This window comes from Schistocerca cancellata, chromosome 2 (genome assembly GCF_023864275.1).
Source record: "Schistocerca cancellata isolate TAMUIC-IGC-003103 chromosome 2, iqSchCanc2.1, whole genome shotgun sequence".
NCBI classification, from domain to species: domain Eukaryota; kingdom Metazoa; phylum Arthropoda; class Insecta; order Orthoptera; family Acrididae; genus Schistocerca; species Schistocerca cancellata.
In genome coordinates, this window is record NC_064627.1 from 781,062,664 (window position 1) to 781,123,611 (window position 60,948).

At 42.3% G+C, this 60,948-nt stretch overlaps 1 protein-coding gene across 1 annotated transcript; it reads right to left on the reverse strand.

The window, feature by feature from the left end:
* Positions 1–33,511: 33,511 nt before the first annotated feature.
* On the reverse strand, positions 33,512–60,422 carry LOC126158619 (uncharacterized). The gene is made up of 3 exons (XM_049916456.1): positions 60,150–60,422; positions 43,680–44,270; positions 33,512–33,904 (listed from the first exon to the last, which is right to left on the reverse strand). Exons 1-3 carry the CDS (start codon positions 60,420–60,422, stop codon positions 33,512–33,514), a joined length of 1,257 nt encoding a protein of 418 aa, XP_049772413.1.
* Positions 60,423–60,948: the final 526 nt, after the last annotated feature.

A 60,948-nucleotide genomic window follows, 5' to 3' on the forward strand; every position in this document is an offset into this window, starting at 1 on the left:
GTGCACTCTATCCTTACTCTCCCCAGCAGCCCAGAGCAGGCTGAGTCGTTTTCCCACCATTTTCCCTCATCATCTTGGTTTACATCACAAAAAGGACGACAGCATCCTCTGCTGGTGGTACTGAGTACTAGACCTCTTGGAGAACACACTGTTTCCTGCCATCATGGATAACTGTACTTGCGTCATCAGCTGGTGTCACGGAGGCATCCTCTGACGACGACGACATGTACTAAGACAGCTGGGGTCTGGAGCTTGTGGTGAACCCACTAGGTGGTGGCATCTTAGTTTACAGCACTTGCATCATCACCTGACATCACTATCGCGTCCTCTAGTGGCATCAGTATGAACTACGTCAGTTGAGCTCTGGACTCAGTAGCGAATACACTGGGTGGTGGTGCTGCGTCTAATTCTTTAAATAAAGGCTGGTGTATCATTTCGACAGTTGACGTTTAGCAAGCAGAGTGTTTTAGATGGATTATTATATTGACAATTTACGAGTTGTTTGGCTATCTTGACGTAAATGCATTGCATTATTTACGAGTGGTTCGCATGTCTGTAGGCTGTGCAATGCATTATTTTTGACAGTTTACAATTAGCAAGCGTGTGTTTAGAGTCTTGTACATGAGTTATGTAGGAGTAGTTTGTAGGTCTGTATGCTGTGGGGGCATGTCAGAGCATGTGTTCTGTGATACATGTACTCCATCTGTAAATAAATCCCCCCCCTCCCCAAATAAATAAAGTACACTCCTTCCTCTCTCCATCAGCCTAGTGTGGGCTGAGTCCTTTTAGCAGCAACCCCTAGGAAGAGGTTGCGCACTGGAGCCTTAGGTTAGAGGTGGTGAACTTCATTTGCAACAATTTTCTTAGGTGGGTAGCGAAAGCAGAAGTGACCTTTCTTTACAGCCAGAATTCAAACTCAGCGCCGGTTCCTAGGAAGAGGTGGCGGCCTGGACCTTGAAAAGTAGTTGAAACTGGGTTGTTGAAAGTATAGTGAACCCCATTTCTTACCTGCTTGAAATTTGTTAAATAATAAAGTCAAGTACTTTTTTCCCACATTTTTCCTTGCTTAGTAGAAATAAGTGTTGTGACGAATTATCCTGTTGGAATTTGAACTTGGCGCCATTTTTTGTGTAGAGGATAGGTTAGTGGAGGTAGGCCAAGTGTCCTATCTTCCCACCAAATTCGCCATCTTGGATTTTGTCACAGATGAGAGCACTCTCTGGTGGTGGCGCTGTGTACTAAGTCAGTTGGAGTCCAGTCCCAGTGGAGAACACACCTGCTTGAAATTGGTTAAATAATAAAGACAAGTCCTTATTTCCCACCATTTTCTTTGCTGAGTAGAGATAAGAGTGGTGTGGTGCATTATCCTGCTAATTTGTACTTCGTGCCATTTTTCTTGGGGGGGGGGGGGGGCGTGGCACTTTCTTGGCAAATTACAAACTTCCCTCCAAAATCCGCCATCTTGATTGACGTCACTGGGTTTGTGTCAATGACATCACGGCCGCCATCTTGAATGACGTCACTGGGGTGTGTCTGTGACGTCACGGCCACCATCTAGGATAACGGTACTTTGGGGCACAGTCCGTGTTTCTCTAATACTGACCACAACATCAACAACATGCAGTGTACCATTTTCAGCGTAATTTATTTTGCCTATGTTAGAAGCATGATCGCCCACATTCTCCAGTAATAACCAGAAATTAAAGCGTTCGTCAGTTGGTCTCGTCCTCCTCACTAATAGTTGAGGCATATTAATCGCTTTGGAGGAATCCATATTGTCGTTTTCTGCTGCAACAGAATACAGATCGGTTGTGGTTGTCAAGCCTGCTATTGTACTCTAAAGATCTAAGATGACGGCACTTCCGGTCACGTGATCTCTCGGTCATACATTCTTAAACTGGTTGTACTTGCAATCCAATTGTAAAAATCTAGCCCAATTGTGATATTTTATGTGCAAAGTGTCCATGCTAGGGAGGAAGACATGCACATCTCTACAAACACAGCGTGTGTCGAAATCTGGCTACCACTGGGATATATAAAATATCTGCATTTACTGTTCATAGCGCTGGTAAGTAGCCATATGTAGGAGTCCTGGTCGAAAAGATGGACTGGCACGTGTTTACTACATTAAAGGACGCACAAAAAACTTGTTTATAAAGCTTTAATAACAAGTACGCTTTTTTGTTCTACTGATTTTTCTTTATTTCGATATAATTTTCGGCTTATTAGACCGTCTTTAGGAAACAAATGACTGGTTCTTGAGTAACCAAACATTATAGATGAAGATATAAAATCACTTGCATAGAATGTTGTGCATCAAATTTGTTCCTTAATGTTGAAATTACGCTTTACACACTGGACGATGTTAAGCACAATAAATAATTAATCTACACAATATTACGGGAAATGGATTTTTTTCTGTGATATCATTAAACTGAGTACTTTTCATTTATATTGTGTAACAAACACTTTTTTTTCCATTGCACACTAAACTCTAGGCAATGGACGCTATAATACACTGCTTACAAAGCTTCGTTCTCGCCTGGATCTACTTAAAAATAATGGTTACACTGTATCTAAGTGTGCTGGACTGGATGTTGTGCATCTAGCAACAGTAGAACCGTTTGCAGTGCTTAAAACCTACTGCTTAGCAACATTTAATGTCTAGTCTTTTGCAAAAGTTGTAAATATAAAGTTCTATACTGAAATTCCACAAGAATGTGCAGCGGAGTAGCTGGTAGCGTACTCCCAGAAAGATGTGGAGTGTTTCAACAGTAATGCTATGCAAGAAATAAGAGGTAAGATTAAAGTTACCGATGTTCTCGTCTAGAACTGCTGGAAGAAACAGAGATATCCGTTAAAGCCATACAAGAAATAGTTTACACGAGAAAACTTAGATATGTACTTGCATTCGAGAACATACCTTCTTTATACCTGTCAAATTACTAGCTGGAGAAAGAATTAGAAGAGTCCAGTGTAGATTTAACTTATAAGATAAAAATGAAGGTGGATGTTATTAAAACCACACCAATCAAAAATAAAGAAAGGGTTGTTTTCTGTGAGCAGATGTTTCTGTAGAAAGTAATGAAGATTTTGTATAACAATATACATTTTCAGAGTCTCTCTACCCCACCAAAAACCCAAAAACAGATTCCTGTTTACAATTATTTGCATGTATGGGAGGCAGATAATGACATTGACAAGTAGTTGAAACTAGATAGTTGAAGGCACGGCAACGCTCATGTTGTAGCTATATGAAGAGGGAGGTTGTCTACTGAGTCCACAGAAATTGAAGAAGCTGGTGTGGTAAACAGGAAGCCGGTATTATGTTGTGTGTTATATCGTTTGTTTGATTATCTTTTGTATGATTTTCGCACTACTGTGTAGCAGTTGAAACGTGCCCGTGTTGTGCTCGTTTGAATTACACAACAACAGTTAGTGTTGGACGCCCACAACTGTTTCAAGTTTGTGCAAATGCATTGCCGCAAATATCACAATCCTACATGGGAAAAATTGAGGGGTAGTAGGAGGAAATGGGAGCACAAGAACTTGAAGGGATTTGTGCATCAAATTCCGTGTTGACTGAGATCTAGGAAGCATTGTGTCAGGTACAGTTAAGGAGTGAAGATGGATCATAATGTTAAACTGGTCTGTTATTGTGTAAGGTCAGGAAGCTGATGTGTGGTTGGATAGCAGAATTCAGTTGTGAAAGTATTGTTGTTTTGTGATTGGTGTATATTATTTAGTTACTTGTTTCTTTCTGTGTTTATTGGATGGCAGACATTTCCAAAGGGGGGAGGGTTGAATGACGGCAGCTGTTTGATCCCACGCTGTCAGTTGTCTGCGGTCGCGATGAGGGGTATCCTAGTCGTGGCAGTGCTTCACTTCTTCACCAGAAGTAGCGAGGGGGTGCTGCAAGTGCAACCTTTGAAGACAAAGTTCTTTTCGCTACAAAAGAGGACGTGATTCTCACCAGTCACCGAAAGATGCTGTAAGTAATTTTAAATGCATGGGAGATGTGTAAAAAGATGAGAAGTTTCGAAGAAGTATTTGTGGGGCTATAGTGAGCAGTGGAATGCAAGAAGTTGTTCGAACAGATGTGGGGTGAGCACATTAAGTTGTGCAAGTCCTGTGAGCGGTTATGGATGGGACAGATGCCACATACCTCATGTTGCTCCTAGAGAGGTTGGCTTGATGCTAGAGGGAGCATATTAAAAACAATGTTCAGGACTGCAAACGTTGATAACGTCTGCGAGGTACATAGTACCATTGGAAGAATAAGGGATATGGCAAGAAGTAATAAAGCAGCTGTGGAATGGCATACTATGCAGCTATCCGGCTTGGAGCAAGGAATTTAAATAACATATGCACATTACGAAACTTAACTACAGAGGTGACGCATTTCGTAAAGCCAGTGGTGGATGCCGTGAACTGGCACCTGGGTGTTGGGAGCATTGAACACGAAATTAACAGTCACGAGGCTGATAAAGTTGTTACCCGATGGTATATGGGATGCAGAAGTAGTGGTGTCGGGTTTGCAAGAAGCCATTCCCAATGTTGTGCATGGACAACCGAGTACAGCGTTGCTAGCAATGGATTAGTTCTCGCTAAGCTTATAGAAAGTACAGTTTGGGATACTATTACCAGTAGTCACACACTGTTTATGTTTTTCACATTTGTCCTTACTTGTTAAGATGTGAGATGCTAGGGAAGTTCGGGCCTTTGAAGCAGGGGAAGTATTGCTGATGTCAGAGGATAGAGACATACAAAATGATGTCACTGGGAGAACTTCAGGACTGTCAGAGAGAAAGGGTTACAATTTGCCTGAACAGGCAAGGGCACATGAGAAATTCAGTTGTACATAGGTAAGACAGATGGCCAGGTTTGTCTGGGTGACATCCTAGAGCTGCGAAACTACTTACACCAAGTTTTTGGAACACCTCAATGGCATCAACAGTAATATCCAGTTCACCATGGAGGTGGAAAAAGATAATGCATTGAACTTCCTCGACGTCCTTGTCCACCGTAAACGAAAGGGGTGCCTTGGCCACAGCGTCTACAGAAAACCCACCCACACAGACCTGTGCCTGCACGCTACGAGCCATCATCATCCAGCACAGAAGCGCACAGTATTGCAAACATTGGTGCATCGTGCAAGAGTAATATCAGACGACGACAACCTGCCCCACGAACTGAGCCACCTACGCAAGGTTTTCAGGAATAACGGCTACAGCACCCATCAAGTGAAAGAAGTGATTTCTGGGAAATATCAGAATAAGACCAGCGACGAAGAGCAGGAAAAGAAACTTGCTTTGCTGCCATTCAGTGGGTCTGTGTCGGGCAAGATAAGCCGCCTGTTGAAATGACACAAGATCAAATCGATCTTCAGGCCTCTAACGAAAATCCGTCAATTACTGACCCCAGTTAAAGACGCTGTAGGTCTCAGAACACCTGGAGTTTACGAAATACCTTGTGAGTGTGGCCAGAAGTACATCGGACAAACAGTGCGCACTGTGGAACAACGCAGGAAAGAACATGAGAGGTATTATCGCCTACGCTATCCAGAGAAATCTGCGTTAGTTGAGCATGCGTTAGAAAACGGTCACCACATAAAATATGACGATACCTCTGTCGTGGCTCGCACTAACGGTTTCTGGCACAGTTTAATACAGGAAGCTATTAAAATAAAAATTACCACAAACACCCTGAATAGAGACGGTGGCTTACAGCTCAGCGCTGCGTGGGATCCAGCGATCGCGCGGTTGAAGAGGGCACATCGAACGCCGATTCAAAACATGCCCATATATGGCAATGTCATGAGCACCAGTGACGTCACAGTCGGCAGGTAGCGTATATAAGGGCGCACCAACAGCCCAATGGCAGTCATAACACTTGACAATGGCCAAGGAGATCTTGGCTCAAAGCTCGTGTAGTTTTAACCAATTGACGCGGCTGGAAACCCGAGAACATTTTATTCAAATGAAAAATTGATTAGAGTTTTTTTTTGTATTTTTAATGGATCGTCTGTTCAAGAGAAGCAGCTTCACAATTGAACAAGTGAATAATGCGTTGATCGCTCTCTGGTCCTTTGGTAAACAGTCATTCGGCTTTGTGTTGATTGATAGAGTTGTGTCGAGTTATTTGGAACTGGCGTGTTAGATTGACAAAATCTCGAGATGGTTGGAGGGCCCTACCCATAATGTTTCAAACTTTCCCAGTTGGGAGAGATCCGGCGATCTGTACGGGCAAGGTAGGGTTAAAAACATGAAGAAAAGAAGCAGAAACTCTCGCGTTGTGCTTTTCAGCATTATCTTGCTGAAGTATAAGCCCAGGATGGCTTGCCACGAAGGACTACAAAACGTGGTGTAGAATATCGTTGACGTACCGCTGTGCTGCAAGGATGCCGCAGATGACAACCAAAGGGGTACTGCTATGACAAGAGATGACACCAAAGACCATAACTACTGTTTGTCTCGCCATATTGTAGGCGTCAGTCAGGTTGACATGCCACTGTTGTCCGTAGTGTCTCCAGACTCATCTTCGCTGGTCATCGAGACTCATTTCGAAGGAGGGCTCATCACTGAAGACAATTCTACTCCAGTCGACGTGATTACAGGCCGAATGTGCCTGACAGGTTTTTTGGTGTACAAAGATCAATGTCAGTCGCCGAAAGGGGCATTGTGAACTCAGCTCCCTTTCTGTTATCCGCCTGTTATTGGTTCTTGTGGTCACTGAATCACCAGTCGGATTGGTGATAATGGTGAATCCACAGCTCTGAGTGACTTTCTGACGATTGATCAGTCCTTACGTTCTCTTGTCTTTCTAGATCGACTGCTTCCTTCTGGATGCTGTGTTCAGCCATGGTTCACACATTCTTGCCAATACCCTCGAATAGATGCATTGCTCCTATTCAGATGTCGAGCGACTCACAAAATTCTCCAACCAGCTTCTTTGAGCCCAATTACACATATTCTATAAATGCTGAATCTGCGTATATCTGTGAGGCATCGTTACTGTCCAGCTGAATACACGGAACGAAATTGACAAAGCCTTTATGCGCTGTTGTTGACGTGTACCATCCCTGCCAGCTGCATGGTGAAATTGCTCTGCAGCTTAACACATTCATCAAGCGGCTGTAAAAGTTTACAGTTTTTCATTTACCGTCGGTACCTGTATGAGTATCAAATTGTGACAAATTTGAATAACTCCTTCCTGATGTGTTTTTCTTTGTCTTAGCGTTTATAGCTAAAGAGATGTCTATTCTAGCATTAAAAGTGTGTGAAACTCAGAGGTCATGAGGACCTGAAAAAATTGTTGGTATGGGCACTGATAGTTGCTTGAATGAAGAAGAGATGTGATGGAACAGGGAGTGAGAAATGATGTTAATAGTTGTTGCATCTTGTTATAAGGGATAATTTGTGGTTAGTAACAAGAGAAGAGGTTCTATGTAATGATGTATGAAAGGGTGAATGAGAATGGATGTGCAACAGTAACTGGGTTGGAACTGTAACTGACGTGTGTATCATCAACGCCGCCACTACATGCCTATCTATAAACATATTATTAGCCTCGAGAATAAACTTTGAGGCAATGGAACAGCTGAAGCAGTAATCTTAAATGGACCCATATTTTTCCGTGGCTGCAGAATTAATTTCACCCTGGACGTCGCTACTGGAAACCTTCTGGTTCAAGTCGGATAAATTTAAGAAGGGAACTATAAATAATATATTATATTGCATTCATGTATGTGGAGTTTTTGTTACATACCAGTTACAACTAGAGACCCAGCGGCCAGGTCTTCCTAAAGGGGGGAGGTGTGTAGTATCACAGTTAAATTTTGAGCAGTATCATAGAAATAGCGGGCATGTGAATATTATAGGAAGCTGAGGGGTGTTAACACAGTGATATGCCGATATCATCAACAGACCTCTTTACTTACCACAAGATGGGCCTAGCCACACCTTACAGTTCTTGCGGTGTAGCAGGTGTGCAGTGCAATTCAGGATGGGACAGGGGTGTCTACATCCAGGGATATTGATTCATATGTGTCTGGAAGCTGTGCATCAGTGTAACAAATATATCGTTATTCAATATGAGTACTCACTGATTTAAGCAGAGAGAGAGAGAGAGAGAGATGTGTGCAGTCTGACAGCATGCACCACAACATGTGGGCCACACCAGTGATCAATAGGTTATGGGACAGCAAGCAGATGCCATCAGATGGGGTCACCACCTGCACCAGGCTAGCTCAAAGTGCTGTCTGTCCCATGCAGAATTGGTACCATGCAATGAATGAACTGTTCCCAGGTTTCTACAGCAGCAGCCGAGTTTCTGCCGTGTAGGGCAATAGTTTGCAGGCATGGTGGTGTTGGTGCTGCACACTTTGCCACGTGGACGTGCATTCCAGCACCTGACACCTTTACCCACAGGAGCAAGCTCTTCTTTGGGATCTTGACATCTCCACGAGAATGCTGGTAGATGGATGCACTACTGCCTCTTGCCACATGCCACCGCCCTGTGGAAAAATGGGGCACATGTCGCTGAGCAGGCGAAACAAATATTAGCCAGTCACGCCACTGCCAATCAGCTTCCACAGGATCAGTAGTGCCTCTACAACACACACACGAGAGGGCGTGACTGTGGCGTCACCACAGTACAAATATTGTATGACAGGTTGAATAAAGGAGTTTCACCTCCCATCTGCATTTTTGTAGCCTCCAATGGCCACACCACCGTCTCTACCCACTGCCACAATTCAGACTTTGCACTGTAGTAGCCTCTCACCCCAGGGCTGTGGTACTCCTTAACTCTTTTCGCACACATGTTGTCAGAAGCTCCATTCTCAGCTTACTGAATAAAAGAAAGGAATATATTTTGTCAGACATAATTGTGTAACATACTTTGAATTTCACTTCTTTGTCTTTGTCTCTTTGTAGGATGCAGCAGCTGTCTGTATTTGGAAATGATGTTGATGACGCTCCTCAGATTTCCTCTAACACAGTTTCAAAGTATCGTACCCAATATTGTAATCTTACGGTACTTTTTAATTGTTTACACAATATGTTACTGTGTGGCATTGTATTGTGTGTGAAGAGGCACGGCACTTCACTGCCCATCACTTGACTGGAACGTGGGTTCTCTGCTGGGAGTGAGGAAGAAGATGATAGGGGTTGTGTATATTCCCGGCGGTGGAAAATGTGACCAGCAGATGCTCACATATGTGCCCACTGATGTGGTTTCTGGTGCGCTGGTGTATTGGCAGCAGCACTATGACCTTGTTGGATCATACCACAGCTGCTGTAACTGCATGCCGCAGACCTCTGTTGTGATCGCAACTTGGGGCCGGGGGGGGGGGGGGGGGGCGTGGCGGTTGAGGCAATGGGATAGGACCATGGCCTGTCCCAGTGACCATCACCTATGGCGGCTGTCGGCCGTCCGTGGGCAAAGGTCCCCAGCAGGTGATGAGTCCCATTACAGGTGGCTGTCTACTGACGGCATGTGACGGTGATGACTACAGTACCGGCTCACTCTGGAGCCTCCTAGGCGACGACCTGCATTACGACTGTGACTATTACGATGACTGCAAGACACTGATGACTCCGAACTGGTGGCACCGCTGAATGGCACAGGCTCTGCATCACTCCAACACTTCACGACGCTCGATGATGACAGGCTAGCTGCCAGTCCTTAAATAAGGCTTTCTGCCGCTGATGTTTGCAGTTTGTTCTCCCTAGTAGGCGAGTGGAATATTCTGGTGTAACTGGCCAGATTACCTTACTTAATATTGACACCCTGGCGTGCATCGAGCTGCTTCTTGTCATGTCCTCCACTGGTTGGTGACACAGTTTTTTCCTTCGTGTTGCTTAACTTGGCGCTCTGCCAACCCACTCGCATCATGGTACCATACCACTGAGCTGTGCAACAGAATGTAACACACATATGACTTCTGGCTCCCAGTATCCTTCACATTTTAACTAACGTCATTACTGCAAAACTCCCACCTTTAACTAACTTCATCGCTCTAATCATTCGACCCTCTACTCCCCCCCCCCCCCCTCTACTGAAAGAATATGTCACCCATTCTGCCTCTACATCTATTTCCACTTGACTCTATTTACATGGTTTTGAACCCTCTACCAGTACTGGACTTGTAACATATTTACAGGGTTCACTTCCTCTGAAATTCTGTACTGTGGCTTGTTACTACTAATTACATCACAGTTCTCCCTCCTATATACCACTGAAATGCCTGGGCTAACAAGACAAAGCGGATTAGGTTGTGGAAAGCGGCCAAAATAAGTTACTGTCAGTTGCACTCAACATACAAACTTTATTCATCAACACACAGTATTACTACAAGGATGCAAAACACTCAAACTTTAATCGACCTCCTTTGATTAACTTTAGATCGGCTGAAGGCCACACTCAAAATCCAAGACACAAGGCCTAAGCAAGAAATTGAAATACAAGGTTCTTCTGGAGGTTTTACTCAAGAATATTTTCTAAATCTTCAATCTAAACAGGCTGAAGAGCTTAGCAATTTAATTTTAATGGAACTTGGATGGAGGCCACATGTTAAGCAATAAGAAAAGTTTCAGTCAAAAGGCAGAAGGCCTTGTCTTAAAACATGTCATGCAAAAATCGGTCGAAGGCCCTATACAAAAGCATAACAATCTCATGCCTTAAGGGCAAGACAAGAACATTAATTTAAGAGATATTGATACTCGGCTGAAGGCCACACATCAACCAAATAACTAAAACGCAAACAGGGAAATTACTATGTAACACACAAGGAACGGCGCTCAGAAGTTTCCAAGGGTCGGCCTGGGATTGTAACACTAACGTCCTTCTAGGTGAGGTCGCTTCACGCAACCAGCAAAACGACCGCAAGATTTTAATACAACGACACACAGAATATTGGCGCCCACAACGGATATTGGCGCCCACAACGACCAACAACACCACAGCTGTCGAACTACACCCCGCGCTGGACAGCAACAACACGACGAGGAAAATACACTGCCGAAAATTACGTCAACGACCAGGGCAGTTAACCGGAACGTCAACGGCCACAAGGCAGAAGATACCGCTGGTCAACTTCAATAACAGGGAAAATTAAGTTAAACTCCACAGGAAGACGGCTGGAATCTTGGCCGACTTGAATACACACACGTTGTTGCTCGCGGGAATGTCCCAAAAGCGACATCCAGGATCAAACGAAGAAATGTAAACAGTTGAGGCTCGATAGTAGGTTAAGTGAGGATTCAATTTTCATGTCCAAGATCGCTGGGCGACGAACTTTGTAGCACTCGCAAGCAGTACCTCACACTCCAACCGCGCGTGCACACTTCCATCGGCCCCGGCCAGAGTACGCGCGACGGAGACTTCCTTGCTGCTCCACGCCAACCGACCGACTGGTCGCACACTGCCCAGCCGGAAACTATATCCGCCACACCAAAGATAGTACAGCAGTACTAGTATCGGTACACGCTGCTGCTACCACTCACGTAGAGGACAGCAACATTATTACGATAACCGCGGTAGAAATAAAAGCACAGGGCTGCAACCAAGGTTTAAGCCAAGAGAAGCATGATACGAGCCAGCCACGGCTCAACCATTGTCCATTATGGTCCTTGAGTACACTTGGTCTTTGGTCTTTGCCTTCATGACTGTTCACTCATGACGCTGCCTTGCTGGGGTGTGGGGTGCTGTTTTGATTGGTTTGAACGCGTAGGCTGAAGGTTGGAAGAGGTGCAATTTGGGCAGCTCTTCTCTTGAATGGGAAGTATAGAACTCTGATCACCACAAGGAATACATAAGTGGTTTATGTTGATGAACCAGTGACTTCCAACTGCTCCTGCTGCTTAGTTATGTAGCTTTTCACGTGCTCTGAGAGATGTTTCATGCTAACACGACCATGTCTGGTGACGGTCATCTAGTCCAGTTATGAAAATATTTTATGTGGGGTCAAAATCCGTAACAACTCATCAGTGGTGCCATTAGGAAACGAAAGGTGTTCTGGGGGGCGAAACCGAGAAAGGGAACTCAGGTATATAACTTAAGGAATGGACCATACTGACAGCTACGGTCACCTTTATCGTAGCTGGTAAGCAGAAAATCGATCCAGATATCTCACAACGAGTTTCACTGACTATTAATCCTTGCCATGCAGAAGCAACCATTGTGTGCCATCTAATTTGCCCTGCTTGTAACGTGTACAAATAACGACTGCAAGTGTTGTCCTACCTACTGGAAGTATTCTCCTTCCTCTGACATTTCTTCCTTAGGTCATTCCACGACCCCTTCTCGGAACGAAACAACGTGAACTTGACTTCGGTACTGTATGCACTGATGGCTCGTAATGGTATCCAAGCGATAGTACATACCAAGTACTCCTTCCCTGCCTGTTTAATAAGACCCAAAGATGGTGGCACAACTGTCTGGATTTCTCTCAAACGGACCGACAATCGTACCGTTGGTGGTAGAACTGGTGTAAGGTGCCCTTGCATGGAGTGCAACAGTGCTTCCTGCAACTCCGCAGTTTCAATACAAGCATCCATCAAGCTGTCAGCAAGGGTGCACAGTAATGTAGCAATAATTAACTGTCCATCAATACTGTCCAAGCGATCACCAATAACACGCAAGTCCCGATTGGTGGGTTTGGCAGATGACCTAATATGCGACATTAAAGTAGCGGCCAATCCACGAAGCTGCCGAGTGTTGTTCAGCACATCGCTTTCTAAACTGGTGAGATGAGCTACGTGCAAACTCACTGCCTGCTGGTTGCTTTCCTCCTTCTTCCGAACTTCCTATAATGCCTTATTGACGTTAGCTATGCCACACACATCGGCTGTACCAAACACTGTCTTTAGAATCTTACCACCTGCGTCCAATCATCCTCTTTTCCATCTGACCTCCTGGATCAACTCCGTAATCTATCGTAGTTGCACCTGAAGCTTTGCAAACTCCAATATTAGACGATATTCTCCTTGTGTACAGTTATACCCTGACTGGTTATTCATCATGGTGTGCAATTTCCAAGATGTCTCATCCAGTTTCCGAATATCGTTCCTGAATGTCCAGTTGCTGCAATTTACCCTTAATATCCACTGGTGACCCGACATAATCGCGTTCGTTTGCCTGGAAAAAACGACACCTCCAGACACAGAACGTACCTTAACTGCTTCGGCCACACGCGCGTAATACAATAGGCCTAACACTATAATACTCCGTACTCTGTCCCTCCTCAATGGACCGAATGTGCTCCTGGATGGTGCTTCCATCTTCTTCCGTCCAGGCGTAGGAACGTGCATCCTGAGTTGAAACGAAGTGACAATGGATTACAGGAAGTTCGGAAGGAGGCGGTGAATTTGCACTTAACTTGGTCTGCCTGTTTAGAAAGCGATGAGTTTAGGACCACTCGGCAGCTTTGTGATTTGGCCGCTACTTTAAGGTCGCATATTAGGTCATCTGCCAAAAACTCTAATCAGGACATGCGTGTTATTGATGATCGCTTGGACAATATTGATGTACAGTTAATGACTGCCACATTAGTACGCTGTCTTCCTAACAGCTTGACGGATGTACGTATTGAAACTGCAGGGTTGCAGGAAGCACTGTTGCACGCCACACACTGGCACCTTACCATTTTCACTACCACCAGGATGATTGTTGACGTGTTTACAAGAAATCCAGGCTGTTTGCCACCGCATTTGGGACTTATTAAACCGGCAGGGGAGGAGTACTTGACTGTGTACTATCGCTTGGCTACTATTAAGAGCTGGAAGTTAGCATACAAATACCACTGACTTGTAACGACTGCTATTTGGAGTGGAATGCGGTACACACATACCCAGAAGCATGGGAGACAATTTGGAAGTAAGTCCGACTAAAGATCTAAAGGTGCAGGAGATCTTACTAGTAGCACCAGAAAGACCCAGTCATGCGTTAATGTTTACACAAGAGTTATTATGCTGTCACACCGGACATGCCACAGCCAGCCAGCTTCCATGAGGTCAGTGGCGCCTCTACAGCACACATCCAAGGGGGTGTGACTGTGGCGTCACCACAGTACCGGCCAGCACCATTATATCCCCCCCCCCCCCCCCCCGCTACAACTCGACCTCTAACCTCTACACTTCAGTCGCCTCTCACCCCCTGGCTGCTGTAGTCCTCAATCCCTTTCTCACACATGTTGTCAGAAGGGCCGTTTCCAGCTTACTGAATGCAAGAAAGGGACATATTTTGTTGGAAATAGTTGTGTAACATACTCATTTTGCAGCTACAATTATTTGAATTTCACTTTTTTGTCTTTTTTTCTTTGTAGGATGCAGCAACTGTCTGCTTTCGGAAACCGTGTTGATGATGCTACCCAGCTTAGCTCTATGCCACTTTAAAAGTGTACTACCCGGTGTTGTAATCTTTTGGTATGTTTTAACTGTTTGCTTAATATGTCAATGTGTGGCATGGCATGGTCAAGTATAAACAGCCAAAATCGAAATATTGTGTTATCTAATTTTTTAGACAGATCCCTCAAGCTCGACTAGTCGTAGTACTCTAGTGAGATGCAAGCTCAATTTTCCCATGCAGCCTATTATAAAAACGACTTTTTTCATGTTGATATTCACAGTCCTTGATACTAAATTCCATCTCGTTATGGTAATATGCGGGACTTGCCAGTTCAGTAGCTTAATTAGCATTGCCGTTCGCAGAGAAAAACAACAACGCCAACAAAAGAATCTAATATCTGTATTCTGACTTGTGACTTGAACGAAAATCAGAGTCAAATTATGAGCATAAGAATGGTAAAAATAGGGATGTTTAGAGTGTTGTACCAGGAGAGTCTGTACGCCTGAATAACGACTACTTACAACAAAAGAATAATCACAGTTCTGGGAAGTTACTTTATCTGAATGAAACACAATACCGAGTAAAGTTTCTCCAGCAAGCAAACTACAATACCTTTTTACACGTTTACCCCAACACAGAACATATTAGGTGACTGTGAAGTTGTTGAAATATATGTCTTGTCAGTGCTAACTGATACATCAATCAGTAGTAGTAATTTCCTTTCTTTCATGGTAACGGCAAAATCCAGCAAAGAGGGACGTAATTATTTTAAGAGTTGCTGTTTAAAACAATAACCCTGGAGATGCGATCACTAAGCGTAGCATTGAATTCAGCTATGAAATAAGACATCGGCTAAGTTCCTGGATTTGACGAGTCACTATGTTAGTCATGTTCACAAAATGCAAGCTCAAATGCACCCCAAAATGTAATTGAATTCACAGATATGCTTTCTAACTAGGCGGGGGCGGGGGGGGGGGGGATGCAAAGTTTTTAATGTTTTGCAAGATGAATGCCGATTTGTGAGTAGGCATAGAAAATTTGCAGTTCAATCCCTGTTAAAAACCTGTGTAATACCGACATCATTTAAATAACTTTCTTGAAATAAAAACACCTCACTACACTACGTTTCTTCGAGTTCATTTCACTGTCTATAAGGGCCTTACAGTTGCTAACTAGTTTTATGTTCCCTTGAAATAGTGTACTCTAGCTGTGCAGTCATAGGAGATTGGCAACGCCCATGTTTTCTTAATCATCTATGAAAAGTCTCCAAGACTGCCAAAACCTATTTATGTCCATGTCGTGAAGCATCCAGCACTCTTTCTTGGAAACGGAAACTACAAATGGTTCAAATGGCTCTGAGCACTATGGGACTCAACTGCTAAGGTCATTAGTCCCCTAGAACTTAGAACTAGTTAAACCTGACTAACCTAAGGACATCACAAACATCCATGCCCGAGGCAGGATTCGAACCTGCGACCGTAGCGGTCTTGCGGTTCCAGACTGCAGCGCCTTTAACCGCACGGCCACTTCGGCCGGCACGGAAACTACAGGAAACAGCACAATTTGTTTGTAATATCACCATCATTTACCCAGTTTATTTTGTTATACATTTGTGGACAGAGAGTTCTTACTATTTCTTTAATTTTGACTCGAGTTTTCTTCACTAACTTGGTTTTCGAAGTCCGTCTTGTAGGTCCTTAACATGGGGCTTATCTTCAAGGGAGAGCGAAGGAAAATCAGTTTCCCGAAGCATTTGCAATGAATGTCCGCACGATTTGTCTTCCTCTGCAGGCCTAAGAAATGATAAATTCATACTCAGAGCTAAATCCTCCATCACATCACACAGTAAAAGCCAGTCACAAAATTGGCAACGTAATTGCAATAAATCAGAGATAACTTCTGTTTAAAGTTGCTTCTACCTCAGTTTCACAATATAAAAGGTTGCAAGGAAGATTACATATGTTGTAATTCGCGAATATTGTTGATATTAATTTATTTATAAATCTACTAAAATCTGCTATCTGTGTGTCATAGTCGCAGAATCTCGAAGAGGAACCGCATTATGGTGGGCTTCAACAGCAGGAAGGGGGGAGGGGGAGGAAGATTTGACGGATACACGCCTGATGATTACACCATGATTTCGCTAGGTGGTGCACTTGATTATTGGCTAACAAGAAGCTGGGTGGCTTGTATGCCAAAGCTCTCACATGGTGTACTACTCGGAGTGAGGGTGACAGGATTTCTGGGTTGCATCAGTGTATTCGTGCGCAAGCTGGCTGCTCTGCAACTTTTCTCAAACGAATTTAGAGAAAATATTGACGAGAAAAATATGATTCACTCGCATTTAATAGCCTCATTCGTCAGTTTCATGGTGAGCTGCATATTATTTGGTTAATGGTCGCAGCTACTGCGATATTTCTAAATTATGTAACCATCTGCACGAAACTGGAATAGTCTGGAATGAGAAATAGTGGTCCCTATGTGTTTGCTTTTGGTTCATGTTAGGTCACAAAGTTGTTGTTGTTGTGGTCTTCAGTCCTGAGACTGGTTTGATGCAGCTCTCCATGCTACCCTATCCTGTGCAAGCTTCTTCGTCTCCCAGCTAAATCAATACTCGATGTTAACAAATTTCTCTTCTTCAGAAACGCTTTCCTTGCCATTGCCAGTCTATATTTTATATCCTCTCTACTTCGACCATCATCGGTTATTTTGCTCCCCAAATAGCAAAACTCCTTTACTACTTTAAGTGTCTCATTTCCTAATCTAATTCCCTCAGCATCACCCGACTTAATTCGACTACATTCCATTATCCTCGTTTTCCTTTTGTTGATGTTCATCTTATATCCTCGTTTCAAAACACTGTCCATTCCGTTCAACGGCTCTTCCAAGTCCTTTGCTGTCTCTGATAGAATTACAATGTCATCGGCGAACCTCAAAGTTTTTATTACTTCTCCATGGATTTTAATGCCTACTCCGAATTTTTCTTTTGCTTCCTTTACTGCTTGCTCAATATACAGATTGAATAACATCGGGGACAGGCTACAACCCTGTCTCACCACCTTCCCAACCACTGCTTCCCTTTCATGCCCCTCGACTCTTATAACTGCCATCTGGTTTCTGTAAAAATTGTAAATAGCCTTCCGCTCCCTGTATTTTACCCCTGCCACCTTTAGAATTTGAAAGAGAGTATTCCAGTCAACATTGTCAAAAGCTTTCTCTAAGTCTACAAATGCTAGAAATGTAGGTTTGCCTTTCCTTAATCTTTCTTCTAAGATAAGTCGTAAGGTCAGTATTGCCTCACGTGTTCCAATATTTCTACGGAATCCAAACTGATCTTCCCCGAGGTCGTATCTATCTTGGCCACAATAATGCGTTCACTATGCTGTTTGTAGTAGCTTACCCGCATTCCTATTTTTTTTATTCATTATTAAACCTACTCCTACATTACCCCTATTTGATTTTGTGTTTATAACCCTGTATTCACCTGACCAAAAGTCTTGTCCCTTCTGCCACCGAACTTCACTAATTCCCACTATATCTAACTTTAACCTATCCATTTCCCTTTTTAAATTTTCTAATCTACCTGCCGGGTAAGGGATCTGACATTCCACGCTCCGATCCGTAGAACGCCAGTTTTCTTTCTCCTCATAACGACGTCCTCTTGAGCAGTCCCCGCCCAGAGATCCGAATGGAGAACTATTTTACCTCCGGAATATTTTACCCAAGAGGACGCCATCATCATTTATCCATACAGTAGAGCTGCATGCCCTCGGGAAAAATTACGGCCGTAGTTTCCCCTTGCTTTCAGCCGTTCGCAGTACCAGCACATCAAGGCCGTTTTGGCCAATGTTGCAACGCCAGGTTAGTCAATCATCCAGACTGTTGCCCCTGCAACTACTGAAAAGGCTGCTGCCCCTCTTCAGAAACCACACGTTTGTCTGGCCTCTCAACAGAGGCAGTAAGCCTATGGACGTGGTTATAATCTTACCAGTGACACCGCATGAATATCCACGTGAGCCAGAACTTTAGTTTAAACTATTTAGATATTTTACTAAAAGAAGAGGATGACACTGTAATGTAGCTGTGCTACTCAATAGGAGGAGGAATAAGAAAATTAATAGTATTTTTGAGTCATATAATTTAGTTTCACACGCACCTTCTAAACGACGGCACTAAATCCAAACCTTATTTTACTTTAAGCGTCAGTAAGTTTGCCCGTTTCGCAACTCAGAGAAAGTGAAAAAAAAAACTATGCAATGGGTCCAAGAAAACCATCAGTGAGGCTGAGAAACTTGCAGTAATGCTAGTTTTCTTCTCAGTCCCACAAATTTGTGTCTAAATTTGTTTAAAAAAGAAGTTTTCTCTTTCTCACTCAGAGTTTTAATGGTATGAATATAATTACTTACAACGTTTTTATACAGCAGAGGAGTTTGTGTAATTCCTCATCTGTCGTTAAGAGCCAATGTTTCCCAGTAGTAATCGAACCACTCTCCCTTGCACGTCGTATATCTGCTCTAAAATGAAGATAATGGCATGTTTGAAAGAATAATATTTATTGGCACTATTACATATTATTTAGTACTGTAGTAATGCAGTAAAAAATTATTTTATAGACACACAAAAAAAAAGTTTTGCATCACCTCGGTTCCGAGAGTTCCGGAACCTGTACAGAAAATTGGAATAGAGAAGTTTCGAGAACATACCTTTATCGAGGAGTCAAGCAGTATATTGGTCCCTCCTACGTATATCTTGCGAAGAGACCATGAAGATAAAATCAGAGAGATTAGAGCCCACACAGAGGCATACCGACATTCTTTCATTCCACGAACAATACGAGACTGGAATAGAAGGGAGAACCGATAACGATACTCAAGGTACCCTCCGCCACACACCGTCAGGTGGCTTGAGGAGTATGGATGTAGACGTAGATGAACATAAACATCATTTCCGCCCTTTTTATTTATTGCTCATGAAAACCACACATTGCATGTTGTATAACCATACAGCGAGTTCTTCAGAGGTGGTGGTCCAGATTGCTGTACACAGCGGTACCTCTGATACCCAGCAGCACGTTCTCTTGCACTGATGCATGCCTGTACTCGTCGTGGCATACTATCTACAAATTCATCAAGGCACTGTTGGTCCAGGTTGTCCCTCTCCTAAACGGCGATTCGGCGTAGATCCCTCAGAGTAGTTGGTGGGTCACGTCGTCCATAAACAGCCCTTTTCAATCAATCCCAGGCTTTTTCGATAGGGTTTATGTGTGGAGAACATGCTGGCCATTCTACTCGAGCGATGTCGTCATCCTGAAGGGAGATGTGCACGATGGGGACGAGAATTGTCGTCCATGAGGACGAATGCCTTGCCAATATGCTGGCGATATGGTTGCACTGTCGGTCAGAGGATGCTATTCACATATCGTACAGCCGTTCTGGGCCTTCCATGATCACCAGTGGCGTACGTCGGCCTCACATATTGCCACCCCAAAACAACACGTAACCTCCACCTTGCTGCACTCTACGGACAGTGTGTCTAAGGCGTTCAGCCTGACCGGGTTGCCTCCAAACACGTCTCTTACGATTGTCTGGTTGAAGACATATGCGACTCTCTTCGGTGAAGAGAACGTGATGCCAATCCTGAGCGGTCCATTCGGCATGTTGTTGGGCCCATCTGTACCGTGCAGCATGGTGTCATGGTTGTAATGATGGACCTCGCCATGGACGTCGGGAGTGAAGTTGCGCATCATGCAGCCTATTGCGCACAGTTTGAGCCGTAACACGACGTCTTGTGGCTGCACGAAAAGCATTATTCAACATGGTGGCGTTGCTGTCAGTGTTCCTCCGAATCATAATCCGTAGGTAGCGGTCATCCACTGCAGTAGTAGCCCTGAGCGAGGCATGTCCATCGACAGTTCGTGTCACTCTGTATCTCCTTCATATCCAAAAAACATCGCTTTTGTTCACTACGAGACACCTGGACACTTCTCTCGTTGAGAGCCCTTCCTGTCACAAAGTAACAATGCGAACGTGATCGAACCGCGGTATAGCCCTTCTAGGCATGGTTGAACTACAGACATCACGAGCCGTGTACCTCCTTCCTGGTGGAATGACTGGAACTGATCGGCTGTCGGACCCCTCCGTCTAATAGAGGCGCTGATAATGCATTGTTGTTTACATCTTTGGGTGGGTTTAGTGACATATCTGAACAGTCAAGGGGACTGTGTCTGTGGTAGAATATACACAGTCAACGTCTATCTTCAGGAGTTCTGGGAACCGGGGTGATGCAAAACTTTTTTTGATGTGTGTATAAACAAGAGGAACATCATGCTCCTAACACTATCAGCCTAAAATAGAATAACTTCAGTTTGTTTTGACATAGTCTGAAACTTCTTGTTTTCCATTTGCATGACCATCACTAAATTTCATATTTTTATTCTTTTCACTCCCCTAAAATAGTAGGGTGGAATGGTAGAGTCATACCCGTGCTGCATGGGAATACATCAATGTCATCATCCTTCCCAGTTGCCTCTAGGTACTTCATTTTGCTTTCTTCAAATACTCCTTCTCTTTCAGCCTATCGTTTTTTAGAGCAGGACGCGCATTTTATCCTTGGAACTCACCTTATTCCTCTGTGTAAATCTGTGGCCATGGGATGAGGATGTTGATTCATCTACACGGAAGCTGCATGGTCATTGCAGCTTTACCCGCAGTTACTTGAACTTAGGTAACTAGGCTATGCATGGCTCCGTTTAAAAGAAATTGATCAATGAAATCGTATGGTCGAGCTGCACATTTCTGCCTTCATGCCCAGCAGCTAGCTTGCTCCAAACAATATACCTGTAGCTGTGATCCTACAGTCAAATAGTCTACCTGTTGGCTGTAATTGCGAATTAATAAAATAGCCAAAAATTATTACATAACAGACAAATGAATAATTAATAAAGGGGTTTCTATTATAAGCTCTAAAATTGATGTAGATGACATTAGCGAATTATGTTGAATAATGTTTAGTTAAATAAGCCAAATCAAATTAACAAAAAGTGGTCATACGATTACCAATTATAAAAATGCATTGAAGTCGTTCCAAGTGTGTTATAGGACTGATAGCTGAACCTCCAAGCTAAACAGTCATCGTAGACCCATGAAAAACTAAGTCTGTATCCTGGTGACAATACATGAAAAATTTGCCCGCTCAAAATAATTCGAAGTTCAGTTTAACTAAATATCCATTAACACATGAGAGGTAAGAAGCTCAAACTCATTCTCTGCGTATTCTAAATTTCATAATGCAAGTGGAAAAGTTAAAATCAGAACTGGAGTACATTCCGACCTCGCAAAAGTTAGAGTCCCATTGAAAATCAAGTATCCTTCCTGCTGTTCAGCACCCAGAATCAATCATCCACAAGACCAAATCTCACACGCTACCTCAGGCAGGTGAGACTCCTTCCAGAACTCGACATAAAGTGTCTAGAATCGCAACCTTGAGCTTTCCACTCAAAAGTGTTTCTCTCCACTTGACTACGGTAGTGTTCTCCACGGGCTGAAGGCGTTCTTCACCAAAGATATATCGTCCTTATGTTCCACAGACATGATTTAACTCAACTCGACCACTTTCTGCATTAAACTAATACATTAGAAAAATATTAACGCAGAAATGTTATAAACATTCATTCACATTCAGACAATATACAACAAATATAGAAAAAATAATTGGTTCATAAATAAATAAACCTGCATTTTTGCACTTGTGGACTCATGTTAAATGACGTCGAAAGTTTGCTAAATGTTATTTAAACAGTTATTTATGCCTTCTTATTGAAGTGTCTTTTGGTTCTCTTTTCAATTGTGGTGTGCCGGCCGCGGTGGTGTAGCGGTTCTGGCGCTGCAGTCCGGAACCGCGGGACTGCTACGGTCGCAGGTTCGAATCCTGCCTCGGGCATGGGTGTGTGTGATGTCCGTAGGTTAGTTAGGTTTAAGTAGTTCTAAGTTCTAGGGGACTTATGATCTAAGATGTTGAGTCCCATAGTGCTCAGAGCCATTTGAATTTGAATCAATTGTGGTGTCAGCTAACACATGTGACTGGCCACTTTTAAATTACCACAGGTCTTAATATCGATTGTAATCTTATTTAAATAACGTTACTGGTAAGAGTGGTAACGCATTTCTTAAATAATTACTCATTTGTGACAAGATATGAGATGTTCACACTGCATTCAGTTGCTGTGTCATGACGTAAGACACGATGTTTTGACAAATGCTTGCATGATGAAAAAGATATAAATAACATAATAAATCAATAAATAAATTAGATACAGATGAGTAGTTTTCAGGGTTGCTATCATCTGAGAAATGGTTTGTTGAAATCGCATGAAGTGTTTAAGAGTTGTTAATTCTAAAGTTCATTGTGAAAGTATTCACTGGCTGTAAAATATTAAGTTTTGAAATTTTTACGATATTGAGAATATTATTGTTTCATTGAATGTGTCTCAATTTTCGAGACTGCATACGTATTCAGATTTGCTTTGCAGTGTAACTGTGATTCATTATTGAATTTTTAAGAGCTTTAAGTAGCCATATTTCAGATTGCCTTCATTTCTCATGCATGGATTCACACAGACCATATGACCACTGTCAGAACTTCGTGCTCTGGGTTCAAATGGCTCTGAGCACTATGGGACTTAACTACTGAGGTCATCAGTCCCCTAGAACTTAGAACTAATTAAACCTAACAAACCTAAGGACATCACACACATCCATGCCCGAGGCAGGATTCGAACCTGCGACCGTAGCGGTCACGCGGTTCCAAACTGACGCGCTTAGAACCGCACGGCTACACCGGCCGGCCGTGCTCTGGGATTTGCCCATTTCCAAATACACACTGATCGCTTTTGTACCTGAGCTGCATGGCATCGGCCACTCAACCGAGCTGGCTAGTGCTGAGCCACACGAACTTACCTTATCTCAAACCAGCTGTTGACGGCCGAATCGCTCGCCAAAATATGTGGAATGTTATATCATCTAACGTAGGTTCCATATCTTTCGTCTCAGACTTTTTATGATTAAGAGATTCAACTTACGTATTGCCTCCACAACTAGTCACAGGGTACTGTTCGTCTTTTCTCCCAGTTGAGATAGATCTGGAAAAAAAATATTTCTTGTTGTACCTCGTTAAATGTATCGATGACGGACCAAATTTATTATTCCCAATCTCAATGACACGAAAATTATTGCCAGATAAAAACAGTATGCTTAATATCAAAAAATTTACTTAGTACCTTTCACGTTGCACTGTCTCCAGAAAAGCCAAGTGTTTGGGCAGAATCCATTCTTTGGTTTTGCCGAGCATTTGAGCCTGTTCCACTTTTTCTTTCACCATTTATATCTCCGATATGGGTCCCAAATGTTTCTCCATCTGTTTTATCATATTTCACTTAAGATGCCATAAAAATATAAGTTTATTAAAAATAAAAGAGTATAAGGTTAATAAACCTTTTTCAGGTTATTATCAACCGGAGATATTTACATATCTGTAGCATTTTCTTTCCGAATCTCTATGGGATACATTATTAGAATTGTGGAAGAAGTACTGTCTGCACTTGTCTACAGACTTCCTCCAGCCTACGCGTCACTTCCTTTAATAGAGAAACTTTTGAAACAAGACAAAATGGCAGTTTGCCAACAGCGTCGGTGCTACAGGTCGCAAGAACTTAAGGATGATTCGCCCACATAATTCTGCCGCCACTCATTACAATCACCATAAGTACTTTTCTACTGTTCTCTCAGCGAGTTTCGATTCAAACTATAAGTCTGTAATGGTAAAAGTGGATTATATGGGAAAGATGGAGACAGCAGAATTTTTCAAAAATCAGAAATAGGCAACTTACTCAGCCGAACGGCGTTTTATTCTCCGCCAAATAACCTTTCACATTCTTACATTCTGACAGCATACGTGACGTAGCATTCCATCTTGCCAAGCACATGATGAAACCATACACAAAGAGATTTTTCAATTACATATCGTGGCGCATCACAGGACTCTTGGAAAACTGTTTTGGACTTGTGGCCCAAGTTTTTAGAGTATTATATCAACAAACTGATGCGAATTTGATTAATTAGTTATTACAGCAAGACGTTTGCACAATCTGTTGAGGGACACCTACCTTGAAAGAAAATAACTAACCATATTGCACACAGCACAAAAAACTTGTACAAACAACCAAAAACTTCGTTGGTTTCACACCCGGTGGTGGTTTTCCACAGCTTTAAGGTTTCATTGTTAGATAGAAATTTACAGTTTACTTCAGAAACGAAGTTTCTATTCGCTGGCAATATTGATGTTTGAGTCAGACAAGCGTCTCAAGGTGCGCACCGAAGTTGTGAGGGATCTCAATGCGTCTGCAGTCAACAATAATGGGAAAGCGTGTCTTGGTGATTGTGTTGGCTTGTCGCTTCGAGAGTGGGGAGCTGTGCGCACTGCAGTGCGCCGTGCTGGGTGCGCAGTCGTCGAGTGAGCATATCCACAGCTGTGTGTCATTGGTTGGCTTGAGAGAAAATGGAAACTCTGAGTGGCTTATGGAATTGCATTGAGGCTCGGTAACCCTAACACTCGGTGCACTTGCCTGCTGAAACGATCGCCAGAGCTACCGAACGATACAGAATAGGGCTGCTGGCATACCTGGGTAATGTATGTTGTATCTGTTGCAGAAAAGATCGAAACAATTTTAATTTATGACCACGCTGCAACAAAGTTGGACGCTGCAGTTGCTCTTTATGCCGAACGTTTTGATGATAGGTCTCACGCAACTATTCATCGTGTTGTACAACAATTTACTACCAAAGGAAGTGTGACGCCTAGAAAACGAACTTGTCCAGCGATTGTAACGTGGAAGGTCAATAATAAAACGCAGTACTAGCTTCAGGGCTGATAATCCACTTGCAGGTACTTGAGATATTACAGCAGTCTGGAATTGCTCATGCAAGTATTTGGTGATCCCACTCCACCACAAATACCAGTCCTACCACACCTCCATGCATCAAGAACATCATGAATATGATTTTCAGAATCGGATGCGATTTTGCAATTGGGCACTCATACAAATACAAAAAGAACTGCAATTCTTTTGTCAGGTAATGTTCTATGACGAATCAACATTTACGAACAACGGCGAAGCTAATCAGGCTACCACCCATAAGTGATCTGTTGAACACACACACTGAATAAGTGAAATTACTCGTCATTGTCCTTGGTTTGTTAACGTTTGTTGTGGTATCGTGGCGACAAACTAATCGCCCTCTTTGTTATGGAGTGCACAATAAACGGAAAAAGATATTATAAGTTATTGCAAGATCAGAGTCCTATTTTGTTGAAACATGCACTCCTTGTAGTGTGGCAGAACATGTGATTGTAACGTGATGGCTGTCCAGCACATTATTCCGCTCGAGCCAAAGAAGCATTGAATGGCGATTGCAATGGACACTGGATCAGCTGAAGTGGTCTGGTAACATGACCTGCCAGATCACCAGACCTTACGTCGCCGGATTTTTTCTTGTGGGGTTAGCTGAAGGACAAAGTGTATGCAGAAGTACCAAATACTCGACAAAACATGATAGAACGTATCAGAAAAGCTTGTGGAAACATTCCACCAGACATGCTTTTAAGTTAGGTACGCGCATTCCACGTGCGAATTATTAAATGTATCTAAATGAAAGGTCGTCAGTTTGGGCATGTATTGTGAACTACAGATATGGAGGGAGGCAAGGGGACTTACAGAAATCAGCACCACTGTGATTAGAGGCAAGGGCAGTCACCGGTATCAAGCACCCCAATGGGAAGAGAAAACTGTTACATCCAGATTGTTTTTCCTGGACCACGCTAGAAGTAGTTTCTACCAGATATTGAAATGGCTAACCATATTGTGCTGTATAGTCAAATTTGCGACACTAAAGTAGATTTAGAACATAAATACCAACAGTTAGAACACAGGTTTATATTTAAGTCGTATATGAAAGGTAGAATCAAAGGCGTCGGCTCGTAACTGCTAAAACAGAAACACTTGATATTTGTAGATTACAGCGCCATTTACTGAGAACGGAAAAAGTGGTTTGAGTGAACCTTACGTATATCTTGGTGCAGAATCCGAATATGCAATAAAAGTGGCGGATTCCCGTTTGAAAGTACAAAGGAGGGGTGGTTAGGAGGTGCCCGGCTGTAGCACAGACAGATGTCTCCTTTACTAATACTAACTTTTCACCTAGAATGTTTTTGTCAAACGATGCGTCATTTTCGAGACATTTAGTTGTATAAAGTTAAAACAAACACCATGTATATTTAACTTACGTGACAATTTCAACTGAGCACCAGTTTCTTCCCAGATGTCCTTGTACTTAAGATTCCTTATATCGTAGCATCGTAGCAGCACTGACGTTATGTCACTAACTCAAAGAGTATTACGTCCTATGAGTGGCTCATTTCCAGTTTTCTTTGCCCTGATACCTTCCAGCAATTCTACATGGCTCTGGGTCGCACCCTTTCCCTCGCAGTACTGGTCACTGGTGCAGTGCTGCGGCCACAGCTGCAGCAGCTGCGCATCGCAGCCCAAACCCAAAAAAATGTTCAAATGTGTGTGAAATCTTATGGGACTTAGCTGCTAAGGTCATCAGTCCCTAAGCTTACACACTACTTAACCTGAATTATCCTAAGGACAAACACCCACACCCATGCCCGACTGAGGACTCGAACCTCCGTCGGGACCAGCCGCACAGTCCATGACTGCAGCGCCTAAGACCGCTCGGCTAATCCCGCGCGGCGCCAAAACTCAAACTGGGCATGCATGACCAGGCACTCCCAGACACACCAGGGTATCTTGTTGCAGCCACAGGTAACAGTCGCATTTTGGACAACGCATCTTGAAACACACCACTGAGAAACACCACAATTTGAAGACCTACGTTAGTACAGGATGATGATTAGGAGAACAGGAGAAAAGGAGGGAACAATTAAAGCTGCCTGAGGAAGACCCATTCATGGATAAAATTTATTTTTCATAAATAAAGCTCAAAAACTGTCTTCCTTTGTGATAAATAACACAATTTTACTAAAAAAGTGAGCTGACCTGTTTTGAAAACCAATCAAATGGGATGCATGTTTTCCATGAACCTAAATACATCCATATTCTCATATGAAACTAGGATTTCCAGAGTTAAATTTATAATTTTAGATGATTTTATCAGGATGGCAATTATGAAAAAAAGCATAACTGATCAGTACCAAAACACATTTATTTTTTTGACATTGCAAAACCTGAAATATTTCTCACAAGTTTTCGATATAAGGTGTGAAGATGTCTTTGACATACCACACATACATTCTATGAAGTTTTCTAAGGCATATACGTCCCACTACATACAAATTATGCACAAACCAGCAGAACTGCTAAGGTGTGCAGTAATGTTTCAAAACAATATCTATGAAGTATAAGAAAACACTGTTAGTTGCTTCAGACATTCTTGGAGTGGAGAAGATGGTGATGCTATCTGATTTTCATGAAAAAAACTCAGTGCTAACTATAGATACATTCTGCCCCATCTGATCGCTCACATCCTCCTGTATATCCATCCAATGCTCTGTAGTATTTTTCTCCAAGCTAGAAAGGCAACTCGCTATATGTAGCACTAGACAGATATGAGATATAGACGTCCCAATGCTAAAAACTACGTGTTACTTTGGTGGGACATACGATCCCGTTAACCACGAAAGGGTTATGCAGACACTGAGGAAACCCTCATGTAAACAAGAATTCTGTTTACTGTTCAAGTTCAGAATTTGCCGACACGAGGGCGTACACTGTTATTCAGCTCTCTAGCACTATCTGTTAACTTGTGGCAGTCCATTATACCACCATTTTCAAAACCAATATCTGAATGTGTCACAATGTAGCCCATGTGGGTCTCTGATAAGGACCCACTTCGTCATGTGCTATCTACACTTTCCCACATCAACTAAAATGCTGTTTGTTGTGTTCACACTCTTTAGAGTAGTTAAAAGCCAGATTGATTAGTTGTAGCACCAATTCGATTTTAAACCATCTTCATCCAGCAGTCTCTCTCTCTCTCTCTCTCTCTCTCTCTCTCTCTCTCTCTCTGTCTTTTGGAGCAATGAGAGTTAGATACATGCAATGTGGTATTCAGGAGTTAACGTGGCTATTGTGCTGTAGAAACTAACGAACTGATAAGTGTAGCCTTTAATGAATGACGTGCCCTATTCTACCTAATGTTCGTAGGTGTCTTACAGGGTGATGGCCTATGTACAGTAGCCAAAAGTGCATAAAATTTGATTTAAATTCCTCCAGACGTTCCGAGACCCTCATGGAACAGTTCCTCCCACCTTCACATAAATCTTTTTTATAGATGCATATAGATGCTACACTAATTTATAAAGAAGGCCACAAGATCCATTGAAAAAATACAGAGCAAATGCTATATGTTTTATGAACACTTAGCAATTACTTTTTATATAAAAGATACCTTGTGCCCCGCTATCCAGTAGGTGTAATTTACTAAGGGAACAGTCTGGATGATTGACTGATCTGGCTTTGTAACACTAACCAAAACGGCCTTGCTGTGCTGGTACTGCGAACTGCTGAAAGCAAGGGGAAACTACAGCCGTAATTTTTGCTGAGGGCATACAGCTTTACTGTATGGTTAAATGATGATGGCGTCCTCTTGGGTAAAATATTCCGGTGGTAAAATAGTCCCCCAATCAGATCTCCGGGCAGGGACTACTCAGGAGGACGTCGTTAACAGGAGAAAGAAAACTGGCGTTCTTCGGAGCGGAGCGTGGAATGTCAGATCGCTTAATAGGGCAGGTAGGTTAGAAAATTTAAAAAGGGAAATGGATAGGTTAAAGTTAAATATAGTGGGAGATAGTGAAGTTCGGTGGCAGGAGGAACAAGACTTCTGGCCAGGTGAATACAGGGTTATAAATACAAAATGAAATAGGGGTAATGCAGGAGTAGGTTTAATAATGAATAAAAAAATAGGTATGCGGCTAAGCTACTACAAACAGTATAGTGAACGCATTATCGTGGCCAAGATAGATACGAAATCCACGCCTATCACAGTAGTACAAGTTTATATGCCAACTGGCTCTGCACATCGCGAAGAGATTGATGAAATGTATGATGAGATAAAAGAAATTATTCAGATAGTGAAGGGAGGCGAAAATTTTAATAGTCATGGGTGACTGTAATTCGGTAGTACAAAAGGGAAGAGGAGGAAACGTAGTAGGTGAATATGGAATGGGGGTAAGGAGTGAAAGAGGAAGCCACCTGGTAGAATTTTGCACAGATCGTAACTTAATCATAGCTAACACTTGGTTCAAGAATCATGAAAGAAGGTTGTATAGATGGAAGAAGCCTGGAGATACTGGAAGGTTTCAGATAGATTATATAATGGTAAGACACAGATTTAGGAACCAGGTTTTAAACTGTAACACATTTCCAGGAGCAGATGTGGAGCCTGGCCACAATCTATTGGTTATGAACTGTAGATTAAAACTAAAGAAACTGCAAAAAGGTGGGAATTTAAGGAGATGAGACCTGGATAAACTGACTAAACCAGAGGTTGTAGAGAGTTTCAGGGAGAGCATTAGGGAACGATTGACAAGAATGGGGGAAAGAGATAAAGTAGATGAGGAATGGGTAGGTTTGAGAGATGAAATAGTGAAGGTATCAGAGGATCAAGTTGGTAAAGAGACGAGGGCTAGTAGAAATCCTTGGGTAACAGAAGCAGGCAGAAAGGAATACAAGCGTCTCAGAAATGAGATCGACAGGAAGTGCAAACTGGCTAAGCAGGGATGGCTAGAGGACAAATGTAAGGATGTAGAGGCTTATCTCACTAGGGGTAAGATAGATACCGCCTACAGGAAAATTAAAGAGACCTTTGGAAAAAAAGAACCACTTGTATGAATATCAAGAGCTCAGACGGAAAACCAGTTCTAGGGAAAGAAGGGAAAGCAGAAAGGTGGAAGGACTATATAGATGGTCTATACAAGGGCGATGTTCTTGAAGAAAATATTATGGAAATGAAAGAGGATGTAGATGAAGATGAAATGGGAGATATGATACTGCGTGAGAGTATGGTAGAGCACTGAAAGACCTAAGTCGAAACAAGGCCCCAGGAGTAGACAACATTCCATTAGGACTACCGATAGCCTTGCGAGAGCCACACCTGACAAAACTCTAGCATCTGGTGAGCAATATGTATGAGACAGGCGAAATACCGTCAGACTTCAAGAAGAATATAATAATTCCAATCCCAAAGAAAGCAGGTGTGACAGATGTGAAAATTACCGAACTATCAGTTTAATAAGTCACAGCTGCAAAATACTAACATGAATTCTTTACAGACGATTGGAAAAACTTTTAGAAACCAACCTCGGGGAAGATCAGTTTGGATTCCGTAGAAATGTTGGAAAACATGAGGCAATAGTGACCCTACGACTTATCTTAGAAGATAGGTTTAGCAAAGGTAAACCTACGTTTCTAGCATTTTTAGACTTAGAAAAAGCTTTTGACAATGTTGACTGGAATACTCTCTTTCGAATTCTGAAGGTGGCAGGGTAAAATACAGGGAGCGAAAGGCTATTTACAATTTGTACAGAAACCAGATGGCAGTTATAAGAGTCGAGGGGCATGAAAGGGAAGCAGTGGTTGGAAAGGGAGTGAGACAGGGTTGTAGCCTGTCCCCAATGTTATTCAATCTGTATATTGAGCAAGCAGTAAAGGAAGCAAAAGAAAAATTCGGAGTAGGTATTAAAATCCATGGAGAATAAATAAAAACTTTGAGGTTCGCCGATGACATTGTAATTTTGTCAGAGACAGCAAAGGACCTGGAAGAGCAGATGGACAGAGTGTTGAAAGGAGGATATAAGATGAACATCAACAAAAGCAAAACCAGGATAATAGAATGTAGTCGAATTAAGTCGGGCGATGCTGAGGGAATTAGATTTGGAAATGAGACACTTAAAGTAGTAAAGGAGTTTTGCTATTTGGGGAGCAAAATAAGTGATGATGGTCGAAGTAGAGAAGATATAAAATGTAGACTGGCAATGGCAAGGAAAGCGTTTCTGAAGAAGAGAAATTTGTTAACATCGAGTATTGATTTAAGTGTCAGGAAGTCGTTTCTGAAAGTATTTGTATGGAGTGTAGCCATGTATGGAAGTGAAACATGGACGATAAATAGTTTAGACAAGAAGAGAATAGAAGCTTTCGAAATGTGGTGCTACAGAAGGATGCTGAAGTTTAGATGGGTAGTTCAAATAACTAATGAGGAGGTATTGAATAGAGCTGGGGAGAAGAGAAATCTGTGGCACAACTTGTCTAGAAGAAGGGATCGGTTGGTAGGACATGTTCCGAGGCATCAAGGGATCACCAATTTGGTATTGGAGGGCAGCGTGGAGGCTAAAAATCGTATAGGGAGGCCAAGAGATGAATACACTAAGCATATTAAGAAGGATGTAGGTTGCAGTAGGTACTGGGAGATTAAGAAGCTGTACTGGATAGAGTAGCATGGAGAGCTGCATCAAACCAGTGTCTGGACTCAAGGCCACAACACCAACATAGGTTATTTTTATAGATATGCATTCATGTCTAAAATGTTTATTAAATTAAAAACAGAGCTTAATGATGATGGTGTGATGTGAGAGCAGATTAATCTGTTACTGACTCTAAATTAAAGGGTATTTCTTCGACTCATGGAGCTATAAGAAACTGACATCAACAGAGTTTGGTCACGAAGTCAGATGTGACAGCGTCCAGGCTTTACTCCCTTTCCCTGGGTGCACAGTAAAAAACAGCATATCGGATGAAATGTAGTCATATGATACTTTGGATAAGTAATATGATTTTTAAAAAGCATTTAAATTAATCGCTCAATTAGTATTATGATTTAATAAACACATATGCAAGTATCAGTCAGTTTTATGAACTCATTGATTGAATTTTCGTCACTAGACATCGAAGGAAATTAGAAATGAACGTGATTGCAATAGAAAATCAAATGGAAAGGCATTATATCAAGAAGTTCTCTATATCTACGCTCCCCAGTCTAGTAGGTGAGAAACTGAAAGGCAGATTTGAAATGCTCGTTTTCAAGAAAGTTGACATTAAACACGTTTCTGTGAAATGAGAAATATGATCTGACCTCTCAGTTTACTTTCACTCTCTACAATGTGCTGATTTATAGCTGTTCATTAGAGATCACGGGCCCTTATTTTTTATTTGAAGTTATATTTAGATGAACGATTGTACAAATTACTGTGTGATTGTCTCCAAGGATATTTCAATCACCAACTTTCTAAATAATGTTTTGAATCCCACTACAGAGAGAGAAAAGACCATCATAAGAGAAATACGTACTCGCATGGAATGATTTTGTTTTTAATGTTTCCCACTTACTATTCGAGGAGCAACAGCGGAGAAATAGTCTGAAAATGTTAGTATGAAACCTCTGCCAAACACTTAGGCTTGAATTGCAGAGTAATCGTATCGTTGTAGGTAAGCTGACTAAGTGCTTAACTTCTCTTTCCTTTGCTTCAGTGAGAAAGCTTTGATGCCCTGTGGTACTACTCTTGTCTGCTGATACTTAGCCTAATATTCCAGACCCACGAAGACCTCTTCTAGCCAGATTCCTAACCCTTCCTCTGCCCCCCCCCCCCCCCCCCCGCCTTCATTCCTTGGATTTCTTGATTTATACATTTTATTATTCAGCGATAGCGAGGAATGTTGGCTCTCTCCTCATCCCTCCCAGTATAGTTAGTATATGGTAAATGCCACCCTCCTATGAGAATGTATCAGTTATGCTAGAACGTCATCTCGATTACAGCAAGAACTTTTCACCTAGCTTTCTGTAAGAAAGCAACAGTAACTTCATAAAATTTGTTCCGAAAACTCAGCTCACATATAGGCTATTAAACATAGCTCTTGACGAATATTGATAAGTAGCAAGAGAGTGTAATGATAATAATGGTTGCTTACTTCTATAAATGTGATTGATGAACTCTGTGAATAAACTATCAGCAATGATATATTTAGCAGTGTGTACAGAGTCTATTCAATTATATCCCGCTCTCGCCCTTTCCACCAATACGGTACAGCTAGCGCCCATCACAGTAGCCCCTTACTCTCGAAGTGACGGGTGATGTACTTCATGTAAGGCTGCGAGTACTCATTGTCATAGACTCCGTAGAGCAAGTCCGGTGATATGTTGAGGTCATACAGTGCCTGCGAGAACTTGTATCCGACACGTTCCCAGGAAAGCACGAACCCACTGAGGGTGGATGTGAACAGCGCGAAGGACTGCAGGTCCTCTATATCCCTCAGGAGTTCGTCCAGTGGGTAGGCGTCCGCCGCAGCTGCCATCCCCAGCGCGCGCAGCGACGCCTGCAGCTGTGAGTGGTAGGTCTCCAGCAGTGAAGGCACGCGCTCGTGGACGTCCACACCAGCGTTCGCGAACAGGAAATACACCAGGTCGCGCGCAGGGCTGGACGCGTGCGTTAGCTGCGGATGTGGACACAACGTCAGTGCAACAGAACAATATGGAAAGTCTCACTACAGATTGAAGGTGTTGCTAAGATCACAATTCCCGCCACAAAACCTTCGTGAGTAACAACTCGCTTGTAGCACTGATTCATCGCAGCAAGCGCGGCACTGCCTGTACATAATGAGCAGGTATGTAAAGAACATAGAATGAGAGACACTGGTGACCCCGGGGGGTAATTTCTAGAGAAGAAGTTGATATTGGACCATAAGAAGAACAACATAATGAGAGAATTTTTAAAATCAGCAATATAGCAATTTAAACAAAATGAAGAAATATCCATTGTTGCTGGGTTATATAGAAAATATGGTAGCCAAAACGAAAATGGAAATGCTCTCTTCAAGGAAGAAGGATGAGAAGATCTGTACCTAGGACAAGGGGAAGGTGCTACGAAGCAATGATGACAACAGACCCTGAGGAAGAAGGCTGGCTCAATAGAAAGAGATGGACAATGGTGTGAAAAAAGGGGTGACGGCCACGATACTTGTGATAAGATCATAATGTAAATAAAATAGTCTCTAAGTCAGAAAAAAGACGCACCACGAGGGTATTATCCGAATGTGACGGAAATCTATAGATACAATGAACATGTACAGACAAACAAATGATAACAATTTCAGAAGACCTGGATGATTTATTCAAGATAATAATATGTTGGTTCACCACTGGCCCTAATGCAAGCAGTTATTCAGCTTGGTACTGATTGAGAGAGTTGTGTGGTTCCTCCTGAAGGATATCATCCCAAATTCTGCTCAATTAGCGCATTAGATCGTCAAAATCCCAAGTTGGATGAAGGGGCCTGCCATTAACGCTTCAAATGTTCTCAGTTGGGCAGATATCCAGCAATCTTGCTGGCCAAGCTAGGTTTGGCAAACACAAGCAGTAGAAACACTCGCCGTGTGCGGGAGGGAATTATCTTGCTGAAATGTAAGCTCCTATGGTTTGCTATGAAAGGCAGCATAATGGACATAGAATATTTTCGACGTACCGCAGGGCCGTAGTGGTCCCGCGGCTGACAACGAAAGTGGTCCTGCTACGGAAAGTAATGGCACACCAGACCATCACTCCTGCTTGTCGGGCCTTATGGTGACCGACAGGTTGGTATTCCACAGCTGTCAGGAACGTCTCCAGACACACCCTTATTGGTCACCACGATTGAATTTGAAGTGGGATTCGTGACTGAAGACACTTCACTCAATGAAGTTCCAGGCCGAAGACGTGTGTGGATACATCCCAGACAGTAGTGCGACACGAGCAATACTGTCACCCACCACAGAGCCTGACAACCAGGAGTGATCGTCTAGGGTGCCATTTCTTTTCATAGCAGAACCTCTTTGGTCGTCAACCGTGTCACCCTTACAGCACTGTGGTACGTCGATGATATTCTGCGCCTCGTTTTTTGCCTGGCATGGCAAGGCATCCTGATTTTACATTTCAGCAAGATAATGCCTTGCTCACTTACGGCGAAAGTTTCTACTGCTTGTCTTCGTGCTCACCAGAACCTACCTCAACCCGTAAGGGCGCCATACCTCTCCCCAATTGCGAACATTTGGAGCATTGAGGGCAGAACCCTCCATTCAGCTCGGGATTTTGACAATGTAACGCACCAGTGGACAGAATTTGGCACGCTATCCCTCAGGATGACATTCAACAACTCTCTCAATCAATGCCAAGCTGAATATCTACTTGCATAAGGCTCAGAGGTGGGCCAACGCCTTATTGAATACAAATATATACAATACATTATTGAGTCCAAAAGTTGAAGATGAATAGCTTAGTTTGTGGAGCTCTTTCTCTTGAATAAATCATCCAGTTTTTCTGGAATTATAATAACGTACATTCGGATCGTCGTTAGTCGTCTTTTTAAATTAGAGTGCACTAAAGTGAGTTGCAAAACTGTGAAACAATCAGAAAGAGATAGAGGAACGAAAGAGAGAAGATGAGAAACGCTGAAAAGTTCTTCGGCGTTATTAATAAAGCTAAACTGATGAGAAGTAAATGAAAAATAAGAGATAACATCCTGACTGTGAATTAATTTCACGTTATGCTGCGTCAAATGTGTACCGCATCAACACTAAACATCACAGAAAGAAAAAATGATCTCCTACTACCATTATCAAAGTTTACCATTTACAGTTAAGTTTTTTATATTTGAGTAGGTCACGATAACTCAAGATGAAGACGAGAACAGTCTTAAGTTCTATCTACAATATAAACTGTATTATGACTATTCATATATTTCGTGTAACACAAACTTCATAGTGTTTGCATGTGTGTGTACGCGTATGTGTATGGGTGTGTGTGTGTGTTTGCAAAATACAAGAGATCTGAGTAACTAAGTTAATTGGTTGAATTCGCTTATTAGCAGTGTCATTTCCAAAAACATAATTAACTGTAAGAATTATTCAAACGATACACTCCACACTTCACTCCATTACCAGTTTATGGATTCCTTGGTACTTCAGTATGTGTCCTACCAACCTATCTGTTCTTTTACTCAAGTTTTGTCGTTGTTTTTCGCCTCTAATTCCATTCAGTACTTCTTCATTGGTTATTTCATCCATCCCTCCAGTCTTCAGCATTGTTCTGCAGAAACACATTTCGAAAGCTTTTATCCTCTTCTTGTCCGTTCCTTTATCATCCACGTTCCACTTCAAAATAAGGCTGTACTCCATACAAATATTTTCAGAAATTACCTGCTAACACTGAAACTTATATTTCATGTTAATATATCTCTCTTCAGCAGAATAGTTTTTCTTGGTATTGCCAGTATGCATTTCATCTCCTCTTTTCTCCTGCTTTAGTCAATTATTTTTCTATCCAAATAGCGTAACTCGTATATTGCTTTCAGCTTCTCATTTCCTAATCCAATTAGTATTAATTTCTGCTATAACAACACTCTCTACGCAGAGATACAGGCGACATTGTCAACTCCTTTTAACAGTATTCTATGTAAAGACTTTAAACGACTGTATATACACTGCATTATGTGCGTTACTACCTTTAGTAATTATTTTTGAATAGGTTGTCAGTAAACTGTAAAAGAATGTTGTAAAAATTGGGTAATGTAACTTCACTGGTCATGAAATACTTTAAGTGTACTGCATCTATAAAAACTGATATGTCACTGAGGGAAAATACAATAATTTTTTGATCGTGGTCTTCTACCACAAAATGAGGGAAGCGCTACTGCTTGTGACATGTCCAGCCTTGGCGCTTGTGGATAGAGGCGGTCAAGGTTTAGCCATCGTTGAGGACAGTTAGCTTCAAAAAGTTGCAGTGATAGAGAGCAGGGAAAATCTGAGTACAACTGTCCCTGAACTGCGAATATTAAACTGCCTCAGTTGAAAGAATATGGAGACAAGCAGATCCCATCGAATCTCCATCCAGGATTTGGTGCTGAAAGGCCAAATTAAATATGATGGGAATGCTACAAGTTGGAAACCACTAAATAGTTGTGTTAAACTGGGACATGGTTTGTTTTGGAAAATTTAAAAATGCTCAAGTTTACTGACTAAATGCTGTACTTGTACACCATTTCTCTATAAGAAAATATCACTCATTGTTCCTTCTAATTTCTGAAAAGGGAGATTAATTTCTTATATTTTGTCTATGTTTGAAAAAGTCAATTAATATATCTGTTATAGTCTTATCACTCTATTTGCAGTTACTGAAATCTGATTTCTCGTCATAATCATTTTCTCTTTAAAATTGTTTAAAAAAACTTTATAGTATAAATGCATATTTGTCAAGTGTACTAGTGTCACTTCAATGTTCTGACTTACTGTACTAATTTAAATGTGACAACTAATTTTCCAGAGCATGTGTTGTTAAGACTAAACTACGAGAGCCATAAGCCACAGCAATATTTTCTTGAATGCCTAAGTAAAATCAATTCTTATATCTACTGCTGCTTCACAAACGATTTTTGTAGAAAATTTGAAGGATATTGTAGCGGTACATAGAAAATTACCTAAGTTATGAAATAAGGAAAGATACTCAATACTGATGTAAAGATAGGAAACTACTACTTGTTCCACCATTGTGATCTTTACTAAAGTAGAGAAGCTGAACAAAGGAAAATATTTATAATTAATTGGTTAAAACAGGAAATAAATAACCTTCCTATTAGAAGCAGTGTCTGATTTTAAATTTCACTTGGGAATTCACAAGATGAACTGTGGAGGACCTTGCCCAAGATTTAAATACTGACACTGCAGCTCTTAGAAAAAAAGCATTAAGTTAAATAATTATATAGGTAAGCAGTAAAAATATCAGTGTTAATGTGCTTCAGATACAGCCACGTAGCTGTGTATTAAATTCTTTGGAATTACAAAAGCTTTGAAAGTAACAAATGTAATAGCATTGTGTCTTTATGTACATATTAAATACTATACATTGATATTTTAATACAACAGTACTGAGTTGTGTGCACGCGTTCATATCGATTCTTTAGCATAGGGAAACTCTTTAGGTTTCATTACCTATCTTTGTCTTTTCTGGCGTCTCGGCAGGTTGCAGACTTGCGGCGCCCCGAGCGGTTTTAAGTGCTAACTTCAAAGACTTTTTTTAAAAGTTTATAGTGTTATTCATGTTGTGCTTGTAGTAACATTGGTTTTCAAGTAGCCAAATAATTGTGTCCATTGAGTGCATCTGGGGGGCGATTTTCTATGTTTATCAAGTTCAAAGGTTTTGCTTTGGCACAAATTGAAAAAAGGAATTCCCTGTAGTATTCAAAGGACAGTGACTTAAAGTTTTACTAACTTACTGAAATGTATTGTGGTGTCCCCTTTAGCTTAATTGTTCATCATTGCTTCTGTTGCTAATAAATACTGCTCATCATTGTTCATTTTAAATTTGGCCCCTGTGGCAAATAAATATGTTGAAAATGACAAAACATTATCCGTTGCTTTCAACTGATCATTGCCGTATCTGCAAAATTGCTAACATCGACAAACTTTAAAATCTGCATTTCTTCTCTCTGAACTTTAATCCCCTTTCCTAATTCCTCCTTAATTTCTTTTGCTGATTGCTCCATGAACAGATGAAACAATATGGGGAATAGGCTGCAACTATGTCTCATGCCGTTCTGAATTATTACTTTCCTCTCACGTCCTTCGACTTTCATAAATGCAGACCGGATGTCCTATAAGACGTAGACAGCTGTTCGCATCCTGTATTTTACCCCTCCTTCCTTCAGAACCTCAAACAGTGTTTTCCGCTCAACATACACGAGAGCTTTTTCTAAATTGAGAAATTCTGTAAATGTCAGTTTAACTTTCTTCAGTCTGTCTTTTGAGGTATGTCACAGGGTCAGTATTGCCTCATCTGTTCTCACATTTTCGTGGAACGCAAACTGATTTCCCCCGGGTCAGTATTCACGCAGATCTGGAGGATTTCTGACGCTGGCTGTAGGTTTCACATCTAAATGATTCGCTATTTTAGCAATTTTCATCATTGCCCCTCTGTTTCTTCATGCTCCGCTGACTCAGTCGTTTAGGAAAATTGATGTCAATTTGGACGACCAACTAACTTAATTTTAACCATGTTAACGTCCATATATTTCATTTTTATTTTAGGTCCAGTATTTTGACAAAACTGTCTCTTATCGTTTTATGATGGACTTTGAGGAATACGTCCTTGAATCTGTGGAACGTGTGGTGAGTGAATAACACCTTTATTATCAGGCCTTATCACATTGAGAACTTGCAGATTGTTTTTCAACGTTTTAAGTCTATCTACCTAAAATTTCTCGTTGCTGCGGAAGTGGAAAAGGGCGCTACCTTCCATACCATAACGTGTAGATATGGAAGAAGCATTATAACTCGCTAGGGCATTTTGTTTATAGGTAGCCAAATTAAACGGTTTTGAACCTTCGTGCCGATAGTGTTTTTTTCCTTCTGGTTCAATGCAGAGGAGTACTGTTGGATCCTGAAAAGCTGCCAAGTCAGTTGACACAATTCGAGTGTAATTTTCACCAGAACCGTTATAGAGGGAGACAAACTGGACATACCACACACTTCCTAACCACTGTCCAGAGTGTGAGGAGACTGAAGAAGAGGTTCCACGATTTAAAAAAATGGATTGCATCCTGAGGAAATATGATGTGAAGCGTGCTTTTCCCATTCTCCCTCTAAGATAGCGAAGTATGGTTCATATTAACAAAAGGCAGGAATTTGTTAAATATCCTGTCTTTGTGACTTGGAAGAAATCCACTATACCACCAGAACTACTGAAGACAGTTGTGTTGAAAATAAGGGAGAGAAGTCTACAATAACCAAGCAAACTGCAGTTCTTGAATACTGTTTGGACGCTGGACATTCCTTGAGTTCAAAGATTTTGGCCTTACGTTACAAATACTGAGACCACTTTCCAAAAGAATCCATCGAAATATAATTTGTGGATAGTCTTATAAATACGGTGAGAGAGTTTCCACTAAGTTCTGTATGATGTCTAACAAAGGGACTGGCTTGAGTTGCGCTCTTCCCTCTGTATTTCAGTGTTTACTATATACGACGTAGCTGGTTCTGGTTGGCTGGTGGTACTAATGTGTAACATATTAATCTTGGCCTCCTGCATACTCTATTATACTATCAGGAAGCATACAGCATAACACATAAAAGAGTTTGTCATATTTTCTCTACGTGGCTTGCTGCAGTTCTTCCTTTAGAATGACAGGGAGATTACCTATGGAAAAGTTAGCTTCTCTTTTTAACGATTCTGATGAAGTGTTTGAACTATCGGAAGGTCACAAAACGTTTAGGGTTAACGTATTTTGTAGAATTTTGGAACACGTGTTGTGTTCGAGTATAATGACTTTTCTGGAGATTAGAAATCTACTCTGTAGGAATCAGCATGGGTTTCGAAAAAGACGATCGTGTGAAACCGAGCTCGCGCTATTCGTCCACGAGACTCAGACGGCCATAGACACGGGTTCCCAGGTAGATGTCGTGTTTCTTGACTTCTGCAAGGCGTTCGATACAGTTCCCCACAGTCGTTTAATGAAGAAAGTAAGAGCATATGGACTATCAGACCAATTGTGTGATTGGATTGAAGAGTTCCTAGATAACAGAACGCAGCATGTCATTCTCAATGGAGAGAAGTCTTCCGAAGTAAGAGTGATTTCAGGTGTGCCACAGCGGAGTGTCATAGGACCGTTGCTATTCACAATATACATAAATGACCTTGTGGATAACATCGGAAGTTCACTGAGGCTTTTTGCGGATGATGCTGTGGTATATGGAGAGGTTGTAACAATGGAAAATTGTACTGAAATGCAGGAGGATCTGCAGCGAATTGACGCTTGGTGCAGGGAATGGCAATTGAATCTCAATGTAGACATGTGCTGCGAAAACATAGAAAGAAAGATCCCTTTACATTTAGCTACAATATAGCAGGTCAGCAACTGGAAGCAGTTAATTCCATAAATTATCTGGGAGTACGCATTAGGAGTGATTTAAAATGGAATGATCATATAAAGTTGATCGTCGGTAAAGCAGATGCCAGACTGAGATTCATTGGAAGAATCCTAAGGATATGCAATCCGAAAAAAGGAAGTAGGTTATAGTACGCTTGTTCGCCCACTGCTTGAATACTGCTCAGCAGTGGGGGATCCGTGCCACATGGGGTTGATAGAAGAGATAGAGAAGATCCAACGGAGAGCAGCGCGCTTCGTTACAGGATCATTTAGTAATCTCGAAAGCGTTACGGAGATGATAGATAAACTCCAGTGGAAGACTCTGCAGGAGAGACGCTCAGTAGCTCGGTACGGGCTTTTGTTGAAGTTTCGAGAACATACCTTCACCGAGGAGTCAAGCAGTATATTGCTCCCTCCTACGTATATCTCGCGAAGAGACCATGAGGATAAAATCAGAGAGATTAGAGCCCACACAGAGGCATACCGACAATCCTTTCCACGAACAATACGAGACTGGAATAGAAGGGAGAACCGATAGAGGTACTCAAGGTACCCTCCATCACACACCGCGGAGTATGGATGTAGATGTGGATGTACTCATGAAGCTGTATATGTTTGTATTACCTCATTATTCATTACTACATACAGACACTTTCCAGTTGCATTAATGTGACAACCTGGCTGAGAAACCGCCTTTTGCAGCGCGGTGCTTCTTGGGAGAGGTTCAGTGAGGTTCTGGAAGGTATCGACAGAGATGTGGAGCCATGTCGACTACAGTACCGTGGCCAGCTGCGGTACGTTTCTCGGCTGAGGATCTATGGCGCGAACAGCCCGATCGAGGTGGTCCCACAAGCTCGCGATTAGCTTTTAAACCGAGGAATTTAGTGGCCAGGGCAGTTCGGTAATTTATCCTGGTGCCCTTCAAATCGTGCACGTACACTACGAGTTGTGTGACATGCTGCACTGCTAGACGCCATCACGCTGAGGAAAAGCAAACTGCATGTTCAAAAAATGGTTCAAATGGCTCTGAGCACTATGTGACTTAACATCCGAGGCAATCAGTCCCCTAGAACTTAGAACTACTTAAACCTAACTGACCTAAGGACATCACACACATCCATGCCCAAGGCAGGATTCGAACCTGCGACCGTAGCAGTCGCGCGGTTCCGGACTGAAGCGCCTAGAACAGCTCGGCCACCGCGGCCGGCTAAACTGCAAGTAAGGGTGGATACAATGCCCAGGACAGATGCATACTTGTGTTGTCCTATTATGACATCCATAATTACGAGCTCACCCAACCAATGTCACAAAAATATTCCTCAGACCCTAATACTCCATGTTGGTTGTAGGGCGTTTGATTTCAGACATTTCACGCCTTACATGCCAACAGATGTCCAGTGTAGCATTAAACGTGATTCATGCGAAATGGCCACCTGTCGCCACTCAATGAGCGTCCAGTTGCGATACTGGGGTGCAAATTCCAGCCTTCCTCATCAATAAATATCGGTCAGCATAGGTGCTTGAACTAGGCGCCTGCTTATGTGCCCAGACACGTCTCCACAGACATCGGCTAATCATTGTTGTTTATGGCGTGTGGTGAACTACAGTTGCCTCGGTGTAGTGTTTTGGATAGTGCCATTCTGCCATGGGCGCGTGGTGAACTACAGTTGCCTCGGTGTAGTGTTTTGGATAGTGCCATTCTGCCATGGGCATGGAGATGCGCGAACAGTTTACAAACTTCGCCGTTTTGGAAATGCTTCCACCCTTGGCAAAAAAAGCCGGTGATCATGCCCTTTTGGGCAACAGAAAAACCGCTCCGCTTCGACATTCCGACAACGACTGCACTGTTTGCCATGTGACACCAACACACTTTATATAACATCCACTGCTACTGTTGCCGCCCGCCGTTTGTCATCGGTTATTGCACGCTGATGTCCAACACAGTCTGTGGTCATGTTAACGTGACTGGCCAATGCAGAATAATTTATATGGCCTTCATCAGCGTAGAACAAGCTCTGTGCTTTTCTGAATTCATTATGTGCAAGTGGACCAAGATTCCAAATAAACAGAGAGAAAAAAATGTTCAAATGTGTGTGAATTCCTAAGGGATCAAACTGCTGAGGTTATCAGTCCCTAGACTTACATACCACTTAAACTAACTTATGCTGAGAACAACACATACATCCATGCCTGAGGGTGGACTCGAATCCCTGGAGGAAGAGGCCGCTCATTCCGCGACATAGCACCTCAAACCACACGGCCACTCCACGCAGCGAATAGAAAGAACTGATAAGTGGTAGAGCCACTCATTTACATACCTGGAAATCTACAAACCGCACATCAGCAACCTTCTCTTCTGAGTACTTGAACATCATATTGTTCTTCCAGCAATCAGCGTGAACTAAAACCTTCAGCTTGGTATCTTGCATTTTGCGGATCAATGACTCTTTCACTCGCGGCATTATGGTGCTCGCAAGGTCGATGTACTTCGGTGCATATTCTTCCCAGCCGGGTACCCTTTTTATGAAATCTGCAATAGCAGAGCACGTGCAGCGTATCATCTGACGAAACAAACCCTCCATGGTCTCAGCTGCAAACATGTCCGTATTGAGTTGGACGCCGTAGTCAGGGCGCTTGCTGAGCACGTGGGCAGTGCCGGCGTGGAGGCGCGCGTAAGCTCGCATCACCACCTCGCAGTGCTGGTAATCGAGCGGTCGATCGGCGTCTGCCAGTCGATAGCCGGCGGCCACCAGGTCGTCCAGCACGAGGAAGGCCCTGGGCGTGGCACCGTGGTGCAGGCACGTGGCCGCCAGCGGACGGAACGACGCGCCCTCCACCCCCCGCAGAGCCTCGTGCGCTGTGGGCATCACCTCCCCTAGTATTAGCGACTCCGTATCGAACGCCTCCAGCTGTGAAATAAAGTATTTTGTTAGTGGCACCATCCAGTTTTCTACATTACAAAATTTTCCAAGATTTTCCACATATAAGTGTACACATGCTCTATTATTTTCCTTTACAGCTACGAGATACCTACACTTGAGTAGTTCGGACCTTCCTTCTTTCCAACTTGACAAACACCAAAGTCTGCACTAGGCTAACATTGACTCACTTCTGTCATCTGATCCAGGAATTCACACCAGAATCTGTTCTTTCTATCACCTACAGTTCCTCCATTCCATATCCTCTCCACAAAGCAAGACTCCATTACCTACACTTTCGTCACCCAAGTTGTGAAATCTAACTATCACTACCCACAAGCAACAATCTTTACAACAAATGATGATTAACTGAAGACCATCAGCTGCCGACAGGTGTTGTTGATTTACCTCGATGTGGACAGCTGAAAATGTGTGCCCCGACCAGGACTCGAACACGGGATCTCTTGCTTACATGGTAGACGCTCTATCCATCTGAGCCACCGAGGACACAGATGAATAGCGCGACTGCAGGGACTTATTCCTTGCACGCTTCCCGTGAGACCCACATTCCCGACTGTCCACAATTCTACAAATGCAATGTACTTTATAGATATTTGCCCATCCACTCATTACTCGCGCACACTTTGGCGATTACCATAAGAGTTTGGGCAACCTGTGCGCATTCGCACAGACGAAGGTCAATGGCTGGGTAGTCTTTAACTATATATACGGAAACAGTAACTGTTCTCGAAAGAACAGATACTCTTGATGACCGTGCAGCTTTTCCCTGGAATACATATAAAGTACATTACATATGTGGGTCTCACGGGAAGCGTGCAAGGGATAAGTCCCTGCAGTCGCGCTATTCATCTGTGTCCTTGGTGGCTCAGATGGATAGAGCGTCTGCCATATAAGCAGGAGATCCCGTGTTCGAGTCCCGGTCGGGGCACACATTTTCAGCTGTCCACATCGAGGTAAACCAACAACACCTGTTGGCAGCTGATGGTTTTCAGTTAATCATCATTTATTCCAGGGAAAAGCTGCATGGTCATCAACAGTTACTGTTTCCATATATATAATCTTTACAACATTCCCACAAGTTTTACATCAAACTCTCGATTAGTTCTCTCCATTTCCAAGCATCTACCCAACAACTCATTAACTTATACTGGTATCACTCAATCATCAGAATTACGAAGTGCCACATCACTATGAAAAGTGTCCTAATTTTAATCTCTCTAAGTATAAAAAATATTCACCTTAGAGAAGAAAATTAAGTGGAATGAAGAGTGCTGATGTGGCTGTTAACAGCTCTCCCACCTGAGGATTATATTATTCAATTAAACAGTAATTTGATAACAAATGTTAGCAGATTTAAATGAGATTGTTATTTTGTGCTAAGTATTTACACACCTATACTACATTAAAAATAAATTTAAGAGTAAAAAATTGTCATCAAGGACTATTTTTTTCGGCTTATGTCACTTATTTCATTTGGTATGTGATTCCCTACATTTCTGTTGGAGAACTTCTGATATCATGACATTCATTTTGGAGCAGATGACAGTTGTTGTAAATAACTGAAGCAGTTTAGAAACTAAAACTGATGTTCCACAGGGTTTAGCCATCAGAAATCTGCTTCTAGCAGGATGTGAATATTCTGCCTTGAGCGAAACAAGAAGCAGGAATATTTATTCCTATTGGTAGTACAAATATTATTGATAAGCAAAAGTAAGATGAAGAAGGACAGTCGTAAGTTTCCTTTTTACAGGACTCCTTGTGCTGATTTAGAAAAGGATGCAGTTTATTAATCTCGCATTGAGAAAAGTGTAACATGTTGTTCAAACGAGGATCAGTAGCAACATAATATATTCTAAGTTTTTATGGCAAATAATGAGAAAGGTTAAATTAATATATATATATATATATATATATATATATATATATATATATATATATATATATATATATATATATATATATATATATATATATTAAAGCTACTGCCCTCAGATTGTTTTACTATAAGGAAAAGTGTAAATGTTGGAGACATAGATATAATGTAATTTCCTTATTTACAGTGATTAAGTGTTACTATCATGTAAATGTAATTAAAATGATATTTAAGGTTAATGTACATACGTCACATACACATCAAAATCATCTCACAGGTTATTGGTAAAAGATATCTTCACTGTCTGCCGATTTTAGAGGAGAATCTTTAATAAACAAGCGTGGAATGGTAAGATAGACATCACCTAACATAATGACTGCTTTTGAAAAAGATTTCATTTATAGAACTGGGAATATGAACAGACCAATCGAAAATGAATGCACGAAACGCCCTATGCACTAGCTGATGTATCTACAACAGAAGATGGAGAGACACTTCTGTGATTTTTTTTTTTTTTTTGGCTGAAGACTTCTGACTAATTCTGCTACATAAATACTCTCTTACATTTTGGTATTTAACATTGAATATCATCAGAACAATTAATATAACCTTTATAATTCTCTCTGAAATTCTCATTTAAATATTCACATTGAGCTATATAATTGATCTTGCCATTGATGGGAAGGCTTGCGTGCCTCAACGATACAGATAGTCGTACTGTAGGTGCAACCACAACAGAGGGGTATCTGTTGAGAGGCCAGATAAACTTGTGGTTCCTGAAGAGGGGCACCCGCCTTTTCAGTAGTTGCAAGGGCAACAGTCTGGATGATTGACTGATCTGGCCCTGTAACACTAACCAAAGTGGCCTTGCTGTTGTAGTACTGCGAAAGGCTGAAAGCAAGGGGAAACTACAGCCGTAATTTTTCCCGAGGGCATGCAACTTTATTGTATGGCATGGAGAGCTGCATCAAACCAGTCTCAGGACTCAAGACCACAACAACAACAACAACAATTAAAGTAGTCGAAGCAAATTTCGCCTTAAATGCTCTCAGAGACTGAAGCTCCAAAATTCTCGTGTTTCATTTCTTTGTGCCAGCTTGTGCTACCATTAGAGATTTACCTTGTATTTTCTTTTGTGCTTCAGACTAACGTAATCGAGTCGGACTCTAACGCAGTAGAGTCGGATTTTACCTCATACACTCTCAGTACAAAGCACGAATTCCAACAACCTCCAAGAACATTCGAAAACACTGCTATAATTTCTTAGACATTTGAGAACATTAAAGAACTACTTCTGCTCCTTCCCCTTCTTCTATTCAGGTATTAGGCAAAATTGCATGTTACAGTACCTATCTTTGCTGGGGTCTTACTCTATCTCTTTTTCCTTGGCACTTATAATTTCTGACATTTAAGGGAAGTCTTTCACTCCCATTCCTTTTGTGTGTTCATTCCATTTTCTCCTGACTTGACATTTTTAGTTCTTCTCTAATATCTTGATACATTAGTCTGACTTCTACTGTGAAACCTTTAAAATACGGCTTCCTTGCTTTTTGAAAATTACTCAGGTCATGCTTCCACAGAGCAGTGAGCGGAATGCAACAATTTGATAGAATTTAATTTGAGTACCTCTCCTAGGTTTGTTCTTAAGATTTAACGAACTGTTGCACCTAAAATTTACAGAAAACTAGATAACAATCATGGAATATAGCAAAGTAGGGCACCAGGACATAATCTGCGTTATTTCTGTACATACGTATATAATAACCGGATTTTAAGGGGACAACTACTTGGAAGTCATGGATATTTAAATACTGTACACAAACATGTTAAATGTCAAGCACTGGCCAACAACAAAAATGATATTGTCTCTAAAAATATACTGTGGGAGAGGATATTTTAATAGGAGAAGGGCACGTCCAAAGAGAAATGATTACATAATGTTACAAAGAACTTGAAAGTAATGAATGTAGTGCCTATATAACTGGGAGAGGAAGAAGGAAGGGGAGTGGTAAATAAATATGAACCTATTGAAACGGCTGTAACACCCTTAGATTTTATACGTACTCGGGGATACGAGTTCTAGCAGTCTCTATCCTTAAATATTTGCCACTTTGACGGGAAGGAGACTGTTTCATTTCGCCTTTTGCCTGAACATAGTATTTAACCATGAAAGAGCAAGAGGCGGTAGAAGATAGAAAGTGGAAAACAGAAAGAGAAAGAGAGAAGGCTAGAGTGGGTAGGTGGCATGAGACGGAAATGATGGTGTGTATTTATTTTTGAGCCAGAGGAAATTTTGTTCACTGTTTCTTGTGAGACTGTTAAGAGAACCATTAGAGAATACAGAAAGTAATCTGTTATGTTGAATATCTGTCTGTTCTTTCAGCATATGATTGGGCTCCAGATCTGCTGTGGTTATATTTCAAGTGCTCCTAGTAAACTAAATATTGTAACTGAAGGTTGTTTATGACAAATTGTAAGACATTTATTGATGCCTGGACCGTTATGTTTGCTGTCATAAAGGTGAGTTGTCACTGCAGATTTGAGATGTACATTTAGCCAAAGAGCTGATATGTGTTCATTATTTTGTATGGAAAATGATCTGTCTCTCCTACTTATGTACAAAAACTGGGATAGTCTTGATATGTAATCTTGCAAACTCCTGGTTGTTTACGTTTTTCATATTTCTTACAACTGTGAGGCAGGACATGCTTTATGTTATGAAATGTGTCATAGCTCATTTTGTTGCCATATCTTTTGAACTGAGTGGCAATTTTATAAGAAGCTCTTCCAATGAATAGAATACTGAAATACTTTATGTTTTTTGTATCTGTTGATAATAAGTCTGTTGTCGCCTTTCTATTGTCTTTGTTTTTGTATGTGATTAAAGAGGTGATCAGTTGTGGATAGTGAATATCAGTTGTTGTTGTTGTTGTGGTCTTCAGTCCTGAGACTGGTTTGCTGCAGCTCTCCATGCTACTCTGTCCTGTGCAAGCTTCTTCATCTCCCAGTACCTACTGCAACCTACATCCTTCTGAATCTGCTTAGTGTATTCATCTCTTGGTCTCCCCCTACGATTTTTACCCTCCGTGCTGCCCTCCAATACTAAATTGGTGATCCCTTGATGCCTCAGAACATGTCCTACCAACCGATCCCTTCTTCTGGTCAAGTTGTGCGACAAACTTCTCTTCTCCCCAATCCTATTCAATACTTCCTCATTAGTTACGTGATCTACCCATCTAATCTTCAGCATTCTTTTGTAGCATCACATTTCGAAAGCTTCTATTCTCTTCTTGTCCAAACTATTTACCGTCCATGTTTGCAAGATTACATATCAAGACTATCCCAGTTATTAGTGGCTATTTGTTTCATTAATGCAGTTTCATTACCAAGTTGATGTGGTACCATTGGATAGTCACTGCCCTATTAATCACACTTCTGTATGCTGCCAGCATGGAGTGAAACTGACTGAAAGGGTTGCATAACTGTTTTACTTCAGTTTTGTTGCCCTGCGAAAGTATGGCGATGTCATCAACATATCTGTAATAGTAAATTATTTTACTAGCTAGTGCATAATTAGAACAAAGAATTTGGGTTTTTAAGTGATCAGTATAAATGTCAACTAAGAAGCCAAAGAAACTTGACCTCATGGCTAACCCATCTGGCTGTACATAACATTTGTCGTTAAGCTACAAGTAATTATGTTTCAGTACATGTTCAAGGAGATTCTAAAACTCTTTAATTTTTGTTGCTGTAACAGGTTTAAATTAATTGAAATTTTTATAAATGATGTCTAATGTTGTCATGATTAACACACTGGCATACAAACTTACGAATGAACAGTCTTCTTGAGGATGATGAACAATTTCTTGTTTAGTTGCAATGCTGGGCTTTTTCTTGGGTTAACAACAGACATGACCAGGACGTTTTCTCTGTGGACCTAAGGCTGGACTCTTAAAACATGTGCTAAGGGTTCACCATGATTATGTCTTAAGTTTCTTGAACTCTGAAGAGGAAATGCTGCTGTTCATTGTTTCTTTGATCTGTCTCTGGAAACAGAATGTGGAATGTTCCCTAATTCCTTAATGTTTTGGTAAAACGCTCCTCTTTTCCATACAGTAGTAGGACAACAAGAGCATCAGTGTGTTTTGTTAGTGTGGGTTGCCTACATCAGGGGCAAGCATGCACTCAGGAGCAAACCTATTTTTCTCTTTTAATTGACAGGTAATGACTCCTTCCTTTTGATTGACAGGTCTTTTACCTGGTGTTCCCTCACCCCTCCCTCTCTCTCTCTCTCTTCCTCCCAATCACTCAGGAAACCTCCAACCCATCCCCCTCCTCCTCATTGATAAAGGTACACTTTCAGGCCTGAGTTATTCAAATAGCCCCGTCACACTTATATCAATTTGGTTGGCTACTTAATTAAGTTGATCAATTAGTTAACTCCTCCCCCTCTGGTAAACCCCTCAACACTCACCCTCCCCTCTCCCTTCCTCACCCAAACCTGGGCATTGGCAGCTCTGTGCTGGAGAGGATCTAATCATAGGTAATTCAATACATAGCAGAGGATATATTGATTATTTATAAAAAATTCAGTTTGCAGGGGTTGAATTTCTCTTGCTCATCATTCTCTGCTGTTTGGGAAGATGCAGGTCTTGTAATAAATAATTACACTGATCGCGTTTTTTTATTCCTATCGCACAAGGAATACCGTTATGAAACACCCATCACACGTTATTATGCTGTTAAAAGTCTTTCGATCGTGAAGCACGCACCGTCCGCCACCTCCTATCCGCTGGACCACACCCAATGCCACCTCATACCACCGCATATGCAGCTCACTGGGGGTTCTGCGAAGCGCAGAGGCACCATGCATCTATCTGTGCAAGAGTGACCGCTTGGGGCCCGCGACTGACACACAGAATGTCACACTAATACTGAATCAAAAGAATATGACAAATTCCAGTCGAAACACATGTTCTTTCTCGGTTTTCCTCATGTCCTGCTGGGCCTGCATGCACTGTCAATCACTGTCGGACCACCCTGCAAACAAAGCAGTGTTTCAGTGTTTACCTGGTAAACCCCTGCAGACTACTGATGCAACTGAGATGCCTTCCTTCCAAGGCAAATTCTTGACTGAGGATGGATACCGCCATCGGCTCTAAGCTGCCATTTGTGCTGGACAGAAAGGAACTCACTATAAGAAATTCAATTATATAGCATAGGATATACTGTTTATTTATAAAATTCGATTTGCAGGGGCTAATCTCACTTTCATTTTGTGGGAATACCTCACATCAGCAACTACATGTCCTAATTACACAATTTCACTGTAGCAGACTGATGCTGTTGTATTACTGGAAAATTTTTCTTCGTGTGCTCATCTTGACACGCAGGGATCGACTGAGCTAGTGCACAGTACCAACACCAGAGGAGGTTCCACCTCCTGTACCCCTCGCCCCCTTATTCCCGACCACTCCCAGAAAAATTGATAGAGTGACGACTCACTCTGTGCTGGAGAAGAAGGATCTCATGACACGAAATTCAAATCAAAGTCAATAATATATTGATAGATATTCTTTATTTAATCTGTGGGAGATGGAGTTCCCCCACTTGGGCAGACATCGTGACAGCACCCCCCCCCCCCCCCCCACACGCTTGCTCTCCATGACATAATAACTGTAATCACAAGGGAATGGAATGAAATGCGATATAGTAACCACCGTTTGGGCTCTCTCCCGCGCATGTGTCTATCGTCCGGGCGTCGCACGAAAGTCCTAATTACGGATCATGTCACTAAATACCACAGAGCACAGACCGTATATCGGCCGCCTTTGATCTCGTAGCCCCCAAACAAAGCATCAAGTGGCAGCATTCTGTTGATCAGCAAATTCTAGACTCGCTTCCGTGTCTGTCGCTCCCAAGACGCCACTCCATGCTTGTCTGCTTGTCTGCGTGAACCAACGTCTCCAAACACGAAGACGGAGGTTTTCATCTTTCCTCAGTGTACTGTATTCTCATTATCTATGCTGGAAACAAAGGGAAAGCTGACGAAATTTTGACATCAAAAATAATCCGCCGCGCATTATATCCAGAGCGATGTTGGTATGCAGATCTACAATATACTATGTCCAGGATAAGATTTGAAGGTTGATCTGCCACACATAATATCCGGAGTGAGGTTCAGAGGCGGATCCAGACTCGAAAAACTCGGACTTGCTCCAGGTCATGGGAGCCATCCAGGTCACATGCACGGACACAGAAATACAGCAAACATAGCAAATGCGCTGCAACTGTAGAATATATGGTTGCAGGTGACTGGATGCATTCGAGTACAGTGATATACTATGCCGACCAACCGGAAAATAGTGCATTTGCGGTAGGTGTTGGCAGCTGTACAATTTTTACAAGGAGGACCATCTACCTCTAACCATACTCGCATCTGGGTTAAAGGATCGTCGAGAGTGGATGGAGAGATCGGTTGAGATGGAGAAATAACGAGGTATGATTTAATGGGCGATGTTGCTCCAGATCATTTGATCATTTTTTTCCGTTGTTCTGTCATGGTGCATGGTGTGTGACATAACCTGCGTTCGACTCGTATAAAACTGCATATTCTGTGTGTGACTTACAGCACTGTCAACTTGCAGTCATTAACAGCAAACCTCTCAGTCATCAGAGGACTTCCATCTCATGAGTGATGAAAGGTGTGCATCCTATTTCGACACATTCCTCTAGAAGAACGATGATTTATGCGACGTACTCCATCCCCCTGCCGCATCTTAGGCATAAAATCGAGTATTCAGTTTCATAACTGCAGTGATTCTAAGTTAGCGATAAGTGTTTGTGAGGTACTGCACTCCCTGTGTATACATCTGCTTGATAGATGTCCTGTTTACGGAGTTAGTGGAGGCATGACGTATAATTTCACATGTCAAACACCGTTGCTACGCGTTTGGCTCTTTCTTTGTAGGAGGTACTCTCCGTTACTAACGATTATTTTACATAGGACTTCCGCGAGCATAGTATAATTTCTGAACTGTGATCGGATGTGAACAGTGGGCGCTATGCACCTCTGGAAAGCTATACTGAGTTTGTATCATAAAGAATCGATGTTTTACAGAAACAGGTATTTCATTTCACAGTTTCTCTCCATAGTTTGTCATACAGAAACCTACAAAAAAGTTTTGCATCACCCCAGTTCCCAGAACTCCTGAAGATAGACGTTGACTGTGTATATTCTACCACAGACACAGTCCCCTTGACTGTTCAGATATGTCACTAAACCCACCCAAAGATGTAAACAACCATGCATGAGCAACGCCTATTAGATGGAGGGGGTCTGACAGCCGAACAGTCCCAGTCATTCCACCAAGAAGGAGGTACACTGCTCGTGTTGTCTGTAGTTCAACCATGTCTAGAAGGTCAATTTCGCGGTTCGATCGCGTCTGCATTGTTACTTTGTGCCAGGAAGGGCTCTCAACAAGGGAAGAGTCCAGGCGTCTCGGAGTGAAACAAAGCGATGTTGTTTGGACATGGAGGAGATACAAAGAGATAGGAACTGTCGATGACATGCCTCGTTCAGGCTGTCCAAGGGCTACTACTGCAGCGCATGACCGCTACCTACGGTTTATCGCTAGGAGGAAGCAACGCCATCATGTTGAATAATGATTTTCATGTAGGCACATGACGTCGTGTTACGACTCAAACTGTGTGCAATAGGTTGCATGATGCGCAACTTCTCTCCCAACATCCATAGTGGGGTCCATCTTTGCAACCACAACACCATGCAGCGCGGTACAGATGGCCACAACGACATGCCTAATGGACGGCTCAGGATTGGCATCATGTCCTCTTCCCCGATGAGTGTCGCATATGCCTTCAACCAGACAATCATCAGAGACATGTTTGGAGGCAACCTGGTCAGGCTGAACGCCTTAGACACACTGTCCAGCGGGTGCAGCAAGGTGGAGGTTCCCTTCTGTTTTGGGGTCGCATTATGTGGGCCTGACGTACGCCGCTGGTAGTCATAGAAGGTGCCGAAACGACTGTGCGATACGTGAATGCCATCCTCTGAACGATACTGCAACCATGTCGGCAGCATATTGACGAGGCATTCGTCTTCATGGACGACAATTCGCGCTCCCATCGTGCACATCTTGTGAATGACTTCCTTCAGGATAACGACATCGCTTGACTAGAGTGGCCAGCATGTTCTCCAGACATGAACCCAATCGAACATGCTTGTGATAAATTGAAACGGGTTGTTTATGTGCGACGTGACCCACCAACCCCTCGGAGGGATCTACGCCGAATCGCCGTTTAGGAGTGGGACAATCTGGACCAACAGTGCCTTGCTGAACTTGTGGATAGTATGCCACGACGAATACAGATATGCATCGGTGCAAGAAGACGTGCTACTGGGTATTTGAGGTACCGGTGTGTACAGAAATCTGGACCACCACCTCTGAAGGTCTTGCTGTATGGTGGTACAACATGCAATATGTGGTTTCCATGAGCAATAATTCCAATTTTCTGTACAGGTTCTGGAACTCTCGGAACCGATGCGATGCAAAACTTTTTTGATGTGTGTACGTTTCTTACATTTGGATAGTAGCAGCGTTGCATTGCACACGAATGATAGGTCAGAAACCACACCACTTTAATTTTATAGCCTGTTTTAAGTGCAGAACAGTGTATCTTTAGAAGTGTATGTGTTTATGTTCTCTCTTACCAATACCTTTTTCGACTGACCCCAGACACTAGAAGAATACTAGGAACTGAAGGGCAGTCATAAGGAGTCGGCAACTGGAAGTACCGGATTAGCTCAGCCTTTGACGTATACAAAGGATGCACCTACCTGTCTGAACTTGCCCGCAGCAGCAAATACTGGCGAAGAGACCAGTGTGATGGGTGAGCGCGACAGAAGCGGACATGAGCGAAGATTCAGAATGATGGACGTTTGTGCTGGACGTATTGATAACATACGAACTCCTGCCACTCCAATCACCCCAGGATACCCTCCGTGGCCGGGGGTGGTGCACTCTGACCTACACAGACGTCCACGACTGCGACTGCAGCCCGTAAGGTAGCGTTCTCGCTTCCCGTGCACGGGGTCCCGGGTTCGATTCCCAGTGGGGTCAGGGATTTTTCCTGCCTCGATATGACTGGGTGTTGTGTCCTCTTCATCATCATCATTCATCCCCATTAGGGTCGGAGGAAGGCAATGGCAAACCACCTCCACTAGGACCTTGCCTAGTACGGCGCTACGGGTCTCCCGCATCGTCCCCAACGCTCCTCGGAGTATGGGACCTCATCATCATCATCTTTACGTTGCCACTGGCAGTGTACATGTAAATGATTGCCAGGTGGGGCGCGGAGCTTATGGACCTTGGGACAGGAGTGCCCAGGATGTGCGAGTGCTTCCAGCTGTCTGCGGCATGAAGCCCAGACAGCTTATTGCTGCGGACTGGATCATAGTTTAAGTGTGTCGTGTTTAGTGCTTCTGAATACATCGCAGTGGACACTGTCTTACAGTGGTATTTGCCGTTGTCTATTCTATCACGCTGTAGAGCCTTCCTCTGTCCTTCCGAGAGTAGCAGAGAGAATCAATTTAGGAAACTTCTAAAAATCCAATCGCAATGTTAAATTCGCGATTGATCAATTTATTATTTCCGATAGTTCTAATGCGTGCAAGCGTGCATCCAGTGCGGGCAGGCATGGTCGGCGGGCGACAGGAAACAAGAGTGGTTCTCAGAAGCAAGTGGCACGTGCTTCATGATTGCGAATTTGGGTGATCATCAAGATTTTTTCAACAGATATGTTTAGTGGAAATGTTGTGGTGGATGAGATTGCGTACAACATTTTGGATATGTTTAATTCTACAATTTATTTGTGTCGCAAATTTCATTACGTGATTTACCTAATGTTTGCATGTGATACTCAAACGTCGAAAATATGTTTTATTACGAAGTAGGATCATTATAAGGTGGAAGTGAGCGTTTTAAGCGATCTATTTGACTCGGGTAAATTGTTGAATTATTAATTTGACAGGGTAGTGCAAATAGATTATTTCACTCTATTTTTGATATCGAAATTTCGTCAGGTTTCTCTCTGTCTCCAGCATGAGCCAATAGAAGTACAGTATTCTGAGGAGAGATGAAAACCTCCATCTTCGTGTCTGGAGACGTTCGTTGATGCAGACAAGCATGGAGTGGCTTCTTGGGAGCGATGCTTTGTATGGGAGCCTCGAGATCCAATCCATGGTCGGTGATATTTGGTAACATGATCTGTAATTAGGAAACTGGACTGTTTTGACTTTCGTGGCGGTGCCCTGACGATAGACACAAACGCAGGAGAGCTTAAACAGTGGCTACTATATTGCACTTCATTCCATTCTCTTGTGATTGCAGTTATTATGTCATGGAGAGCAAGCATGTGGGGGAAGGGGGGGGGGTGCAGTCACGCATCTCCCACAAAGTGATTAAATAAAGAATATGTATAAATATATTATTGACTTTGATTTGAATTTAGTGTCGTGAGATCCTGCTTCTGAGTCGTTTTCCTACCAATTTTTTCTGGGAGTGGTGGGGAGCGAGGAGGCGGGGGTATGAGGTGTGGAGCGTCCCCTGGTGGTAGCACTGTGCACTAGCTCAGTCAATCCCTGCATTTCAAGGTGAGCACAGTGTAATTATGTAATTAGAACATGTAGTTGCTGGATGAGAACGTTTCCTACCAAATAAAAGTGAGATCCAGCCCCTGCAAATTGAATTTTATACATAAAAAGTATATCCTCTGTTATATAATTGAATTTCTTGCAGTGAGATCCTTTCGCTCCAGCACAGACGGCAGCTTAGAACCTGTGACGGAATATATTCTCAGCCAGGAATTTGTCTCGGTTGGAAGGCATCTCGTGTGCATCAGTATTGCGCAGGGGTTACTGGGTAAATACTGCTTTGTTTTCGGTGCCATCCGACCTTCATTAACGGCACATGCAGGCCCAGCAGGACATGAGGAAAACAGAGAAAGAACATCTGTTTCTATTGAAATTTGTCATATGCTTTTGTTTCAGGATTAGTGAGACATCCTGTGTGTCAGTCGCGAGGTTCGAGCGGTCACTCCTGGAGAGATGCGTGGCGCGGCCGCTCTTCGCAGAACCCCCAGTGAGCTGCATGTGCGGTGGTAAAAGGTGGCATTGGGTGTGGTCCAGTGGACAGGTGGTAGCGGACGGTGTGTACTTTGCGATCGAGACTTTTAACAGCATAATTACGTGTGATAGGTGTCAAGAGAAATCCAACCCCTGAAAACTGAATTTTTTCATAAACAATATATCCCCGGCTATATACTGAATTACCTATGATTAGATTCTTCCTCCCCAACACAGAGCTGCTAATGCCCAGGTAGGGGTGGAGAAGGGGAGAGGGGAGGGGGAGTGTTGGCGGGTTTACCAGAGATTAATTGATCAACTTAATTACGAAGCCAATCAAATTGATAAGAGTGAGGGGTCTATTCGAATAACTAAGGTCTGAAAGTGTACCTTTATCGGTGAGGGGGAGGGGGAAGGGTTGGAGGTTTCTTGAGGGGTTGGGAGGAGGCGAAAGAAGGGGACAGGTGGTGGAACAACAGGTTAAGGACCTGTCAATCAAAAGGAAGGATTATCCAAAGGGAGTCATTACCTGCTCCTGAGTGCATACTTGCCCCAGATGTAGGCAGCCCACTCAATCATGCTGATGTTCTTGTTGCCCTACTATTGTAGCCATCTAATTTCGTTATGACAGAGACATTTCTTTAATCAGACTTGACTGCAATGGCTTACCATTAAATTTTAGGCAAGCAGTCTGTGCAAGTGCTTCTTCAATTAACATTTCGGCCTGGTATTATCCAGCCATCCTCAGAGTGATAAGACAGTGCCAAGTGCGTCCGTTTGTGTTGCACTGCAGTGGTATTACGCATGCGGGTCACGGATGCCGGTCGGCGGCAAAGAGGTACACATACACATGCGTTACCGGAGGTAAAAACGTTCCGACAATCGATTTGTTTGTCGACGCATATTCAGCGGCGGTAACACCTTGACGACTTCTCTGCAGTTTAATTACACCAAGAGCCAGATTCTATGCCTGACCCTAATTTCTGTTTATTAAATTACGTTTATTAAATTATCAGTTAATCTGATTTCTATGGCTTCCTTGAAAATAGAATCCCAAAAGTAAGAGGTGGATGTTAAAATCTTCATGTCACTGTAGTCATGACCTGTATCTATGCAACGTTCAGCCACAGCTGACATATCTGGCTGTAGTAAGCGTGTGTACCTTCGGTATTCCACGCACCGCTCATGAGCGATGCGTGTTGACTGACCTTCATATGATTTATTAGAATTTCTGCATGGAATCTGATATATATCCGCCTTACGAAGCAATAAATCATCTTTCACAGAACCGAGTAAGGCTGCAGTCTCCGTAGGAGGCTGAAAGATCACCTTAACACGACGTTCCTCGAGAATATGGCTTTTCTTCGATGAAAGAGCACCCACGTAAAGTAAAAACGCTTTTGATCTGAAAGAAAACTTTCTTCTTCCAAGGCATGTACTTGCATTCTAGGGTTCACATTGAATGCTCTGTGGATTTGTTTCTGAGAGTATCCATTTGCTTTAAAAATGCTTTGAGACATGTAAGCTCTTCTTGCAAATTATCATTATCGGATATACAATGTGCTCTCCGCGCTATGGTATTAAAGGACACCTATGATTTGTGATGGGTGATGGCAGCTGTTGGCATTTAAATACAGATTCGCATGAGTTGCTTGACGATATACAGCATGTTCTAATGTGCTGTCAGTTTTACGACGAACGAGAGCACCCAAAAAAAGGAATCAGCCATCTTTTTCTATTTACACAGTAAAATTTAATGCTGCATAGAAAGAATTCAGATGCTCAAGAAAAATGTAATTCATCCTGCCCTTGAGGCCATACTACAAAGATGTTGTCCATGTACATCTAGAAGACTGGTGGTTTAAAACTTGCCAAGTCCGGTCTCTTATCCACGAAGTCTTCGATAAAAAAATTAACTACCAGAAGAGAGAGCGGGCTTCTCACAGCAACTCCATCAGTCTGCTCATAAAATTCACCATTGAACGACAAATAAGATGACAGGAGTAAATGTTCAAATAAGGTTGTGATGCTTTCGTGAAAATGCTGGCCAATAAGATACAAAGAATCCTTTAAAGGTATGAACGCTTTCACCACAATTGGGGCGTGAGTAAGTGTACCTCTTTGCAGCCGACCGGCACCTGTGACCTGCATGCGCAGTATCGCCGCATGGAGCAACTACACTAACGCCATGCTTGGCATCTTGTCGTCAGTCTTGTGATCCGCTCTGAGAATGGCCGGACGATACGCGCCCGAAATATCAGTTGAAGAAATGGTATTTGGGCGGCTGCATTCCCGAAAATGGATTACTCATATGCCGTGAGAAGTTATTTTCTTTCAATTTTTGACTGATATTACTGGCTGTTTCCGTCTCATTTATGTGACAGTTTGTTGTTGGTGTTCCTGAAGTGCTTGTTTAAGTGCTAAGTTTGCCTTATGAGTCACTATTACCTGTTATGTGTGTCCTTTATTTTTATAATGTTATTGATCATGTGATCCATTGTTTGTTGGTCTAACTTGTGCCTAATGTTAGGAATCAGGCCTTTGTCAAGGAGACAGTTACATCCTTTTCAAAGTGGATGTCTATTGTGTTGTTGAATGTAGGCTGAAATTACCCTATGGCAACTTTAAAATGAAGTGTTAATGGATTTTGTTATGTTTCGAGCTTCAGGAGTTTTCTTGGAATGGGCTGCTTCTAATTTTTTCTATGTTTCCAACCCACTTTCACGCTGAATGAGAAGATAGATAATGAAGTCTTAAGAGATTCCGAGATACAATAACATTTACATTTACACGAACTATTTTATCAGCGTCATAGTTTAGTGATATTTCTCACCTGTTCTGTTAGTTCCTTGATCGCACCACGATCGTGATCAGCCTTCACGATCAGCGACTGGTGCTCGACATCCCCACCCTCGCCAAGTGTGAAGCTGACCCTCACCCTGTACATCTGACTACCGTAGCCAGCACCAGTTTTGCACGCTGGTTCCACTAAAATGGACTGCACTGTTACAGCTTCGTACGACTGATGTTTCTTCAGCGCCTTCTCTATCATGGGGTTGTCGATCCATTTGGTTGATGCTGACATACTGCTTCCTGATGCATCCATTCTCCTGCTGTAAACAGACTGATTATGGACTGAAGTTATGAAGGAGCAGTGAGCTTTTCTTTTTGGCAAACATCTGTACCAATAAATGAACAATGTATGAGAGGTCTTCCAGCACGCACGTTTCGTTGTTAGCTCTAAGAAAGACTACATTGCATTTAACTTTCTATGTGTGCTTCCTTGGTACTGGTCACGGTTTTTGTATGTTGTTAGAGGCACTTACAAAAATAAAATCATGAACATTATGAGAACTTCCTGCAGTGTTTCCTTTTCTGAAGATATGTAACACGATAGCAGGAGACAGTGTGTGAGATTTATATTGCCAAGACAAGAACAGATTAATTATTTATTTGTTAGTGGGTAAATTCACTTTTAGTGGGTGGGGTTGAGAAAAATGAAATTTTTAAATTAAATACTGGTTAGTAATAATTACTTTAAATGTGTACTTGAGTGCGACAGCAGCAAATCGACAAATAGAAACAACTAGGTACGCCAACTGCACGAATGGATTGGTGGTCTATTGCAGTTA

What these genes read in the sequence shown, in the direction of transcription:
- LOC126158619 (XM_049916456.1), bottom strand. Translation starts at nt 60,422, where the DNA reads ATGGATGCATCAGGAAGCAGTATGTCAGCATCAACCAAATGGATCGAC. An exon ending in TCAAGGAACTAACAGAACAG is followed by an intron (nt 44,271 to 60,149) that starts GTGAGAAATATC and finishes TTTATTTCACAG; the next exon opens with CTGGAGGCGTTCGATACGGA. An exon ending in TGCGGTTTGTAGATTTCCAG is followed by an intron (nt 33,905 to 43,679) that starts GTATGTAAATGA and finishes CCACATCCGCAG; the next exon opens with CTAACGCACGCGTCCAGCCC.